This window comes from Esox lucius, chromosome 19, assembly GCF_011004845.1.
Source record: "Esox lucius isolate fEsoLuc1 chromosome 19, fEsoLuc1.pri, whole genome shotgun sequence".
In the NCBI taxonomy this organism is placed as follows: Eukaryota; Metazoa; Chordata; class Actinopteri; order Esociformes; family Esocidae; genus Esox; species Esox lucius.
The window spans coordinates 21,343,565-21,415,653 of NC_047587.1; the positions used below are offsets into that span (position 1 = coordinate 21,343,565).

Sequence of the window (72,089 nt, forward strand, 5' to 3'; positions counted from 1 at the left end):
AGCTGGGAGAGGATAAATACATTTCAAAGAGCATATTAAAAGTTTGTACAGTATAGTATAGTATGAAAGGCACAACAAATATGGGGGTTTCTCAGTTATTTTCAAACGGTTTGTGGATGTGTGTCATCTGTGGGAGATATGAGACATTTGGACGAAATTGTAGACATTGCAGAACAGTTTCCATGTGCATTCAGTGCAGTGTGTGCCTACAGCCTACATTCTTTTGAGAGCAATGTCTGCCTGTGGCACCTTCATCCACAGCAAGGCCAAGCTCATTGAATCCCTTCAATCGAGGTTTTGATTTTGGGTTCCGTCACAGTGCTTAGTTGTTCTACCACTGTGTACTCCTCGTTAAGGGCAAGGTAGCATTACAGTGTGTTAACTTTTTTGTTCTCGTTACTCAAGGTTGATAATTAGTGGTTGTAGTCTTAATTTTGCTGCATGCATTGTTTGATTTGTTTAATTTTGCATTCAGTCTTAGTAGGATGCTTTTCCCCATTTTATGAATGATTGATTAATGTTGAAGTGAACTCAGACCTCCTCTTTTTGGTTTGTCTGTAAGGGTGAGCATGTGTATACAGTACAGTAATATGATACAGAAATTTGCTCTGGATAATATTTTCTCTGAGAAATGATTTGCCATTGACGAAACGGCTTTTGTGAATGTTTCCAGTCAGAGGATGCTGTGGCAGTGTTGTTGTCATTGTTGCTCATGCCACTGACTCTCCCCGCGGGTGCGGCTGGAGGCTAAATATATTGCTGCTAATATAGCACCACCTTTTTTCCCTCTCTCCCTTCCTCTGTATATCTTTGTGTCTCTCTGACAGCTGAAGTGCAGTCTGTGTCTCAGGGTCGACCTCTCCCCCACTCCCTTTCACAACACACTGCCTCAACACACATCCCACTACACCGCACAGAGCTGTCTACATCCTTCTCACAACACTCCAGACAACCACTTCTGCTCTCCTACTTCTCTCCTCCTGTCTGTCCCCATGCTCACCTCCCTCTCGCTCTGTTCTCCTGCTCTCCTCCCTCCCTCCCTGGCCTCCTGCTCTCCTTCTCTCCCTGTCCTCCCTCTCTCTCCCTTTTCTCCTCCCCCTTCCCTGTTCTCCTGCTCTCTTCCCTTTCTCCATGTCATCCTGCACATCTTGCTCTTCATTTTCTCCTCCACTCCGGTCTCAGTCCTCCACCTTGTCCCGCTACTGACCTTCCCCTTCAGCATTAACATGGACATATTCTCCCTCTTTATGTTCCCCATCTTATTCTCTATTTTCCCTCTAAGTTTAATTATTAAAAAAAAAACAATTACACTGTTTTTTATTTATTGTAATCTCACTTTCCATCTACAATTATTTTCTGGTATTTCTCCTCTCTCATTCCCTTCTTACCTTCTCTCATTCCCTTCTTACCTTCTCTCATTCCCTTCTTACCTTCTCTCATTCCCTTCTTACCTTCTCTCATTCCCTTCTTACCTTCTCTCATTCCCTTCTTACGTTCCTCTATCATTCCCTTCCTTCCTCTATCATTCCCTTCCTTCCTCTATCATTCCCTTCCTTCCTCTCGTATTCCCTTCCTTCCTTTCTCCTCACTCCCCGCTCCATCTCTCTCATCTTTCTGAAACCCTGTTATTAGTATGTTCTCTACTCAGAAGATCCGGCTGTTAACAGTTTGTTCTTTCTCCAGGCTGTGTGTGTGTGTCTGTTGTCAACACTCTTTACGGTGTTTATAAAAGTGTAAAATTCTATTCCATAGAGTGCACTCTGTTTTCTTTCTTTTATCATTCATCTGATTATGCATTTGTTGAAATGTTACTGTTTTTTTGCTCTCTACAGTATGTATGTATACTGTGATGAAAGGTTTAGCAGAGACAGAGTTGTAATAATAATTCTCTATATTTGTATACCGCCTGTCAAGGCCACTGATGTCATACTGCTCATAGTGGTGTCATTCAAACACAGGGAGAAAATGATTCCTTTACCACCTTAACGACACAAAGACAAATCATAGGAGAACAGGCGGTCAAGTGTCAATTGCCACATAAAAGCGTCTTTTATTGTATAAAAAGTTTATGTTTGGGCAGACAGCAAGGATCATGGTCCAAACAGGCAGCTGTCTTCCCAGAGGTCTGATGACTCTAACTCCCACGCTGCACCTGTTTCCTGGTAGAATACCACAGGGCTCTCATTACAAACACACACACACATAGGCACAAACACACACATACACAGAAAGTGTAACAACCTAAATTATTGTTGATCTTCTCTTGTAGGAATGTCCACCAGATTATTTTCCACATTTATAATCATCTGTGCATGATCAGTTTAATAATGATCACTCAGATTTCCATCTTTACATCAGTATTCATAGTACACACCCTTTTCTTCCTCTTTCTATAGCAGCTGTCTGCCCTTGATCTTTCATCAACGACCTCCTTATCATCCTTCTCTCGGTCCATTAGCCCTCCTCCCTCTCAGTTGATTTTTCCTTTTACAAACTGGTAAGAAACCTTAGGATTTTCATAAGCATGTGGGGCATTCAGGGGTTGTTGTGCTTAGATACCGAGGAATAAGATTTTGAGTTATGTTTAACCACGTTTCTGCTGGAATAGTTGTTTTCTGTATTGTGTGCTTTTAGACAAATGGCGGTTAAAAGTATTTCTCGTTCTTTTCCTGGGTGGAGAGGACAGAGGAATTAGTCTGCGTTATCATACAGTTTCAGTTGCTTTCCAACATTCCTTATTTAATCTGGTGCCAGGAATCCTGGGACATATTTCCATTATGTTATCTAAAGCCCAGAAACATTTGAAACATCTGACCTTGACATATCTGACCTTTATATTCATGACCTTAACATTCATGAACACGTTTCACTTCTACACAACGGGCCTGTAACTGAGACGCCCATCTACTCTTCCTGTTAGTCAAACGCCGAGCCAGCTTCACCCAAGATCTGACTGGGGGGGGGGGGGGGGGGGTCAACCATACTGAGATTGAGTGTGGATGTCGGCGGTTTGTTTTACTATGCCATGTCCAGGGGTTCCTCCCAAGGTGTCCTAACACAATCCAAATATTTTCACTCCTGTTAATGCTGGGTCAATATCCGCCTCTGTACAGAAAGTCCTACACACAACTTTCAAACACACACGTATGTACGAACGTACGCATGCAAGGTTACAAAAAAACAACATGCGCACAGACACACACTCCTCAGTGCACCGCACGAGCAGAGACTAGGTATTGTGTAAATAGCAGACCCATGCTCAGAGGTCAGAGGTAAGGCAGGGATCAGGGGATCAGGCCACCCCTCACTTCCAGTGGTGTTCAGAAGTAGACAGGACCTACTGTTCCACGGAACCACCACATATCAGGCCCGTTTGTACAGGTGCACGTCATATGGCTGGACACACACGCACTTTGGGATTTTCATGTATTCTGTGTGTGTGTGTGTGTGTGTGTGTGTGTGTTAGTGTGTGTGTGTCTTACTCCTATTCAGTCTCGGTCCAGTTCTGAAACTGGAATTAAAGTGTTCATTACCTCTGGGTGACAGAGGAGAAAGAGGAGAAAGTGGAGAAAAGGGAGGGGAGAAAGGGGGAGAGGAAAGGAAGAGTGTTACAGCACTTTGAGGATCCAGTGTTTTCATTGTTCACCAACAGAATGTTAATCACATCGTCTGTTGTAGCTGGGCTGTCTAGTGCCGTAGTGGGTGGAGAATGACACATACATTTGTCAATATGTCGAAGGGATTTGGGGGTTTCGGTAGTGTCTGCTATCGGCCCTCTCTATGCCGTTAAATTGCAAATCCAAGTACACCCTCTAATGTTGATTTTGAAAACTGCTGTTGCTGCAAATATTTGTCTAGTTTTATTAATTAAAAACCTTCTCAATCACATGCCCTGAAATGCATGTAAATAGACGAGATTAAACTTCACTTCACTTGAGCAGATAGCAACAGTGCTGTTTGAAAGTATGTGAACCCTTTGCAATGCAATTCTAGATGTTTTAAGTTTTCATTAAATATTTTATTAATCAGTACCAGTCTTTTTCACCTGAAATAAAGGTTTGTCGTTAAGACTTCCATGCTTTAGAGGAAAGGGATGTAGTACTAAAAAAACTTTAAAAAGCATTAAAAGTGCATAGCGCATGTGCAAAAATCAGTGAAATAACAAGTTGGATTGGTTAAATCAAGTTGGTACGTTGAATCTGGAGAGTAAATAATCATGGTAACAAAAGACAAAATCAACAAGAGATCTTTAGGAAACAGTTTGGGTGAGACTGAGTTTAGACAAGACACCTGATTCAGTTTGGTGTTACCCATACATGTGAATGCAAAACATACCATGCAGAGAGGAAGGGAGATCTCAGAGTACATCAGGAAGGGAGTAGTGAGACTATATCAGTCAGGGGAAAGCTACACAACCATCTCAAACAGATCAGTCCCCTGTGAGGCAAATCATTTACGAATAGAGTTTTTAACATGACAGCAACATGGCCCAGAAGTGGACGCCCTTCCAAAATATCCCCAGGAGCCACAAAAGAAATCCTAATAAATCCGATAAATTTCAACCCAGACATAACATCTGGAGATTTGCATCTCAGGTTACTGAGCATGCTTCCACAATACGGACACAGAATCGAAATGGCATTAACAGGAGGGTTGCTAGGAAGACAACTCTGCTGTCAGAAAAGAAAAAACTGCCCGTTTTAACTTTGCCAGAGACCATCTGGACAAACCTGAAGGTTTTTGGACAGATTACTTCAAAATCAAATATATCTCTATATGTGGCAAAAACCCAACACTGCCTACCACCAAAATAACTTTATCCCAACAGGCAAGCCTCGTGGTGGGAATATCAAAATTCTGGGGCTGCTTTTCCTCCTCTGGACCTGGTTCACTGCACATCATGAGAACCATGGAGGTATACCAGCAGATTCTGGAACAGGCAAGGGGCTAATGCTGGACCGAAAATGGGTCTTCCAACAAGACAATGACACAAACCATTCGAGTAAGTCGACCAAAGAATGGCTCAGTAAAAAGAAAATGTGTGTTTTGCAAAGGCCTATAACGGTGAAGTGATGGACGGCTCCGTCATCTCCCGCTTTTCCCAGATTCCATTCATTCACAAACACATCCCGGACTGGTTCGTTGTCACATGCCTTCAACCACGCACACCAGCTCCCAATTAGTCCATATCATTATATGTTTAAATGTTTCTCATCTGCTCCCCTCACTTGTCGGTTATTGTTGCTTGTCTTTATATGTTGCACGTCGCTGGGGAGTGTTTCGTTTTGCTGCTAAGCCAGCACTTTGTTTCAATTAGTTTCGTATTCAGTGTTTGTTTCTATTAAATTTACATTTGAATGCCATTCTGCTTGTGCCTGGTTCCCTCCACTTAACCATCGTATCGCATGACAAGGCCAAGTTAAACAACTGACCTGAATCCAATGGAGATGCTGTGGCAGGATCTGAAGTGAGCAGTACCTGCCAGACACCCCTCAAACCTAACTCAAATCACTTTAAAATAGACCTCAAAGACTGATTAGGGGGTTCCACAAGTTATTGACTGAAGGGGTTCACATATTTTTGCAAATGAAATCCTAACCACTTTTGTGGTTGAACCATGTTTTTTGTGTCCTTTGTTATGGAATGTCTTCATTATAAACTGGGGTTGTAGATACATTTAAAAAAGACAAATATATTGTCCATCCCTGTAGGGTTCACATGCAGTACTGTGCAAACGCCTCAGGAACCTGATAATAAAAAAAAATGCCCCGACTTATTTAATGTTTCAGAAAACTGTGAGATCCTCTGTTCAGTGTGATGGTGAAGGTAGGATTAATGTGTTTTTGTTGAGTTTTATCAAGTGGAAGGTGAGTTTTCCAGGCTGCAAGGAAGCTAACCCATTCTGCGGGATATGTACACCAGAGTCAGCTGCTGACTCCAGGCCACATGTCATAAGATAGAAATTATTTTAGAAAATAATGGGAAAGCATTTAATGGCAATTACGTTATCACAGAAACAAATGATCTGACAATGATTTTCCCTTGTGCTCTCATTTGAAAATAATTCATTTTAAATGTATATTCTCTCAAAACCTTTGGTGTAATATGATGCAGTCAATATATTTTTTTTGCTAAACATTCTCAATAAAACCATGCATGAGACTATTAACTACAGTAAGGGTATCCTTTCACCTGTATTTTTAATAGGCCGTATGGAATCTTGGATTCAATCAATCAATCAATCAAATTTATTTATAAAGCCCTTTTTACAGAGACACCCGGCCTTAAATCCCAAGGAACAAACAACAGTAGTGTTGGATTTCAGTGGCTAGGAAAAACTTCTTAAGAAGGCCGAATTTTAGGAAGAAACCTAGAGAGGACCCAGGCTCAGAGGGGTGACCAGTCCTCTTCTGGCTGACCGGGTGAGATATTAAGAGTCCAATTAGAATAATAAATACATTTGTCTGGGCAGAGTCTATTTGATTCTAGACTAGGTCAAAAGTATGACCAGGTGGACAAGGACAGGGACAGCAACGGGCCCCCCAAACCAGGTACTCCGTAGGTGTGGACCAGGATCTCATCTCTTCCTAAAATTTTAAAATGGAGGAGACTGAGAAAAGTTAGAAAGTGCATTCCTCATATCCCCCAGCACAATAATATGGCAGCGTAACACTTATAACAGCGTAACACGTACTTTTTTCAATCAATTTTTAATAGGTTTACCAACTAGAATTGCTGCATTATTTTGAGGCATAGTTTTCTGTTTTGTCAGTGACATTTTTAAATGTTAAATGTTAAGTCATTTAACAGGCGTGCTTATCCAGAGTAACGTACACTAGTGGGTACATACGGACATTTTCATACTTTTTTCTTTGGAAATAGAACCACACCGCTCTGCAAATTAAACACACTGTAGACACACTGTAGACACACTGTAACACACTGTAGACACACTGTAGACACACTGTAGACACACTGTAACACGTCAAGTGCCGAAAAATCAAAGAGTTTAAGAGGTCAGAGGTGACGTCTTATGAACTTATCTGGTCAGACATGATAAATAATTAAAGCTATGGAAGCTACGTGGTAGCCATGTTGGCTCAGAGACTGTGCTCCCTGTACAGCGGCCCTAATGGAAATCCCAGACCAAATCGTAGAAGGTTCTGTAGGAGCTTGGGTTAAAACGCTGTAGTAATCTGTTGACGGGACCATCACACCTGCTGTGTAGCATTATCCATCATTCTGCCTACTCTGACATGTACTGATTGTGTTTGTGTCTGTCTGTCTGTTTGAGAGACCTTAAAGGTGCCCAACTGACCTCCTGTGTATTGTCATCCATCTTGCTGAGTCTGGGCTGTTGCTGAATGATTAATTGATTCCAACACACCTTTCCTCCACTGGTAACATAACAGATTGCAGTTACACTTTTTTTGTGCAACTTTCAACTTCATAATTTACAGCTAGCTACTATTCATTGAAATGATCTTGGCAGCCAGATAGCATGACATGCAAAAACAATATAAAACCAAATGTATGCAATAGCGTTATCTGAATCTCTTTTTCAACAATAATACAAAATATATCTTACAGGTATAATACAGGAACATCAGGCAGTGCAACCAATCAATGCAATTTGCTTTGATACGATTCATTAACATAATCATCATCCCTTTTCTGTTTCAACCTGAAGTCTGGTAATAATAGAACTCAGGAGTTGTTTGTGTTGTGTGTGTGCAGTTAAAAAAAAGAAAAGGTTTTTTCTTTAGTAATTTCATGATGTCCAATCTAGGATGGGAGAGTTGAAGATCAAGGCGTGTCCTCTCATCTCACCAATGTGCCCTATTAAGGAGTCATAACATAATAGCACCATTTTGGATGGGATGCACATCCAAAAGTGAATGATTTTCACTGTAAAGGTACAGAGGAGATACATTTGAACAACACTGTTCTACTCCAGCCATAATTCCAAAGTGTAGTTTGACAACATAATGGTAGTCCTTGATAAGACATTACAACCTTTACCCATTTATGCAGAAAAAACGAAATGCTCTGTGCTTCGATCCGCACATGTTGATTTCACTCTAATGGTGACTGATTCATGCTCCAATGTGTGTGTGCATGGAGCATGGTAGCAGCCTATGCACCCTGAGAAATTGGTTTGTCTTTCTCTCTTCATGTCTTTGGTATGCATACCACTGTTCATGGAATGGTCTCAATGTGAATAAATCTGTAGTTCTGTAACACTGACACATGACTGTTATAAGGGTTGGCATGTCACCATTCTTCAGACGTCCATTCTTTTATCTGTGTTTATTACATGTGACATGGCATTATTGTTCAGTGTTTACAACACAGCACTGTCCTCAGGGTGTTACGGAGATAACCAATCGTCTAAACTCAACTGCAACCGAAGAATGTGAAACTGGATCTGAGAGAAAGGGAGCTGAATACGAGGGATGTTGTGAATTACTAAGACCATTGTGGAATTCTGTGTGTGTGTGTGTGTGTGTGTCCTCAAACATTTGGGTGAATTTGTGAGTGCAAGATGTCTGGTGTTTTTGAATTGAATCAGTGCTTCCATGCCCCTCTGTGGACCACCATGAACACAGCTTCAGGAGACACTGGGGAAAATATCCAGCCACTTTCTGTCAGCCTCCAAGAAGCCACAGTCTCTATGAACTGGAGTTAATATGATCCAACCCAAACACACACGCACGCTCAGTGCTCCATCTGTGATTTATGCGTGATACTAACCAGCCTACTTCTGCGTTTCTCTGCTACAAATCACATCCCCATCATCACTTTGATCCTGTCAGCTTGATCCTGTTGGGAGGAACAAGAGTTAGGGTTGTTTTAGGGTCCAGTGTAGAGAGGAAGGAGTTAGGGTTAGTTTAGGGTTCTCCATAGAGAAGGAGGCATTAGGGTTTGTTTGGAGTCTTGTATGGAGGAACAGAAGTTAGGGTTAGTTTAGGGTCCTGCATAGAGAAGGATTTGGGGTTAGTTTGGGGTCCTGCATAGAGAAGGATTTGGGGTTAGTTTGGGGTCCTGCATAGAGAAGGATTTGGGGTTAGTTTGGGGTCCTGCATAGAGAAGGATTTGGGGTTAGTTTGGGGTCCTGCATAGAGAAGGATTTGGGGTTAGTTTGGGGTCCTGCATAGAGAAGGATTTGGGGTTAGTTTGGGGTCCTGCATAGAGAAGGATTTAGGGTTAGTTTAGGGTCCTGCATAGAGAAGGATTTAGGGTTAGTTTAGGGTCCTGCATAGAGAAGGATTTAGGGTTAGTTTGGGGTCCTGCATAGAGAAGGATTTGGGGTTAGTTTGGGGTCCTGCATAGAGAAGGATTTGGGGTTAGTTTGGGGTCCTGCATAGAGAAGGATTTGGGGTTAGTTTGGGGTCTTGTTTAGAGGAACATGGGTTAGGGGTTGTTTAGGGTCCTGGATGGAGAAGAAGGATTTTGTCAGGTTTAACAAAAAAACAACTCTTGTCGTTCAGCTCTAGTGTTTAGCACTCCTGTAAGATTTGTTGAAAGAATAAGAGAGGAAAGTGAATGAATCAGAGAACATTACATTCACATCAGTGTACTAATGCCATAATAACTCCTAGAGTAGAATGTCTGTCTGTCTGGAGATGTTGGCACCTAGAGATAACCGTTTATCTATGTGACACCATCTAAGACTGTTTAACATCACCTTCTAGACTAGATAGTGGCACTGTGTGTGTGTGTGTGTGTGTGTGTGTGTGTGTGTGTGCATTTTTGTGTTCTACCTCTGATACTTTAAGTTAACCCTTTAAAAGCATGTGTTCAGTTAAGAAACTCCTTTAACCTTCCTTGATAATCTTTGACATTCTTCATCACCTCAGATTAGTTGACCGGACCTGATGTCCAAACATTTTACAGTTGTTGTTTCTGTTGTTGCTTATCTAGTTGGAAGATTATTATTCTTATTGATTAATTATCTCTCTGATTAATAATCTCCTCTTTTATCATTAATTTGTGATTTGTACTGACACTGCATTTATTTTGCATGGGGATGCATTTTGCAATTATAACTTTTGGGACATGCTGTATTTACTGTATGCCAAAAAATATATATGGTATTTTGATTTTCCATATCGTCTTTTACCGAACATTAACTAGATGAGACACAGAAACTAGTGTTTAAGTAGTGTGTGAGTCTGTTGTGGTATCAGTAAGTAAAACACTAGCCATTGATTTTCTCTCTGGAAATTGTCTCTCTAATCAGTAATTAGCGGCAGAAAATGACTCCTGAACACTGTCAAAACAACCACTTCTCTCAAGACCAAAAAAATCATCTGGTTTTCACTCAGAATTATAGTTGAAGTGCTGTTTATGCCAAGTAGTCAAAATTAAAGAACATTTTATGTTTGAAGTTCTGTTCTATATTAACATAGTATTTATTTATGTTTGGTAGACAATTTAAGTAGACAACCTCAATAGACAATTTATTCATATGTACAGAATGTGGTTTCTGTCACTAAACATTTTACAGACAATAACAAACTCGACAGTGCCGATTTAGTTTTTCCTCAAGCTGAAGAGACTGAGCATTTAATTTGGATTCATGCACCATCTTTGAGTTTGCGCACCTAAACAATTATCCTGCTCTAACCCATCTGGTCGATACCAGAGACAGTCAATTATTCCAATAGCAGCTGCCAAACACAACAGAGTTGAAGCTAGACAATAAGAACTGCCCCAGGCAGATACTACTTTACATGGAGCTGGGGTCCAAAACATGACAGTGGACCAGAGAACAGCTTGGCATATCTAGTGTATACCCAATGATATCACCTTCTCTCTGCAGCAGGCTCTCTTTCTATTTCTTCTCTTCTCAGTTCCCTCTAAGGTTTCTTCCTGCTCTCTACTTCCTCTCGTTTATCTCTCAGTGCATTGTCCTCTTTCTCTCGCTTGTTCTATCTCTCCTTATATTTTCTTCTCCCTAATTCCCTTTCTCAGATCTGTGTGTTCAGTGGTATGGCAGTGGAAATAAATCTGACAGTTTTGAACGGGGTCCCCAGACCAAACTTTCTTTGCCAACCTGTCACTCTAAGTCAAGCCCTGGTGGATTTCTCGCAATGCTTTAACATCCGTAGAGACTGTCACTGGTTTAGCCAAAGCTAAAACAAGGCATCCCTGTTAATGCTAACTCTCAAACAAGCTGCTCTTCTCTCTCCTTTAGCCAGACAGGTGATGTGCTAACTGAGTACACTGCCAAGTCTTGGGCTTCAAAATAACCGGGCACACACCCTGACCCATTACAGAGAATTAGGATTATTCTGTCAGTTGACTGGTCTGAAACAGATTTCCGCCAAAAAGAACACTTAAACTCTGTCAGTTTATGGATACAAAGTTGTGTAGAAAGTCATTGCCTGGCAGTACAGCTACAACATGTCAATGCAATCATGTATGACCATGACTGCAAAATGGACTTAACAACATTTGATACTAAAAACGGTATTTAGTCAATGTCAAAAGACAGGTCAACGACCCATGCCTGTGAAGAAGGAAAGCAATTTAGAAAGAGAGAGGGAAAGAAAGCAGAGCAGCTTTGGTGTTTCATTGGTCTGGGCCTCTGTCTCTTTTGCACGTGCTGCTGCAGTGCGAGTTTGTCTTTGTCCTACTGCTGTTTCAGCAAAACTCTCTGCTTCATCTTTCCCCACTTTCCAATCTGATGAAGAATAAAAGGCCAGGAAATATAAAGTACACTGGCCAAATTATGAACATAATATGTGTAATTGATCCTCTGTTTCATGCGATGCTCTGTTTCATAAAAGATACACAAATGTTTAATTGTGTAGAAATCTGTTTAGATCAGTGTTACTGAGCATTTCTCCCATACTAAGATCATCCATCCACCTGATACTGGTCATTCTTGAAGCTTATTTTAAAGCATGATCACAGAGGTGCTGATTCCAGAGGTGCCTAGTGCGCTACATGTAAGTGACGATAAAATGGTTAAATGGTAAATCTATTCTCCACTACAATTTGCCAATTTTGTCACATAACACAATGCTGCAGATTTCTCAGGTTTTGAGGGATTGTGGAATCGTGTTGACTGCAGGCATGTCCACAGCTGCCAGATAACTGAAAGTCAATTTCTCCAAAATGCCTCTAAAACTGTCTATGGCAATTTGAATTCACAAAGATGGCATGATGAACTCCTGAAGTCCATTGTCATGCCTTTCATGTGCCCTCATCATCTAATGTTTCAATATGATAATGAACGGTTCCATTTGACACAGATCGGGACACATTTGCTGGAAGCTGAAAGCCAACATTTTTCCAGGGCCTGCCTGCTCACCAGACATGTCGCCTATTGAGCATGTTTGAGATGCTCTAGATCTACATGTTCAACTGTGTGTTCCAGGTCCGGCCAATATCTAGCGTCTTTGAAGAGGGGTGAGCCAACACTGAACAGGCCACCATTCATTTCTTGATCAAACCTTAATGCGAATTTTCAATTGGCCACTTTCCTTAAAACACGATTTAGTAAAATCTGAAATGATTGCTTGTTGCATTTGTCTTTTTGTTCAGTGTAGTTAGAATGTGAAACAATGACAGTGTCACCTCTGAAATATCACACATGTTCTGAGGGGTCATTCTCCAGGTGAAGAAACGGCAGACGTGCTGAGTTTCAGGGGGACGCCGTGTGAGTCAGTGAGAGAGTATGATGTAGGCCCCTCTAACTTCTCTAACCTTTGGTTTCAAGTGACCCTTGTGACTACACATATGGACTATGTGTGGAATCTGAAGTCAACTGCAACTAATGTAGCATCTGCATGTGTAGTGGCCCACAGAAGGCTTTAGGAATTTAGATGAAGACCCATGGGCCAATAGGCTGTCAATAAACACACATAGAAGTATAAATCTCAGAGAATGGAATCTTCACTTTTTTCTAGTGGAATTTTCCAGCAACTTAATGTATAAACATAACCCATGTCACTAGCTACGACCCACAACCAACAAGCTGAGAACCACCACTGGTGCCTACTCCCACCCTCCACATATACAGCTCTGGAAAAAATTAAGAGACCGCTGCACCTTTTTCTTTTCTTTCCAAAAATGTTTTTGAGTGAGGAATATTTGCAGTGGTCTCTTAATTTAACCCTTCTGTTCCTCACTCAAAACCTTCCTTTTCGAAAACTGCATTGGTCTCTTCATTTTTTCCAGAGCTGTATGTGTGTCCTGCATATACGTGTGACCTGCTCTACAGTAGAAACATATTCCCTGAGTTACAACTACGCCACAGTATCATCACAGCAGAAGGTTAGAAATGTCAATATCCCTGAACCATTTCACCTGCTTTAAACCAGGGGATGAGACAGAAAAACCGACCCCCATCCTCATTCCTGTAAAGGAGGAGGAATGTATCTGGTTGGGGGTAGGTATAGTGACATGGTATTTTCCTTTCTTTCTCAATTTTCTAAATCTTAATGGGGAAGTGCAGCTCTCTGTGTATTTCTCATTGTGCTGCTCCAACTATGTCAGTTGTTCCTCAGGCTGGGAGTGTTGTGGTGTCCCCCTGGTGGTGAGAAACTGGTATTTTCCCATTATGGACGGTTGTAGATGTTCTATGACGAACTGCCAAAGGGGGGCAGTCACGTACCATGAGACAGATATTATTTCAAACCAGCATCAACTTGCAAAACTTCAAGGGTGTCTACATTTCCAGAAAATCACAATGATTAATTAAGAATTAACAATAATTTGAGTTGCCTCTAATGCAGGGATCGACTGTTAGGGCAGACCTGTGAGGAATTTTTTAGGGGACGCAGAAGACAAATTTTTATATTTTGGGGGGAATTAAAATATACTATTAAATCCCCAATAATTTTGTTCAAAATAATTTAGGAAATACAGTATGTTTCCAAGTATTCCAATAAGTAAAATTACACCATTGGATGTATTTCTTTGTATGAAGATATGCTGTTTTTAAATGCGATATCTTTTTAGGATAAGTTCTAGTTAAAATTATATCATGCCTGCTGACAATTGTCTATCTCACAGATTTATCTATTTGCCTACCGTTGCTGTAGTATATAATGCTTATAATTATTATTATTTAGCACCGATGGCCATTGGGCTATGTGCAGTAAGACTGTAAGAATTTCTCTAGGAAAAAGCATCTTTAATGGATGAATGTGTCCAAGTCTACTATGGGTTTCAGTCTGGGTTCAGTCAATGAGTGGGCTAGCTTATTTCAAACAATAAAGCCCTCACCCACCTCTGTTATTGTAAAAAGCTGAGGGACGAAACTGGAGGAATTTTACAAGTCTAACATTTTTGAAGCTAGGGAAGGAATTACCATTCATAAAATTAAACTGATTGTTTTTACAGAAGTTGGGATTCAAATTGCATGCAGGATTTGGGGAATGCAAAATGGTATTTTTCAGTTTAGTTGATGTATTGGAATATGGTCAATGAATGCACAATGGTGGCCTGTGAATCATCAGGACAAATCATGATCAGATCAAATCCCAACCCAGGTTTGAAAGGTAATACATATTCTGTAATCAAACAAATTAATGTATTAAGTTATAATGGGGAACAACAGTTGAACTAATCTCATGACGCATTATTTTACTCAGTGAATATCAACATTATTTAAAATGTAGCTTTTATTGATGTAAAATACTTTTTTTCAACCTTAATAAGATCTTGTAACCAACAATATTTAAGTGAAAAACAATAATTTCTGGGAGATATAATAAAACATAAATAAATCAAATATTTCGTACCAATTGAACAGCCCTGTTTAGGTTAGTTCACTAAGGTGCAGCTCTGACTTGACAATTCTGGAACACTGATCTACAAATTTGCATGCTGTTCCTTGGTACATTTAGCTGTATGCTTTGAATCATTGTCATGTTCAAAGTAAACATTATTCTTGAACTTTTGCTTTCTGGCAAAGGACAGCAGTGTTGATGACTAAGTATTTTTGTATTTGAAGCAATTTCTGGTCTGCTAGAGAAGCAGTCCCATAGCATGACACTGCCGCCATCAAGTTTGACATGGGTTTCTGGAAGAAGTTCTAACTTTGCCTCATCAGACCATAACACATTTTCACACGTTTTGGGGAGATGGAAAATGTTGTCTTGCAAAATGTTTAAAGGCTTGATGTTGTATTAAACAGATTTTTTTTTTAATTCTTCCAAGCCACTCTCTATGTTTTTTGACTAGATATCAATGAAAAGCCCTTTTGTGATAACTGCTACTGTTTCATTGGAGAGTGCGGGCTGTGAATAACAACAGCTTGTGTCGCCAGGCAGATTGTAGATCAGGAACATAACCAGGTGGACCAGGACTGCTAGTAGTTATCAGGCCAGGTAGTCCTAGGACAGGTAGTCCTAGGACAGGTAGTCCTAGGACAGGTAGTCCTAGGACAGGTAGTCCTAGGGCAGGGTCCAGCAGGTGGAGTTACAATCTCAGATGCAAGTAACACAGGACAGGCTCAGTAAGACCAGGCTGTAGGAAGATAGTTTTATTAGAACAGTAGCGTACATAATCATCGTTATTGTCATCATCATATTCATAATCACACTGAACACAGTCCTTACAGCAGCAGCTGATTACTCCTGCATACAGTCAGCAGTCCTGCCAGTGGTTCAAATGGGCTGAGATGACCATTACAGAGACCCAGAACCTCCTACATGGGAGAGGATCCTCCCTCAGATGAAAATCCTGGTACGGTCAAATGAATCTGAGCACGGATCCTATCCAGGCACCCAACAGGTGCACTTATTCAATGAGCCTTCTACCACTACGGGTTCGAGCCCAGCTCATGCTCTCCCCCTGGGTCTCTATATCCACATGGAAGCTGGGGAAAGATTACCAAGTGTACTGATTCATGATCCACTGTTTTGTTTCATTAGAAAGACATTGCGATGTATATTAGTGGAACTGTGCGTGACGGACAGGTGGATATATTTTTGTTTTCCAGCCCAAATATACCAGAGCATCTCTGAATGCCAGTGGAATACAACACATCACTTCACTTAAGCAGTACTTCAGTGTACATTATGTCAGTACCAAGAATTAATTCTGTGTTTCATATATCCAACAGAAACTAGAGTATTTACATCTCATTAACAGGCTAACATATAAGAGCCTAAGAGCAGGCCACACAAACAACATTAAACAATACATTATTATAAAACGAAAGGTACCGTACACTAGATTAGCATTCACATGCAAGTAATACAGGTAGGACACATACTGTTGGATTCACTCATCAATGTTCATGTTGTGTTCACAGCTACATTGCAGGCTCTCTCTCTTTCACTCTCTCTACCTCTGCAGAGACACCTCCTGAAGTATATAAAAACACAGGTCAAATAAACTCTCTCCTGAAGTACATACTACCAGACAACTGTATAGTGATTATAAGGCAGAGACATAAAAGAACATATATGCTCCTGGAAAATAACGAAATGCATGTATTGCTGGAAGAGTATGATATGCTATGTAGTACATTTGTGTCACATGGGCAAATGGACATAGACAGATGGTGAAGTAGTGGTATGCTAACTATTGTAATAGAAGCCTGCATGTTCAACAGCAGTGGCATTTTTTTTTATGAGTGGAAAGTATTTGAAAGTTAGCTGGTCCTGTTTGCCAGAATGGACGTGTTACATGTAGATCGTTATCACAACACTTACAGGCTTATTTTGGAAAGAGATGATTTAAAAAAATAATAAAGTATTGTATCCAAATGAAATAATTTAAAGGTTGCATTATTGATTCAATCAAATTTGACAGAGTTAATGCAGAGATATGTCAAAACTTTTATTATACTGGGATGCAGTGGTTGGACTTGAACATAAAATAAAGCAATTAAAATAAAGTCAACTGCTACTAATTTAAAATTAATTTATACATGGCTCTGAACAAAAAAGATAACTTTTTTACACATACTGTATAGAAAATAATGAAAGATCTATACACTTAGCAAAATTATTTGTATTATCATGTTTGATATTTTATTATTCTATTTTTGGAAAAACAAATTCACCTTCACTTAAATACATTTATTCATGGGGAAACTCTGTAAATCCTGTTAAAATTATTTAACAAGAAAACCGCTAACAATTCCCTTTAGTACAAGGATGTATGAAAGCATATTTACATGTTTGCTTTAAGTTAGGATAACATTGTTATTTATAAATCCTTGGCTACTCTGTGAAGTTTCTTGCAGTGCTCAGGCATTCTCCTCACCCCTGAGGACTCTTCATATTTTATAGAATCCAGTCAACATCAAAGCATTGTTCTTTACATGACTGATAGACAGTTATTGTCCTTGGGATGTACACAAGGTCCATTCCTGCTTTATCACGTCATCCAACACTATCATCCCTTGTTTTAAAGTAGTGGTTGTTAGGAAAAGCTAACTACTATGTAGACGACAACGCTGAGACGTGATATTTAAAAGGTATACTAGAGTGGAGACAGAGCCAATGTTTCAATAGGTTATTCCATAGTAGAGAGAGCATAACCAGTCCTCATGTCGGCGAACACTGTCCCTCCATGGTGCTGGGGCCACAGAGGCCAGCTGAGATAATACAATAGTTCTGTATCATGTAGTGTGCCGTAACATCCTGTGTCTCTGTGCCGTGCCACTGTAAACATGGGTGCCCACGCAGCCTACCCCTCGACCATGGCGGCATGTTGCCCTGGTTTCCAGTTAAGATTCTGACAAAGTCCGTTTGGAAAGAGTCTTCATCTCTGTATGTGGGAGAGGAGGTTCTGAAGGGGTCAGAAGACAGGGTATGTGGGTTGGGGGTCAGAGAGGATCATGGGATTTAGGGGGGGAAAGGTCAGACACTGCGGGGAGCTCTCTCCAGTTCATGGGTCCTGCGGTTTCGGCCCTTCTGCCTCTCCTGCAGGTGTTTCCACTTGGCAGCCAGCCCGTGGGTGTGCACATGGGTGTGAGCATGTACAAATCCCTGCTGCTGATGCTGTTGTGGCTGCTGGGTTTGCTGGACCTGCTGGGTTTGCTGGACCTGCGGGGTTTGCTGGACCTGCTGAGTTTGCTGGACCTGCTGGGTTTGCTGTGCTTTCTGCCTCTTCTGCTTCCTCTCCCTCTTCCACACCTGCTCACAGAACTCATCCACGCTGTTCAGGGTCGGGTGGTTTACTAACGACAGGAAGTCACGGTACCAAAGCTTCTGATTGGGTGATTCCCGAACCGGGGGCGTGTCTCGGCCGGTGCCGCGCGTGGCAGTGATGTGTGTGATGGCTTCGTCGTCACGGCGAATCAGACCATCGAGGCGATCCGTGTCAATGACCTCCAGCGTGACTTTAAGGAGCGTCTGCATAAAGCCGTGCTCTACCGCCTGGCACACATACGTCCCAGAATCCTTCTTGTTCAAAGTGCGAATTAAAAGACCCTGCTCCGTACGTACAAAACGATCTTCTGCTTTGATCTGCACAGAAAAGGAACATTCATGGATTAACAACACGTATCATGTACATGTGCAGAATAATATCCGAGTTCATTTAAGATCTACAGTAGTGTGCAGTCATTTGAATAATGCCATGGATCAATGCAGAGTACAAACACTTTGATGGCCACATAGTTAGGCGTAGAATTTGTGTATGTAGGTTTCATACATCTTGTGTTCCATCCTCGTTAGGTAGTAGGTACTGCCAGTAGATCAGTGCTCTCTGGGACTTGGGGCTACACTCCAGGAACGTAGTGCTGTTCTCCACTCCATACACCGTCTTATCCAGTACCGTGGCCTGACCATTCAGGTCATCTACCAAGACACACACACACACAGATCATGCTGTGAACACAACATGAACTCGGCACCAGTATAACGTGAAGGGAAGATTCTCTCCTTCAACACATACCATGATGCTGCAGGTCTGAACACTGGGTTAGAGGGTCTCCATTCCTGATGTCCTGCCTCCTTGTCCTCCTGCAAAAACACACACGTCAACAGCCAGTTGGTGAGTGTGCACGTACGCGCGCACGTTTGTGGTTTTGGAAATGTGCCGTGCTGGTGGTTGAGAGCCAGCCAGGCAGATAAACTAACTAACACCAGTAAGCTTCATACCACTGGAGACCACAGGCTTAGCTTTAATTACAGGGTGCCTGTAACTGAAGCATTCAGACCTAATCAATCAATCATGCAGAAGGTCTGCAACACAGCCTGACCCACAGTCACTTATGCAGGGGTGAAGAGGGATTCCAAACACACAACCCGTCTATAAGAATAGAAGTTACGCATCGCACATAATGACTTAAATAAACAATGGAAAATCCATGCGTGTGAGTGCATGACCAAGTTTCCTCTTTCTGGTGTCTGCCCTTCCCCACCAGGCTTTTTCCTCTGCGTGTATGAGAGTAATGGAGTCTCAAAGAAACACAACACCTTCAGCCTATAGAGCTCAAATCAATAACTCAATGGAGAGTGCGTGGGTGGCTAGAGTGCAGAACTCACACACACACACAAACGCACCAACACAAACACACCAACACAAACACACCCACACAAAAACACAAACACACCTCCTGTAAACAGCTAGAAGCCCTAACCTGATATTTCACCCTTCATTTAACCAGACAATGTCAGTCTGCAGATATGACTGACACTGGTTCTTGCAGTAAACTCAGTTCGGGTTATGGGTCTCTTTCACAGGGAGAAATGTGACCTGGTGTCCTGCAGGGCATTCTGGCTCCAGCACAATGCCTGCTCTATTCATCAGACCTACCTCCACAGAAACACGGTTAGCTGACACATGTCCTTAATCTACGGATATGAACAACCCCTGTGATCTAATTTTCGTTACATAATGTATTCAGTATGTACCTTCTTTAAATCAGAAAAACATTGCTTGAACATTCACTATGGTATGAGTGTGTGTGTACCTCTTGGCCATGGGGAAGTATCGTGAGCACTCTGTCCCATCCCAGGCGCAGTAAGGGTCTCTGGCCAAACAACACTCGGCACAGGCCTTCCCATACACCTCACAGCGATGTAAAGGCATCTGGGATACACCCAGCTCTGAGCCCAGGTACAACTGTTGCTGTGGAAACAGAGGAAACATTCTAAATAACTGATCCTATGTGTGCAGTATCCGTCTGTTTGATAATGAAGAACCTGATACTATATTTACAGTTAAGGAAATACCACAGGATAATATAACAGATTTAAGGCTCCTCCTACTGCAAATTATGTTTTTAAATAGCTCCAATCCCTCATAATTATAGAAAGACTGAAAAAAAAAACTGGACTGCAAAGATTTTTCTTTTCGACAAATATAGTCTAAAAGTTTGGATTTGATATTGATCGTTTTTTCCCCCCAGTCTCACTATAATTAAGATTGGCTGGAGGTGTTTCGGACGTAAATGTCCACCACAGAAGTATTTTTGAATTCATTGGTTGATGGAGGCTGCTGTGTGATCTGAAAATGAATGGAGTAGTGATTTGTAGCACTTGGTCATTTTTGTTCAATAGAGCGATTGGACTTGCCATATCAATGTTCGTATTGGCCACCCATCGCAGGATATTCAGATTGACTCGTTTTCTTTAGCTTTGTATAGACTACACCATGTTTGCACCCCAGGCTTTTCATAATGAGAGCGCTTTCAGTTTTTACAGATTGTCTGGATATCCTTAACCAGATAGCCTTTTTGAGATTACTAAACAATCTCTTCATCTGATTATTCCGCATTACAAAGCTGGACATTGCCATGAATTATGCATACTGTGGCTTACAACCAGGAAATGTAGCCAGTTTCCACCCGAAATGCAGAAATGGTTGTATTTGCTCCACATATTCACATATTCAAAATCTGCTGCACAAATTCAAAAATGTTGACCCGTTTGATATGCTAATACCTTAAAATAGAGGTAAACGGACCAGGAGCGACATTTGCCTTTCATGTTGAATAACAGGATTTTTGGCCACTGGTTGTAAAACTAGATCTGTTGAGTTAAAACGCGTCCCAAAAACGGTCGTACTATGTCATGGATATGGGGATATATGCCGAATGTCATCAGGTCCACTTGCTGTCCAACTGTGAACATATGGCTAACTGAGGTATGATAGTGATTCCACTTATAGATCATGCACATATAAAGAACATGGCATGGCACAACAAGCCCAATATGAGAGGTTTAACATTTACATATATATATAATTTAGTCTTTAGGTGTGTTTAAGCGATGCCCAACGAGTTTGAAACAATTTGCTTGTAATTTAGCAGACAAAATGTTTACGCACTCTTCAGTAATTCGCTTATATTGTTGGCAGTTACAGTGTACCAACACAAATATTGCACAATATTTTGCAGATGGGTTGCAACACTTAAACGCTCTCCATTCTGTAACCTGACCAAAGTCCTGGAAGCCACTATTGTTTTTTTACTTTGCACCATATCCTCAACAGCTCTGATGGTGAAGTCTGACACACCTACAATATAAAGTACATTGTTCTTCATTATGTTGAGCATTCTTCAGTTATCCAGCGTAGAGATCTGCCTTTTCCTACGAAGCTATGTGCTGAGCTCACTGGTACTTTCATTGTAATAAAGTTTCAAACTTCTTGTTGGTAAAGGGCAGTTCACAATTTATGTAATTAATTGCAAAATATGAGAGGGTTATGATTTTATAAACACATTTCTCAAGGGGAGGGTTTTTATTTTTCTGTTGCTGATAACCTCATTATGTGGCTGATCCTATATGCATCCTCAATTTGCAAATGTTTGCTTATGTGTGAGCAACATTTCAGATTGCAGATTTAAGTGTGACTGTTGCTGCATGTGGTATGAGTGAGAAGTGTGTCTCTATCCAGGCCGTGGGGGGGATCAGAGGAGAAAGTAAAGCCTGTCATTGGCCCCCCACATATCATTTTTGCACCCCCAGTTGTGTTTGTCCATAAACTCCACTGGTCCTTACTGTGTGCCAAGCATATTGCATAATGCGAAAGGCACACTTTAGCTTAAGTGTCTGGGAAAAAAGCTTCCTCTGCTGCATAATTATTCGACCTCTACGGCTTCTGCCCACATGGCGTGATGTAGCCCATGCCATTTCGCGGGCCAAAACGAGGGCTTGTGTGTTTGTGCTAATTCCAGCTATCAAGTTGCATGCCAAATGAACAAAATAGAGGAAATAAAACTGTGGTAGAGGTTTGTAACTGACGGGAGAAAGGCGACTATGTGGAAAGGTTTTTTGTGAAGCTGAGAATCCTGCGGATGAAAGGGTGATATTTGACAGAACCATTTACACTGGACGTCATATTCCTTTACAACTCCTTTGTAGTGTTATCACTGTAATGCCATGATTATCACAAGGGCATACCCATTAAAACATGAGTACTTTTGTTGAACTCAGCAAAGTTTGTATATAACCATTATTGCCAACGCTCAGTGGGTGTTTGGACCAGAGTGGCAGGCAGAAGAGTTAGCCTGCTGTGAAAAGTAGGCTTAAGACTGAGTTATATTAACCTACTAGTTGAAGCCTCCCTAAATAGGCTAATTGATTGGTTTGAAGAGTAATATAATATGTATGTGTGTTTATATCCTGACAAGGCTTTGTTTTGGATAGACTTGGTTATGAATGAGCGTTTGTGGACAACGTTGTGGAAACTGAGAATAATAACTGTGTTTTGGAAATGACTGAGGGCAGCACTAAACAGCCTTCAACTGCCAAGAGGTTTTGAATCCCAGAGCCGAACAGTCATCAGAACGCATCACTTTGTCTCCTGTACGCCACCCTGCAAATTCCATGCAAATACCATCCATTCCAGTACCTAAAAGTTCACCCCCTTTTGCCCTTATTGTTTGTCTTGGCATCTCGCAATTTACAAACTAAACAATAGATTTTATTAATTTATTGGGTATAGGTGAGTTTCTCTTGATTTCATTCCAAGTGGTCAGGTAGGTTCACGTGAACTTTTTATTTGGCTTAAGGGAGGATAATTTATATTCATTTTAGAGAAATTCAAATTTTTAGGTATTCCTAGGATTTTTTTCAGATTATTCAGCCTGATAAGTACTTTCTTCATTTTTACTTTCACCTCGTTTTTTCTAGAAACTGCAATATCTTATCAGTGTAGCTGGCCCTGCGTGTTACAATGATCATGTATCATTGTTTAACGGGTGGATCTGTGTGCCAGAGGCTGTTAGCTGACCCCTTTGTTTTCCTTAGTCATATCCATTCCTTTTCTGCCCTGTTCACATCAGGAGGAACATGATCAGCGTCCGTTACCTGTTTCGTAGACAGCTCCATCGCCATAATAGCAGTTGGCTCCTATGACAAAAAATACACATCAAATGTTACAAAATTCGATCTTAAACATCCCTTAGCTGTAATATGTTGTACTAGTTTTCCATATTGTTGTATTGTGGGGTGTCGGTAGGTGTACCCTGAACACTGTCATCTCCTCTAGTAGAACCTCCTCCAGGTCCTGCCATGAACCTCTGGGGACTGACACCACCTTCAGCACGGTACCCATATCTACAACACACACACATTACAATGTTGTTAATGCAATGTCAGTCTGTGTGTGTGTGTGTGTGTGCGCATTTGTGTCTCTGTGTGTGTGTGTGTGTGTGTGTGTGTGTGTACCTGTGCCTATGAACATAACGTCGTACTGTCCGTCCTCTGCCTCCACTCTGTCGACCACTATCTGTGTGAACTGGTAGTCCGTGTCGGTCTTGATTATGATTGGTCGGTTGTTGATGGGGTAGACAGGGTTAAACATCGCCGGGTGACCTCTGGCAAATGTTATGACGTCATCAGGCAAATCCTTTGTCGAGCCGAAACCTCCGAAGGTCTGGCTGGGGCACTGTGGATTCACACGACTCCATTTTCAGCGTGGAGGCCTACAGTCATGTGCCGTGTCAATGTTAATACTGTGTAAGGGTGGATTGAAGCCCCTTGTCATGCCCTCACCGTGCCAGGCCGTGGATATGGTACCCGTCCCTGAAATGGAACCCACTGGTAGGTGGGGCCGTCTCTGTGGGCGTAGGGACCCAGAAACACCCTTCTGATGTCTGCCATGCTGTACAGGCACACTGCTGAACCCTTGAAAATGTTACTGATTCAGGGGAAGAGAGAGAGACAGAGGGAGTTTCATCAGTTGCAGATGTCTTCCGCAAGGATCCACCCTTTCCAATGGGATTTCAGACGTGATTGACAGCTGTACCTACCTGGATGTAGTAAACACTGCGTAGATGAGGGGGTTCTTAAGATCCTTTGAGCTTATCAGAAACACGTCCTCTGACAACAACAAACATTGAATAGGATAGCATTAGACATAACCACACCATGTCTAAAACCAAGAAAAGGAACAACCCGCAATAACATGCAACACAATGGGCAATGTAAAGACCTACGTAGTTCATCGAAGTGCGTGTCTATGCCATTAAGTCCTGGTACAGAACAGAGCAGCCTGGCCTTCAGGAAGGTGGTCCATTTATTCACTAAACTCCTGTGGCCTCCGAAATCATTCTGACAGAGGAGACACAGCAGAGTCCACAATGAACCTCTCAAACTCTCAACCTAAAAACAAAACTACAACGGGAGCCACATTTCATTGTGCAAGTGACACTTGAAAAGACAACAACAATGACGATTCCAGCTGCCACTCCGCTGACCATTCCCCCCCCCCCCCCCCCCCCCCCATTTGTCCCTGTCCTTGTCCATCTGGCCATGCTGCTGACTCTGGACAGCGCCCACATGCATTTATTAATTATTAAAATTTTTGCTCTTAAAATGTTCCCCCGGCACAGCCAGAAGGGGACTGGCCACCTCTCAGAGCCTGGTTCCTCTCTAGGTGTCTTCCTAAGTTTCGGCCCTTTTTAAGGAGTTTTTTCGATCCACTGTGCATCAACCCTGTTGTTGCTTGCTCTTTGGGGTTTCAGGCTGGGTGTTTGGTAAAAACACTTTGCGACAACTGCATAATGTAAATAGGGCTTTTTAAATAAAATGTATTTGACTGATTGATTAATGAATCTGCTCTACAGATGTGTTTTTATGCTTTATCAAAACAAAATGTAATTGAGTCTGGCTATGCATGTGTCTACTTTTTCTGCTCACATTTACTGAATACTGTCTCACAGGGGAAGAATAAATAAATCCAGATTTACAGTGATTTATGATAGTCTGGCAAGGCTGATGCCCCAAATATGCTGTGTCTATATTGATATAGTATCCTGTATAATGAATAGATTGTGTTGAGAAGAGCAGATTGTTCACATACTTACAGATGTAAGTGTGTGTACACTACAGGGTTGCTGATGAGACATTGGTCTTTGCCAATACCAGCCACTATCCTAACAGTGCTACCATTGTTATTTACTCGTTCTCTCTGGCTTCAGTGTGAAAACACCTCTCCCTCTCAGGTCCACAGTGAGAAGGGAACAGCACCAAACACAACAAACCTAAAAATATCCTAAGAGCAGCTGGCTGTGAAAGCATCCATTATGGAAAACAGTGTTGGAGATGCAGGGATCTGATTCAGACTGAGATGACTGTTGTTTTGTGTGAGTGGCTGTGTTCTGAATGTGCACCAGATCTCTAACAGTATGTACCTTGCAGAGCTGTCCGATGCGTGCGAGGGTTGCCTTCCCTGAATGTTCCCCGTCCATAGCGTTCTCTCTGAAGAACAGGTATACCTTGTCATCCTCTGGGTTGTCACTCTCTGGGATCACATGAACACTCACAAACCTGGGGTCTACACACAAACATTAACTAAGTTAAATTACAGTGACCGTTCAATAAAACACTATTTTAAGTCTCTTTAGTTTCTGTGTTTTTTCTGTCCATCTTTTCAGTTTTTCTTTTTGGTTTCAGTTTCTGCATGTCTTCTCTTCTGTCTGTCTTTCTCGCATTTCTGTCTGTCTGCCTGTCTGTTGTTTTTGTTTATTGTGTGTCTGTCCTTTTAGTTTCTGTGGTTAGTTTCTGAACTGAGAACGTTACTCGTCATTCAAGCATGGTTTTCTGAATTGAAAACGTTACTTGTCATTCAAGCATGATTTTCTGAATTGAAAACGTTACTTGTCATTCAAGCATGGTTTTCTGAATTGAGAACGTTACTCGTCATTCAAGCATGGTTTTCTGAATTGAGAACGTTACTCGTCATTCAAGCATGGTTTTCTGAATTGAGAACGTTACTCGTCATTCAAGCATGGTTTTCTGAATTGAGAACGTTACTCGTCATTCAAGCATGGTTTTCTGAATTGAAAACGTTACTTGTCATTCAAGCATGGTTTTCTGAATTGAGAACGTTACTCGTCATTCAAGCATGGTTTTCTGAATTGAGAACGTCACTCGTCATTCAAGCATGGTTTTCTGAATTGAGAACGTTACTCGTCATTCAAGCATGGTTTTCTGAATTGAGAACGTTACTCGTCATTCAAGCATGGTTTTCTGAATTGAGAACGTCACTCGTCATTCAAGCATGGTTTTCTGAATTGAGAACTGTTTTCACCATTCAGCCAGCGGGAGTCGTGTTGCTCTGTTCTGATTGGGTGATGCTGTCCCAACGTACGGAAGATGGCAAAGTCCCGCCCCATGAAGTCAGCTGATGTCCCAGAATACAGCTCACCATCTGGAGGACAGGGGAGAAGGACAATATCAGATGTTAGTGTGTGTATGTGTGTGGGTGTGTGTGTGCACGGCATTATGAGATTATGTGTACGCCCTCATGTGTGTTTCTTATAGGTCTTTCATATGTTTGATGACCTTTTGTGTGCATTTATCAAGTGTCTGTATTAGTCCTGAAGGCTTAACAGTACAGGTAGATTCTGTTAAAAAGCCAGAACAAGTTGGTGTGAAAGTCTGATTTAACAGGGAAAGACTCAGGGCCAGGTGGTGGCATTAAGAGATCATTAGGGCGGGCAAGACAGACAGCGGAGAATGAAACACGACTTACAGTAGACAGACAGGGCTGAGAGAAGAGACAGAAGGAGTGATTAAAGGATAGATACAGGATATGGGTGACAGGAGGATAAAGGAGTGACATTATGGAGAGATATGGGAGAAAGGAGGGAGAGATAACGGGATGACGGCTGTAAAATGTCAGTATGTCGGCTGTAGTGGTGTGATGTCATAGTGGTGAGGAAATGATCCTGACACACAAACACGTGTGCCCAATATCGTCATGCAGGTTTAACATGCAGGGAAATGAGTAGGTGTCTGCTGTAGAACCCTCCTAATGGTGAACTCTATATATACCCAGCCCTGTCATTCACCGGCTTCCTCTTAACTGTAAATCTGCCTAATGAATGAGTGCAGACGAGAGGAGAGTTACAACTCCCTCTTTATGTGTTTAAAAGGTTCTGGGTTTAAGGAAAGCCCTGAGAAACAAGTGTGTTTGGGTCACTCACCGATGAGCAGGGACGCTGTGAGCAGCTTGGGGTCGTAAGGGCTCTTCCCTCGACCATTCTCTATCTGGGACTCCAGCCTGAACACACTATCCTGTTGCATAACAAATAGGGCATGAAATGGAGCATTTCAAATTCCGATTTTAGGGCATAACTCCCACTGACATCAATGCATTACTTTGGCATAATGTTTGAAAACAATATTCAACCAGGGGCCCAGACAGGGCTTTTAAGAGAGTAGGACCGCTTTTCTCAGATCTGTTATTTCTCTTAAATTCTCAAAATGACTGCAGTTCAATTAATTAGAAACACATTTATAGGCCTGACTCTGTGACATTAGATGAAGGACGCAGAACACACGCCTGCAGGCATCGTCCTACACGTGGCCTTTCCATTTAGAGTAATTATTACAGAACTTTTGGACGATGAAAACACGTGTTTAATTTCCACCTCATTTGTTGAATTCATAAAATCATTCTTCTAAAGCCATCAAAATGTTATATCGTTTCAGGGAGAATACCTCCCATTCCACGGTTTATCTCGATCCATATCACATTTCACATCCATCCATCCATCCATCTTCTACCGCTTATCCGGGGCCGGGTCGCGGGGGCAGCAGTCTAAGCAGGGATGCCCAGACTTCCCTCTCCCCAGACACTTCCTCTAGCTCTTCCGGGGGGACACCGAGGCGTTCCCAGGCCAGCCGGGAGACATAGTCCCTCCAGCGTGTCCTAGGTCTTCCCCGGGGTCTCCTCCCGGTGGGATGGGACCGGAACACCTTCCCAGGAAGGCGTTCCGGAGGCATCCGAAAAAGATGCCCAAGCCACCTCAGCTGACCCCTCTCGATGTGGAGGAGCAACGGCTCTACTCTGAGCTCCTCCCGGGTGACCGAGCTTCTCACCCTATCTCTAAGGGATCGCCCAGCCACCCTGCGGAGAAAACTCATTTCGGCCGCCTGTATCCGGGATCTTGTCCTTTCGGTCATGACCCAAAGCTCATGACCATAGGTGAGAGTAGGAACGTAGATTGACTGGTAAATCGAGAGCTTCGCCTTGCGGCTCAGCTCTTTCTTCACCACGACAGACCGATACATCGACTGCATTACTGCAGAAGCTGCACCGATCCGTCTGTCAATCTCCCGTTCCATCCTTCCCTCACTCGTGAACAAGACCCCTAGATACTTAAACTCCTCCACTTGAGGCAGGCACTCTCCACCAACCTGAAGTGGGCAAGCCACCCTTTTCCGACTGAGGACCATGGCCTCGGATTTGGAGGTACTGATTTTCATCCCCACCGCTTCACACTCGGCTGCAAACCGTCCCAGTGCATGCTGAAGGTCCTGGTTAGAAGGGGCCAACACGACAACATCATCTGCAAAGAGCAGAGACGAAATCGTGTGGTCCCCAAACCTGACAACCTCCGGCCCCTGGCTGCGCCTAGAAATTCTGTCCATAAAAATTACAAACAGAACCGGTGACAAAGGGCAGCCCTGCCGGAGTCCAACATGCACTGGGAACAAGTCTGACTTACTGCCGGCAATGCGGACCAAGCTCCTGCTTCGGTTGTATAGGGACCTGACAGCCCTTAGCAAAGGACCCAGGACCCCATATTCCCCAAGCACCCTCCACAAGATGCCGCGAGGGACACAGTCGAATGCCTTCTCCAAATCCACAAAACACATGTGGATTGGTTGGGCAAACTCCCATGAACCCTCCAACACCCCGTAGAGGGTATAGAGCTGGTCCAGTGTTCCACGGCCCGGACGAAAACCACACTGTTCCTCCTGAATCCGAGGTTCTACTATCGGCCGTATTCTCCTCTCCAGAACCCTGGCATAGACTTTCCCGGGGAGGCTGAGAAGTGTGATCCCCCTATAGTTGGAACACACCCTCCGGTCCCCCTTCTTAAAAAGAGGGACCACCACCCCGGTCTGCCATCCCAGAGGCACTGTCCCCGACCGCCACGCGATGTTGCACAGGCGTGTCAACCAAGACAGCCCCACAACATCCAGAGACTTGAGGTACTCAGGGCGGATCTCATCCACCCCCGGTGCCTTGCCACCGAGGAGTTTCTTGACCACCTCTGTGACTTCAGCCCGGGTGATGGACGAGTCCACCACTGAGCCCTCATCCTCTGCTTCCTCAATGGAAGACATGTCAGCGGGATTGAGGAGATCCTCGAAGTACTCCTTCCACCGCCCGACGACATCCTCAGTTGAGGTCAACAGCTGCCCACCTCTACTGTAAACAGCGTTGGTAGGGCACTGTTTCCCTCTCCTGAGGCGCCGGATGGTTTGCCAGAATCTCTTCGAGGCCAGCCGATAGTCCTTCTCCATGGCCTCACCGAACTCCTCCCAGGCCCGAGTTTTTGCCTCCACAACCACCCGGGCTGCAGCCCGCTTGGCCTGTCGGTACCCGTCAGCTGCCTCAGGAGTCCCACAAGCCAACCAGGCCTGATAGGACTCCTTCTTCAGCTTGACGGCATCCCTTACTTCCGGTGTCCACCACCGGGTTCGGGGATTGCCGCCTCGACAGGCACCGGAGACCTTACGGCCACAGCTCCGAGCGGCCGCTTCGACAATGGCGGTGGAGAACATGGTCCACTCGGACTCAATATCTCCAACCTCCCTCGGGATCCAGTCGAAGCTCTGCCGGAGGTGGGAGTTAAAGATCTCTCTGACAGGAGACTCGGCCAGACGTTCCCAGCAGACCCTTACAGTACGCTTGGGCCTGCCGAGTCTGTCCAGCTTCCTCCCCCACCATCGGATCCAACTCACCACCAGGTGGTGATCAGTTGACAGCTCCGCCCCTCTCTTCACCCGAGTGTCCAAGACATACGGCCGCAGGTCAGTTGAGACGACAACAAAGTCGATCATCGACCTGCGGCCTAGGGTGTCCTGGTGCCACGTGCACTGATGGACACCCTTATGCTTGAACATGGTGTTCGTTATGGACAAACCGTGACTAGCACAGAAGTCCAATAACTGAACACCACTCGGGTTCAGATCAGGGGGGCCGTTCCTCCCAATCACGCCCCTCCAGGTGTCACTGTCGTTGCCCACGTGGGCGTTGAAGTCCCCCAGTAGAACAATAGAGTCCCCAGTCGGAGCACTTTCCAGCACCCCTCCCAGAGACTCCAAGAAGGTCGGGTACTCTGCACTGCGGTTCGGCCCGTAGGCACAAACAACAGTGAGAGACCTATCCCCGACCCGTAGGCGCAGGGAAACGACCCTCTCGTTCACCGGGGTAAACTCCAACACATGGCGGCAGAGCTGGGGAGCTATGAGCAAACCCACACCAGCCCGCCGCCTCTCACCATGGGCAACTCCAGAGTGGTGAAGAGTCCATCCTCTCTCAAGGAGTGTGGTTCCAGAGCCCAAGCCGTGCGTAGAGGTGATCCCGACTACCTCTAATCGGAACCTCTCAACCCCACGCACTAACTCAGGCTCCTTCCCCGCCAGCGAGGTGACATTCCACGTCCCTAGAGCCAGTTTCTGTGTCCAGAGATCGGGTTGTCTAGGCCCCTGCCTTCGACTGCCGCCCGATCCTCTTTGCACCGGCCCCTTATGGTCCCTCCTGTGGGTGGTGAGCCCACGGGAGGGCGGCCCCACGTCACCCGTTCGGGCTGAGCCCGGCCGGGCCCCATGGGGGAAGGCCCGGCCACCAGGCGCTCGCATTCGAGCCCCAACCCCGGGCCTGGCTCCGGGGTGGGGCCCCGGCTGCGCCATACCGGGCGACGTCACGGTACTCAAAATTTTATTCTTCATTAAGGGGTTTTGAACCGCTCTTAGTCTGACCCGTCGCCTAAGACCTGTTTGCCTTGGGAGACCCTACCAGGGGCATATAGCCCCAGACAACATAGCTCCTAGGGTCACTCGGGTACTCAAACCCCTCCACCACGTTAAGGTGGCAGTTCATTTCACAGTTTTTCATAATAGACTAGTATCAGCTGTACATGCTACAAGGCCTGAACCAGTCTGCAGAAACCATGACATTGCCTCTAACATGGCTTTGGTTGTCAAAATAGTCAGGAAACAGTGTAATGCTAGAGCTGTAACTACAGTTAGTTAATATTAGAGCTGTAACTACAGTTAGTTAATGCTAGAACTGTAACTACAGTTAGCGATGCTGTACCTCTGTTTTCCTCCCAACCTCCAGGTAGGCACAGACAGGATGGAAGGCTCCCGTTCCACAGGCATACAGATGGGTCTGATTAAATGGCTGCAACACCTTGATGAAGTTAGCACATTCCCTCTGTTCATATAGAAAAAGATTTAGTTTAGCATGGGTGTGCCGCAAAAAAACACTTTGTTAAAACAACTAACCTATGCAAAGCTTTTGGCTCAAAAGCCAGTTCTGCTCATTTCGGTCAAAGGCTAGATGTTTTCATCAGAAGCATTCCATTTCATCCAAAGTTGATCCCGAGAGAAAAGGGTCAAACCTCTCAGGACATAAGAAAACATCAGTAGAGCTGTACAGACAAAACATTTCCAGTACATCAGACAGACAGAACTGAGAGCATCTATAATATGAAATAAAGTCTTGCCCTGCCTGAATCATCTCCCAGCTACACCGATTAGGCATAACATTATGTCCACCTGCCTAATATTGTATAATGCCAAAAAGCCCTTACCCGTCAAGGCATGGACTCCACAAGACCTCTGAAGGTGTGCTGTGGGATCTGGCACCAAGACGTTAACAGATCCTTTATGTCCTGTAAGTTGCGATGCTCACAGATGCTCAATTGGATTGAGATCCTGGTCAACACCTTGGACTTGTTGTGTTCCTCAAACCATTCCTAAACCATTTTTGCTTTGTGGCAGGGTGCATTATCCTGCTGAAAGAGGCCAATACCATCAGGGAATACCGTTGCCATGAAAGGGTGCACATGGTCTGCAACAATGCTTAGATAGGTGGTACGTGTCAAAGTAACATCCACATGAATGGCAGGACCCAAGGTTACCCTGCAGAACATTTCCCAAAGCATCACACTTCCTCCGCCGGCTTGCATTCTACCCATAGTGCATCCTGGTGCCATGGGTTCTTCAGGTAAGCAATGCACACGCACCAGGCCACCCAGGTGATGTAAAAGAAAATGTGATTCATCAGACCAGGCCATCTTCTTCCATTGCTCCGTGGTCCAGTTCTGATGCTCATGTGTCCATTGTAGGCCCTTTCGGCAGTGGACAGGAGTCAGCATGGGCACCCTGACTGTTCTGCGGCAACACAACCCCCAACAAACTGCGATGCACTGTGTGTTCTGACACCTTTCTATCAGTACCACCATAAAACTTTTTCACCAATTTGAGGTACAGTAGCTCATCTGTTGGATGAACCCACTCGGGCCAGCCTTCGCTCCCCATGTGCATCAATGTTCATCACTTTTTCTTAGACCACTTTTGATAGGTACTGACTTCTGCAGACCGGAAACACCCCACAAGGGCTGCAGTTTTGGAGATGCTCTGACCGAGTCGTCTAGCCATCACAATTTGGCCCTTGTCAAAGTCGCTCAGATCCATATGCTTGCCACCATTTTTCCTGCTTCTAACACATCAACTTTGAGGATAGAATGTTCACTTGCTGCCTAATATATCCCACCCACTGACAGGTGCCATGATGACGATATAATCAGTGTTATTCACTTAATGTTGTGGCTGATCAGTGCATATATAGTTTATACATGACCATAAACATACTGGGTGAAGGAACTATCTTCTACTCTTCGGAGTCTGATCAAAAAGACTCATGACCTTTCTACTTTTTGGAGTCTGATCAGAAAGATAGTGATATCTCACATTCCATGCAGAAACAGTCCTGCAACCAACCAGTATATTTTCCACAACATCCTATTTATAAGCATTAACCCTCCTATTATGTTGCGGGTCAATTTGACCCATTTCCACTTTTGCGTTGTCTAAAATACTAGTTAACCACAATTTTTTGCCATTAAATTACATGACTTTTCCTCATTTAGGGTCATGAACATAACTGCAAAATGTGGACACACTGATGTGTTGTGGAATGTCTGTGTAGATTTTGTATACAAACATGATGTTGTGGGTCATTTTGACCCGGAGGCTTTCATGTGTATATATATTTGCACAGGTGCAAAATAAAAAAAGTGTCTTTGATTTATTTTGTTTTGACTGGTCCTGGTTGCACTTATAGAATTGTGTTTGGGTGTTCCCAAGCTTCTCCTCAATGTGAGAGTACCAGGTCACTGACACAGACACTCAAAAATGACCTCCAAAAGATTTTCAATCAATGAAGTCTTATCACATATTCTGGACTTTGACAGTGAAAAATAAGAGGTTTCAGAGACAGAACATTTCAGAAATAGATGACAATGCTGTTGATGATCCAGATTTTGTCTTCAGTGAAGAGGATTCAGAGGAGGAGTCTGCCGTACCATCCCCTCCATCAGATGAGAGAGAGAGAGCATGCAACAACCATCATCAAGAGAAGAGAAGATATGGAAGTCTAAAGATGGTCATATTGAATGGTCACCGTCACCACAACGAAGTCAAGGTAGACTCAGCTTCCAATGTAATAAATATGGTTCCAGGACCTACACGATTTGCTGTCACTTGAGTCGATTACATACAATCAGCTTTTGAGCTCTTTTTACCCCTAGCAATAGAGAAGATTGTACTGGACATGACCAACTTGGAGGGGAGTCGTGTGTTTCAAGAGAACTGGAAGCCACTGGATCGGATCATTCCTCTAAATTAGCTTTCTCTGAAAACGCAACTGTTGTTTCATACTGCCCAACGAAGAACAAGAATGTTCTTGTAATGAGCACAATGCACAAAGATGCATCGCTGAGCGCAAGAGAGGACATCAAGCCACAAATCATACTGGACTACAATTCCACCAAAGGAGGAGTTGACAATTTGGATAAAGTTACAGCAACATATAGTTGTCAGCGCATGACTGCCTGCTGGTCTTTGGTGATTTTCTACAACATTGTGGATGTGTCTGCTTACAATGCCTATGTCCTGTGGACTGAAATCAACCAGCAATGAAATGGTGGCAAATTGTACTGACGACGGCTTTTCCTAGAGGAGCTTGGCAAAGCTCTCATCACTCCCAAGATCCAGAGGAGAGTCCGGCCTCCTCGGTCAACAGCAGCTGCATCTGCCATCCAGAAAGTTCTAGCTGGACCATCAAGACATGCCTCCAATCAACCAGAAATGGATCCAGTGGATACAGGCAGTGGCAAGAAACGGAAAAGATGCCAGCTCTGCCCCCCTCGACAAGACAGTAAAACAAGCACCACTTGGGTAGAATGCAATAAATACATCTGCAGAAAGCACACACACACATATTGTGTTCAACATGTGGAGAGAAAGACTGAAGGGATAATATTGACCAATAGGGGGGGAAAAGCCTACTTGGGGAAACTGAAAAATCTTGTTTGTGAGAAAGGAAATATGTTTAACAAATAGTTCTTAAATATTTTTTTTTAATTAAATGTCTTGTATTTCTACTTTCTGAAATTTCTGATAAGACAAAATAAAGTTGTTGCTGTATTTACTTAATTATTTGACTGTCTTGAGTGTGTTTAAACTGTGCGGGTCAATTTGACCCATAACATAATGGATGTAATTTTTTTTTAGCATAATAGGAGGGTTAAGCATCCAGTAGTGCTGTGTGTGTGTGTTTTTCTCCACGCTGCGACACAAGTTTCCCGGGAGCCGACAACATGTGCTTGAGCAGGAGACAGGCCTGACCTCATACGATTATGAATGTGTCATCACGCTGATAAAGTAAAAAAAGAAAACAGGGCCTCAAATAATGCATGACTTAGTTTATCTGCCTTTAGTAGGTCAGCAACAGAAAACAGCTACTTGTCTTCTGAAGAGCTTTCTGTCATTTCAGGGTGTTTTACCTGGTAGTTCAGAATTGCAGGTTTTGCTGATCAGACTATGCTGACATAAATCAGGCTATTGTGATTTGGTTGGATTTGAAGTTTTTTGTGAGAACCAGTTGATGCTCTGAATCAACAGAGATCCCACAATGTTGTTAACTGTTTTAATGGAACTTGGGCGATAACACTACAACTCTTAACCACAAGGTTCAGTTTCTATAGCCCAGCCTGCTTCATAGATGTACAGTAAACTTACATAATTCCTCTCTGTCTCATCATCATTCACTGTCTTCCGTGGCATGCTTATAAGTGTCTTTGTTCCAGTTCATCAAAGGGAAACTGTAATCCTGCTACCTCTCTCTCTTTTTTCCTCTCTTCACTCCCTCTCTTTTTCTTCTCCTCCTTTTCCCCTCTGCCCCACACAAAGACCATCCTTCAGGGTTCCCCGCTCATCCTTGCCAGAATGTTTACAGAAAACACACACAAAGGACCTGATAGTCCTTCAAATCAGCCCTATAGAAACTACATAGAGCCTGCTTCTGCCTGTCAGCTGAGAGAAGCAGATGCAGGAAAGTTGGGATTTCATGTTCCAGGCAAGAGAACATCTCCGCGGGCTGTATCTGGGAGGGTGGTCAGAAAGAGAGAGCTGTCTTCTCTGAGTGTTTACACGATGTACAGCTCCTGTTCAGATATACTGGACATTATACATGAGCTAGTCATACCAGGAGGACACATGCCAGATGGAAGTACTGCTGGTATCAACATGAATCCTAGACTGAAGAAAACACGCACCTACATTATCTTGTGATTTGCCAGTGGGATTCTAATACCATGTTTCTGTGTGGATGGAGACCCAGCTGTATTTACATCTAGCTGTACTTACTCGTCTCTAAAAAGCCCAAGTTATTGTAGCAGTAGAATGCTGCTGTACCGAAAGCAATTAGTGTAAGCCCATTGGGTATGTCCCAGTAAGCCAGTATCCTGGTGGTTAACCTCTCATGGGTTGTACGTGGGGAAATGGAGGTACTATGCTCTTTGTACAGGCTTTATGCTATTCACAATAAAAACCTGATTACAAAAAAAGGGGTAACGGTTCTGTAAAGGGAAGGTACTCACCACAAGGTCCTTTCCAGCCCATTTACACTCATCTATTCTGGAGGTGGAGGCCAGCCACGGGATCTACACAGACAGAGAGATTAGAAGACTTCAAATCGATACAGTCACAGTCGTCAGCTACTAGCATCCAACCAGCCCCCAGCCCAAACGTCTTGGCCAAACGGTTGGTCTGTAAACAGGTGCCTCTACCAGCCCTGTCATTGCCAGCTCATATTTGATGAGACTGTGTCAACGGGTGTGTGTGTCTGCGTGCTCAAGTATGTCCTGTGTGCGATGGGGGGTAGATGAGTCACAATGCAATTTGTTCTTCACTTTGTTTCCGTTTACTCCATTATTCATCCAGGTGTGCGGGGAGCGACTAACATGCCTGGCACAGCGTGAGATCCTGTGCCACAGCTCACATCTGAATTATTCACCAGCCACTTTCTTGAAGAAACAGAGTCCCTGCGTACCTGTCTGAGACTGGTCAGGACTGACAGGGCTTGGGAAAAGATACACTAACAGACTATGCATAAGTTTGTTGATAATGTTCACTGTGCTACCTGAGTCTGTGCTGACGGTGATTAACTTACGCTGGATCCTAAATACTTTATGTTAATGTACAATAAAAGCTGTACAGTACCTGATCCAGGTCTCTGCTGATGTTGACCAGGTTAAAGGAGAAGATATGGTCTTTGGCACCAACCACCAGGCGGCCCTTCTCCTCGTCCAGTAGGAAGGTGTAGTAAGCAGAGCTATTCGGGAGTCCCTCAAACGTCACCAAGTTATTAGACTCTAACATCTCTGGAGAGGAGAACAGACAGAGGGGGCAAGAGAGAAAGAGGAGAGCCAAAAGAGGGAATTAGTTTGCATATTCATTAACCAGGACATGAGAGAGACCATAAGAGTTTTAAAGAGTCATTGAAGTCAATGAAGAATTGTTAGTGTATAGCATCCACTAGCATCTTCCAATGGACATGGTGACCAGTCTCTATAGGCCAGTCATCACATCGGACGGGGAACATCCCAACCCCACTTCTAGACATGCACCAGCGCAAGGCAAGACCACAATTCCAAAAGCCTTGCTAACAGAGAGAAAGTCAGAGTGCTTGGGCTCAGACTAAAACTTGCTTTTTTCGAGAGTGTTCGCAAATACCCAATCACACATTCTCCCTCACACCTTCTTCCCCACGCTAGCTTGTGTCCATTAAAATGTACTGTCTGATTCAGCGCTGCCAACCGGACTTGGACTGAATACAGGCTAGGCAGTGCCAACGCTGAAGAACCATCCACCAAACAGTGTGGAGTGGGAACTGACCTTGACTGGGCCAGTCAAGCAGAACTGGATCACAGAACTATCTCATGTGGAAACCAGGCTGTTCTCCTGCAATATTCTGACCAGCCAGTAGCAGGGTAGACACTGGTGAGTTACTGCAACCACAATAACCATGAGGTCATTGTAGTTGTTTTATAAATAGCCAGCCTGCTGTTCTGCTGTCTAATGTTTTGGTGATTGAGCAGGTTAGACTATATAACTCACAATGGAAAACTGTGAAGAATATGAACATGCCACTGAAGTAAAAACAGCCCAGTAATGACTGTTTGGATGTCTGTCTTCTTTCAGTCTCCAGTGAACCACTGTAACCTATAACAACCATTAGGTAAGTATTAACAAATAGAGCTGTATTTTACAATACAATAAAACACAGAAGGGTGTTATTTAGATTGCCTTTTTCACTGCCATGCTTACCTGGTGTCCCAAGTGTTTCCGTCACACCAATCTCGTGCGCCTCCTCTAACACCCCTTTTCCTCCCACATACACATCACACACGCACACCATTCCTTCTGGCACTCTCCCATCACCCAGTGAACCCACCCACACCCATTCATGTAGACTTAATGCACGTGTGTGTGTGTGTGTGGTTGGGGGGGGTGGGTTAAAGAAGAAGAGGAAAAGGTAAAAATGGAGAGGAGGCCGAAGGGAAAGTATTGTGAAACTTTTGAATAAGTGACAATCCTGAGGGAGGAATTGGGAGAGTGTGAGAGAGACGTAGCAGTAATGAAGTAACCACAGTGTAAAGTCTCTAAGGAACTGCGTAGATGAGTGTCTGTAACACCCTGTAATTCTGGGCGCCTTAGTCCCTACACTTTTCCGTTTAATTTTTCCTCCTCTCTCCTCTTTCTGCTCTCTCTGTCTCCCCCGGACAGACCAGTGCGGTTTGAAGGAACCAGTGATGACACACTCCCTCCTTCCTTATGGCTGAAAAGCTGGATGGAATAGCTGTTTACTGGAGATTTGTTTCTGATCCTAGAACAACATTCACACAGATTAACTAGAAAAACGTAGCCCATGTAAAAGTATTGTTATCCATGATATCTATGATAAAGATATCAAAATTGAGAGCCGAGTTCCAGATATTTATACAACAAATATATAATAATTAGAAAATAGTAAAACACTATACAACTGCCTTTAAACCACTCCTCCATCAACCTGAAAATACTCTATAGTACAACCATCCTGAATCAACACTACCATCAACCTGAATCAACACTACCATCAACCTGAATCAACACTACCATCAACCTGAAACCACTCTACAACCATCCTGAAACCACACCACAATCATCCTAAAACCACACTACCATCAACCTGAAACCACTCTACAACCATCCTGAAACCACACCACAATCATCCTGAAACCACACAACCATCAACCTGAAACCACTCTACCACCATCCTGAAACCACACTACCATTAACCTGAACATACTCCACAACCATCCTGAAATCCCTCTACAACCATCCTGAAACTACTCTGCAACCATCCTGAAACCACTCTACAACCATCTTGAAACCACTCTACAACCACCCTGAAATCCCTCTCGCATCAACCTGAAAAACCTCTACAACCATCCTGAAACCACTCTACCATCAACCTGAAAACACTCTACAACCATCCTGAAACCACTCTACCATCAACCTGAAAACACTCTACAACCATACTGAAACCCCTCTACCCTCAACTTAATACTCCACAACCATCCTGAAACCACTCTACAACCATTCTGAAACCACTCGACAACCATCCTGAAACCACACCACCATCAACCTGACACCACTCCACAACCATCCTGAAACTACTCTACAACCATCCTGATACAAATCGACTTGAAAAGTAGGGTTGTGGCAAGAACTTATTCTTATTAGCATGTCTTTAAGTAAGGAAATTGCACTGGTCATTTGAGCTGTCAGGATCTTTTTTAAACTATAAAAAATTTTATGTGAGTGAAGAAAAAATCTGGAAAGAAAATCTGAATCACACTGATAACTGATGGTGTAATAATGCACAATTAGGTATACAAGTTACTGGCATTTAAAATGCGCTTCTGAGTTTTCCAATCAGTGGTATATCCAATTATGATTATGACTACGTACTCCTACTGAATCCTTACTGAAAACACAGTACTGACATCCTAAAACCACTATACAACCTACTTGAAGCCATTCTGCAACCAATCTGACAACCATTACAATCAACCTGAAACCACTGAAGCAACTGATTACCTCGGTTCTGATAATGCCACATGATGAATTAAATATGTAGCTAGGATCCAGGATGGAATCAGAAGGAATACACTTTCTGTATTTTCTCTCTTTCTTCTGTTTTCTGTTTCATTCTTTCCGGGAATAAATAACGACATCATGAATGTTTCAACAGAGAGAATGCCCCCCTCTGAAGTGTGTTTATATGTCAGAACCCCTGAGAAAGTGAGCGAGGTAGAAGGACAGAAGCAGGGAAAATAAAACAAACCAGAAATCTGGCAGACAAACGCAATGTAAGGGCAATGTGCAAAGAGGACAGGAGTGAATGAGGAAAAGATGGAATCAGGGGAGTGATAGAAAAAAGTGTGAGAGAGAGGGAAGAGAGAGAGTGAGAGACATCCTTCTTAGTTAGAAACAGATTCCCTCAAGTGCACTCCATTCTGCTCTGTCACCAACTGGCCACTTTTCAGTGAAAGCACTCCTCTGATACATACAGTCCTTCCCTATCCCGCCAGATGTACACACACAGACACACACACACACACCTGTCTGTTTGGATGAAGTGTGTGTGTGTGACTGTACATCTACGATATACGCTTTCCACTGTTTGAAAGGAAATCAGTCATTTGCCTAAGAGTCCAGTATATAAACAGTGGTTTGTCAGACGGTATGGGTATCACTAAGTCCTAAATTCTGACACGCACACACACACAAAGCTCAAGAACACACTTGCATGCAGATAAAGGCAGACAGGTGTGTAGGCACTGGGGTCACAAGATGTCAGCTGCTAAAACCTCTCTTACTCCAACCTATTTTTCCCTCCACCTTCCACATTCAATCATCTTCCTCTATCAACTTCTGCCCTCCTCCATCCATTTAACTCCACCCTCTCTCTCATCGTCCACTCTCCTCTATCCTCCTCCACCTTCCATTCAACTATCCCCCTCAGCTTCTCCCCCAACCTCCTCTCTTTTCACCTCTGCCTCTTTCTCATTTAGAACAGCTTTATTTAATTACAATAGATCTTAGATGAAGGGACTGAGGAAGTACAGAATAAAAGGGTTGGGCAAGAGTGAGGCAGAAAATCAACAGTCCCATGTGAGACTGATATAAATAAACAATTTTACCCTACATTCTTTTTCTCTCCTTCACTGTCTCTCTCTCTCCCATCTCTCTCCCATCTCTCTCTCTCTCTCTCTCTCCCTCTCTCACCCATCTCTCTTTCTCTTGCTGGGCTGGCAGGCATAGGCACTGTTACCTAAGTGCTGCCACAGAAAAAAACTAAAAACATCTAAACAATAAAACATGAGGCGGTATTGTATGGAGCCCTCTGTCCAGGCCGGGTTCTACCTACAGCACTTCACTGAGTTAGATTCAATTCCATTTACTGGGTTCTGTAGCTCTGCCACCTGACTGCGTTAAGATAAATGTACTAATGGTGGCTCTGGATAAGAGGGTCAGCTGAAATCCTACATGTAAGTCTCTCTGTCATCACTTTTGGTGGGCTACTGGTGAGTTCAACATGACTAAATAAATAGATACTGATAATGATTTGAAAAGGTCAACAAAAAGACAATGTATCCATATGGTGACAGAAGAGTTGGACCACGATACCAACAAGGTTTGATACAGAGAGACATGACTGTGTATTAAACCCTCCTCCATCTCTAGACTGACCCGTCTGTAGAAATCTCTGTGTCTGTGTTGCTCTCTCTCTCTCTCTCTCTCTCTCTCTTTCTCTCACACACACACACACACACACACACACAAACACAGATCACGGGGAAACTGGCTGTGCAGCATGGAAAACACATCCACACATCCACAGAAACCCAAGCCCAATCTGCAGATTCCCTGCATGCTTATGGATTCAGCATTGTAAACTAACCTGGTACATTCCATGATCTGATTAAAAGTCCATTGGGACAACTCGTGCGAAGAACATTTCTACAATGAGCTTTGCATCACCACAGGAGGACAGAAAGACGGTTGGAGAGAGAAGGGCAGGACACAGACAGAGTGTCTTTTTCTATTGGCTATTCAGTGGTGAAGTGTTTTAAACATCAGCTTTTGTTTTTGTTTTTGGCTGGTGCGTATGTGAATGTGCGTGTGTATGTGTGTGTGTGTGTGTGTGTGTGTGTCTTGGATGTGGGTATCTAGGGGAGGACAGGTCTGACAGAGACAGAGCTGTTGGAAGTCCTCTCACCGGCCATAAACCTAAAGAACCCTCTTTATTTCACTCTAATTCCATCTCATTTCTTCCCCTTCAAACTTAAACTATTTCCCAGACACATAACAATATACCCTCCATTTCTCCTGGTGGATGACATACTGCAGAGCTAAACCTGGCAGTGTACATAAACTCATTAAGCCTTTGTCTCCTCAGAGGACCAGTGATGTGTCCTTCTCTACCCTGTTTTCCTGTTTTTCTGCTGATGCTACCGTTGGACCTAAGAATATCATCTTTAGGTTAGCGGGCTCCCTACTGTGCTTCTGGCACCTATACTTGTGGAGACCCAAAAACCTGAATGCCTAAAATGCACCTAATGCCTAACCTGTAAGGACTAAACCTAAAAGTAACCTCAATTCTAACAGTAACCCCAATTGTTTAAAGGTTTAACCCTAAACCTAACCCTTTTGCACTACACTTTTGATTAAATTAAACACCATTATTAAATTGTCATTAGTCCAGCAGGACAGTGCCTATTCCTGTGTGATGTGATGGATTTACTGTAGTATGGAATGGTATAGAAACACAAATGTGTGTGCTTCCTGAGAGCCACCTGTAGGGGTCAGGGTCCTTACACTCCCTAGACCTGTCAGTCAAGGAGACCAGAAATTGGCAACAACTGACCTGATCTAACTCTAATCAAGTTCAGCAAATGCATTTTTACCTTTTATCCAAAGAATTAGTATATTAACTTTACACTCAGTCTAAACAGGTCCATATCCAAGATGGTCCCTCTCTCTCCTCTTATGTATATGTCTTGTGTATATTTAGTTCTGTTTTTATGTTTTTTAGTTCTGTGTGGTTCTGGTCTGCGTGTAGTTCAGTGTGGTTCTGGTGTGTGTGTAGTTCTGTATGGTTATGGTGTGTGTGTGTGTAGTTCAGTGTGGTTCTGGTGTGTGTGTAGTTCAGAGTGGTTCTGGTGTGTGTGTAGTTCAGAGTAGTTCTGGTGTGTGAGTAGTTCAGTGTGGTTCTGGTGTGTGTGTAGTTCTGTATGGTTATGGTGTGTGTAGTTCAGTGTGGTTCTGGTGTGCGTGTAGTTCAGAGTGGTTCTGGTGTGTGTGTAGTTCAGAGTGGTTCTGGTGTGCGTGTAGTTCAGTGTGGTTCTAGTGCGTGTGTAGTTCAGTGTGGTTCTGGTGTGTGTGTAGTTCTGTATGTTTATGGTGTGTGTAGTTCAGAGTGGTTCTGGTGTGTGTGTAGTTCAGAGTGGTTCTGGTGTGCGTGTAGTTCAGTGTGGTTCTGGTGCGTGTGTAGTTCAGTGTGGTTCTGGTGTGTGTGTAGTTCAGTGTGGTTCTGGTGTGCGTGTAGTTCTGAGTGGTTCTGGTGTGCGTGTAGTTCAGTGTGGTTCTGGTGTGTGTGTAGTCCTGTGTGGTTCTGGTGTGTGTGTAGTTCTGTGTGGTTCTGGTGTGTGAGTAGTTCTGTGTGGTTCTGGTGTGTGTGTAGTTCTGTATGTTTATGGTGTGTGTAGTTCAGAGTGGTTCTGGTGTGTGTGTAGTTCAGAGTGGTTCTGGTGTGCGTGTAGTTCAGTGTGGTTCTGGTGCGTGTGTAGTTCAGTGTGGTTCTGGTGTGTGTGTAGTTCAGTGTGGTTCTGGTGTGCGTGTAGTTCTGAGTGGTTCTGGTGTGCGTGTAGTTCAGTGTGGTTCTGGTGTGTGTGTAGTTCAGTGTGGTTCTGGTGTGTGTGTAGTTCTGTGTGGTTCTGGTGTGCGAGTAGTTCAGTGTGGTTCTGGTGTGTGTGTAGTCCTGTGTGGTTCTGGTGTGTGTGTAGTTCTGTGTGGTTCTGGTGTGTGAGTAGTTCTGTGTGGTTCTGGTGTGTGTGTGTAGTTCTGGCCTCTGATAGAGATACCTGAGAGGGTGTTCCAAAGACGTGAAAGCTTTTGATTTACAGGTGACTGATGCAAACACAGGTATCATTATCTACTGATCACCATGATGTATATGTGCGCGCATGTATGTGCGTGTGTGTGTGCGCGTGTATTGATGTAATTATGGAAAATGTGTAACTATGAGTGAGATGGTGTTGAGAGAAACATCTCTGTTTTGGAGACCCATCTGTTTAAACAGCCTTACACCATTAATCCTCATCATAATTACCATGCAGGGAACGACAGAGCAGAAATGGCAATCAGGAATAGGAGAGGCAGAGTAGGATAGAATGATGGTTTCATCATTACAACAGCAGAGAGTACACTTAAACACATACACTTAAACGCATTGCTGTTCACTTAAACACATAAACTTAAACACACTGTACACTTAATCACATTGGAGTATGCTGATTCTCAGAGGAAGCATGGCAGAATGTCCTATGAAACTTTTCAGTTTCACCTGACTAACCATGGGGAAGTAAATTGGATTTATTATGGCTACAGGACCTACTGTCTTGGCACGCACATGCACATGCATAATAATTTTTTTGTCCAATAATTGAAAAACTTAAAGAAATTCCTAGGAATTGAGAAAACTCTCAATTGGCATATAGACCTGGTAAACTATTTGTCATACGATTTAAAAATAATAGTACAATGAAATTAAATGTGTGACAGTGTGTAGCCTAAATACAGACTCCAAACAAAGATACTCTTATCAGAGAGACTCTAAACACGGAAACACTAAACACAGACACTCCAAACAATGAGACTGTAGTTAGTAGGATAACAAATCCGATCCAGTGGGATCTAACAGCTACATAGAAATCCAATGTGATACAGATCTCACAATCACAGCAAGTATGTAATAAGAGGACATTGAATACTGAAGAGTGTGTTCACCTGAACACGGCAAATATGTGCAGTATTAACACAATACATTGCACAATTCAAGCAGTAGCAGTCAACTTTGGCAATCTAGTTATTGGACATTATTGCTATAAATATTTGGCCTAGACATGTAGGAGTAAGACAGACAATCATACATATTCTAAATCCTTCTACAATACAGGCACAGACCTCTGGAGGAATGTTCGTCTCTGGTAGAGATGCATTCACACCAGTCAGAATAGACAGCGGGCGCTGAGAACACAGAAGAAGCGTTCAGGACTCACCTTTATAAGAGAGTTTTAGACGGGGAACATTGCTTTTGGTTTGCTGGGATGCAGAGAGAACCACCCCACACAGCAGCACCACTGTGCCCCAGAGAGAGGCCATGATCCCTGGGAGAGACAAGCCAGACAGACCCCTGGAGCACCAGTCCACCAGAACACAGAACACGTCTTAGCAGTCCCAGATCAGGGGTAGAGTTTCCAGAAAATAAAAATCCCAAGGTTGTGTAACACTGCCAAACAAAAGTCTTTTCAGTCCAGTAATTCTCAAAACTGGACCTGAGCCTGTCCTAGGTTCGGGGGTTAGAGGTCAGGGGTTCCGGAGACAGAGAACCTAAAAACGGAGCAGGAGTTGGGTCAGTGTCATTGAGAGCCAGTCTAAGTGAGCCAAAGAGAAATTAGCCAGACTGAACCAAGCTAAGCAAGACAGACAGCCGACTCACATCCCGGTGCTGCAGGTCCGAGACAGGGGCAGTCTCACCGCACGGATCCCTGGGATACTGAGGAGGAGATCAGTCTTGACATGTGTCTCTGCTCCAGAACTGCTCCAGTGTTAACCCTCTATATGTCTTCCTCTCCTGACCTGACCTGAAAATGCCTTTAGTTAGTAGAGAAATACATTTCCAGTGTGGTCCAGCTCCTAATCCACCAAGACGCTCCTCATGAAGTCCACAGAGACTGACTACACAGATCCACTATATGTCCTCAGCGTAGCCAGCTCAGCCTAGCCCTGTCCACACTGCTCTGCACACGGGTAACTGACAACAGCTGAGGGAGTCCGGGCAGCCAGAGAGAGAGGGGGTGGAGTGGAGACTGGTAAAGCGCAGGAAAGTGTGAGAGCGCGAGAGAGCAGTAAGAGTGAAAGGGAAAGGAGGGAGAGAGAAAGAAAAAGAGGGAAGGAGGGCAGAGCATATTGGAGGGAAGCACTGAGGGCAGTGGAGTGCATTAAGTGAATGCTGTAACACTGGGGTTTTACCTGACTCTGTCCCTCTGCTCTTGACTTCCTCTACTCAGGGTTACCCAGGAATACCTACCGTGAGTACCTCTATCAGGACAGAACGCCACTGGTCTAATGAGTAAAGGGCAGGTTTGTCGAGGTCATTCAACAGTCTAAACCTTCCGCAATTACCATCTAGCGGAGTCCCTTCACTGCTCAGCCTCTCAAAACAGGGCCAAGGACTTCGCTGTCCTCGAAACAGAGACAGGGGCAGAGCATGAGAGAGAGAAACTGAGAGAGGGAGAGAGAGGGAGACAGGGGAGACAGGGGAGACAGGGGAGACAGGGGAGACAGGGGAGACAGGGGAGAGGGATAGGCAGGGGTAAAGACCAGAAAGAGTTAGAGGGAGAAGTGTGGAGAGAGAGACAGAGAGAGACAGAGAGAGACTGGTAGCTAATGGTATTGTAATGAGGACAGATTACTACCATAGTTGAAGTGGGCTATAGACAATAGTTCTAAAAATGGACTCAGTTTGTCCTGTAACTCGATCATTACCATAGGGCTTAGTCCTCACCTCATTTTCATGAAACACACACGTATACACACACATATATATGTAGATATAATTTGCTTCAGTGACAGTGACAATTTGTATATATATACAAATTGTGTGTATGTCTTTGTGGGCTGTATTACGGAATTACATTTTACAAGCCAAATGTGACTAGTGTTATCTAATTGCCAGGTATTCCCAGTTAAATTCATTGAGGAAATGGGTGCTGCGAGCCACTCTACAGGCTACAGTTTAGCAGGTCCTGACATGTCGGTTGTGTCCATAACTGCCTTGACCTGTCAGAGATCTTCCCAGTTCGTCTCTTAAACTATCAACTGGCCTACTTCTCTCTGTCCTGTTTTCCATCCTATTTCTCATTTCTATAACACTTCTTCATGAACAGTCTTTATAATCCAAGTGAAATTACTTGGCTAGGCTTGTTACACAGTGATCCTAATTTTCACTGTACTGTACCTAGTAAACTTCACTTGCTTGCTGTTAAATATTAAGGTAAAACCTCAAGCTTTTGAGATGTACAAGCACTAGCAGGTCACAGTAGACGTGTAGAGATTTACTAAGCACTGTAATTCTCTGATCCCAAGTTTCCTTTTTTCTGGTATCTACATAGAACCATATTGGCCTACAATGATAGATTGAGCAGGACTGTAGGGCTGGGAGGACCTATACCATACCTCGCATTCAAGAACACGTGGATGACAAACAACCTTCTTTTCCGTTAGACTCGGTGGCGGCAGGATTACACAATCTCATCAGATCCAACAGCCCTCAGGTCGCCGTATCACAACACAATATAACCTCTGTATTTCAGAGAACTGTGCAGTTTCCTGGTTCATCTAGGACTAGGTGATCTTATATCTTGAGGGTCATCATCAATTAACAACATCCCACAAATCAGCTGCGCGGTTCATGTGTTTCATTGTGCTCATCAGGTCATAAAAGGTCAAAGGTCTTAAACAACACAACGGTTCAGACATACAGTGGCTCCATGGGAATACAGAACCTTCTGGATGTATAGAGTATGTAGAACATGAACAACAGGGATGTTCCCACATCTGAAGCCGTCCCATAGACAGATGTACTGAATCTGTTTCATTGCTGCTGCCTAGACATACTGGGTCATACAGTCACACCAGCCATTTGGAACTCTGTTGGATAAGCAATTTCAAAAGCCGACAGATTTAATTAACCACTGCACCCCTTTGTAATTTTAACAATCAACATATACCACTCAGTTTTATCAAACAAGTCCGGTTAAGATCAGAAAATCATCAATCAACAAATGTAACACCTTAAACCAGACAGTCATCCATCCTAATCTCATCAGAAGGACTGCAGTCTGTCGTCTTGACACGGAGACGGGCGCCCATAACAACCGTCTGACAGTCAGCAAGCTGTTTCACTTCCCTAGCGAATGGTAATGAGTTCTACTGGGGATGTCCCACCATACACACAGGCCTGATGACGCACAGAACCCTGAAGCCCGCAGCATGTCGCCGTCCTGAATCAACGGAACATGTCGCTGTTTAATGTTTTAAACATTATTAGGCAGTAAACAGAATTGTTTTGCGGCAGTGCGTTCAGCATTTAGATCATTTAACATTTGAAATGGCACATGTGTCCAGCAGTGCTTTACCCACCACGGTGTGTCACTTTGAATGGGTGTGTCTGTTCTAGTTATTGTCTGGGACCACTAACAGGCCGCAGCGAAGACTATAAAGAGCCTTTAGACATAAGGAGAACTGCAGAACTAATCCCCTACTGAAACTGATGGACTCATGGTTATGGTAATGAGGATTTGTTGACTTGCCACACAAAAACACAAACACACGTACGCACGACTGAATGCTTGCATGCATGCACGCACGTAGTCTCACACAGACACAAATACACACACAATGAACGAGTGTCACATAGAACTTCCGAAACAGGCTGGATTAGGAGCTGGAACAGACAGGAGCTTTTGTCTGAATCTCGGGACTGCCAATGTTGCGATACTTGTTCATTATTCTGGGGATGTAACCCAATCTGCTACACTAAAACCAGACAGGACTATTGTTGAGGTGGATGATTGGTGAATAGCCCACTTGAGATTGATAAAACACCTTTTGTCTTCTTTCCCATCTGTTGACAACTGGGTTTGAAATGTAATTACATCTAATGGAAGGTTTTCAATTTGTTTTGTTATTTCTTTTACCTTCATTTTACCAGGCAAGTCAATTAACAACATGTTCTTATCTACATTGATGTCAACTGGTAACAACATATAGAATTATAAATGTCAAACTCTCAAGTGTCTTTACTTACCAACTTAATAGTCGGTAAGTAAATAGCACCCGTGGCCAAAAAGTCTGCCAGAAAATATGTCATGGCTCCAAGTAATAATTTGGGCATGTGTCGTATATCAGCTGAGAGTCAAATTCCAAAGTAAACCAAAACTGTTATAGTTAGTGATTGGCAAAAAACTATTTGATGAGTTATTTTTCTATTTGAGAAACTGAACATTTGAATTCCTCTTCAGAGCCAGAGTCAGGAGCGTAGATGCCCATCCACTATCCCATCCATATTGTACTTGAAAACCTTGAGCTTACTGAAGGTAACATTTCCTTTTATTATTGTCCTGATTTTTGAGGGGAAGATCCCAAATTATGGATTTGATGAATATCTACCTTGATAGGTACACCGTTCCATTGACATCCTTGTCATTACAGAAATGAAACAAACCAAACTCATAAGTTCAGGCTGCTGGAGAGAATCTCCTTCTCTTGTCACCCCTTCAACTCTTATCCTCCACGTCTCCAAGCAGCTCTCTCTTATCTCCTGTTTCAGCCCAATTTTACACCTCTCTACCTTTTATCCTAACTCTCCTTTCTTGCTCTATTCTTTTCCTCACCCCTCTCTTCTCTTCCCATTCTCTTTACGTATCCCTCTTTACGGTCCTCTCATTCCTTCTCTCCCTCCTTGTCTTCGTCACAGTGTCTGATTTCATCTTTACAGCCTCGAAAACTTCAGATTATTAGGCTCCTCGACTTCTCTCCTTTCAGCTCAGCTACAGTACAGAAACATATTAAATTACATTAGTCCAATTTAAAAGAAATGTGCTTCAGTATTCAGACACTATTCAAAGGGTTTGTGGGTTTACAGAGCTCAAGGAGCGATACTCTGTTACATGGAGGCAATGTCTAAACTCTCCCGTCCAGTAAATAATAGTGTTAAAACAGAATGGTCTTCAAGTGTTCTGACCTCAAAGGACTTAAGAGCTTTACACTCAATGTTTCTGAAGTGAGGTGGGAAGGGGTTGAGTTTATCATTCAGTGTTGTGGCATGTTAGAGATCCAGGTTTAGTGCAGGGGTTCCGTTTATTCATTAGAAGTCTGGATACCCCCGTCAGAGCTCACTCAGCCCGCCTCAAACAATAACCCCCCTCCAATCAATGCAGCCCCAGCCTCCACACGCAGCCCTAACGCTCAGATTCCTCTACCCCCATCCTTCTTAAGAATTGACCCCCCATCCAGCCCAAGCCCCTCTAAGACTACTGTTTCAGAACGGCCCTCTCTCTCTCCCCTACTTATCACTCCCCCCTCTCCCCCCTCTCTCCTCCACTCCACAGGAGTGGCTGCATAATCCTCTAAATGAGAGGATTTGTCTCAGTAAATGAATCACATTCATCTGAAACGAGCAAATGAACCACAAGTTGAAAACTAGCAACTTAACCAAAAGACCCGCATATTGCCTGCACATTCAATACCGGCATAACGGACAGAGTAGTGCATGTATTCCTCTATCCACGTACTGTTCAACTTCAAGTCCATTGCATCTTTCTACACAAACGCCAATCACTGCACATTCAAGACAGGTTCAATAACCTTATAATAATACATTTGCAGTAATCCAGAGATAAGTTAGGTCTACTGTTGCTATAGCCCAGTGTGAAGCTGGGTCTGAACTGATCAAGGGGCTTGAATTTGTCACATTTCTCTCTTTAGCAGTATAGAACAATGAGGGTCCCATGGATTTATTTGTGTGGACTTGTGTGAATGTCATATACCTCAGTTAGACAATGACTGTGGGATTGTTTTGGTATTGATTCCAAAGGTTTTCGGTAATGTTTTATATGATCATGTACATAGAAATGTTTACTGCACTGTTGATGGCATGGGCAATTTACACACACATTGTGGCAGACGCGAATACAGAGGAGCAGGGGATAGTGTTGCTTCAGTGTGTACACTCTCCCAATGCCTTTTTTTTCTTTGATTGTAGTTCTATTTATAAAAAATTATGGGAGTAAAAATATGTTTAAAACTATAATGCTTTTCTACCTCAGCGCCAAGGAATATCAACACTTCACAAAATGTGAAAAACATTTGTGATTGGTTCACCCAAGTGAGCATCCAATGGCAGAACCTTGAAGTCACAACATGAAATAGTGTAATGCATATGAAATGCTAAACCGCAGGACTGCTCCATTCATACATAGCCCATGCCAAAAGAAATGTATTGGGCTTTGTTGCCACGATTTCCTTCACGCACCTTTCGTACCTAAAATAAAGTCTGCATTAAATTCAAGGCAATGTTAAATTGCCAGCATTTTGGCTGAGTGCGAAAGGAATAAAAACCATTGTTTTACTTATTTGTATATGGGAGTCCTATAGTAGTCAGCTACTATTAACCACACTGGAAAGACCGAGCCAGGGTCCTTCACTGATTAACACTGAGGACTGAATCTATTAGATATGCTAGTCAGTTGGAACCCTTATTGGAGCTATGCATGTCAGGGACATGTTTTGCTCAATGTGTCATTGAAGTTATAGAAAATGGTTAAAAAGAGAAAGTAATCAATTTAGTAGATACACCATGTAAGGAGAGAACCCCAACTTTTTGGTAGTTTAGATCCAAGCAAGCATGGATGTTGTGAAGCAAATAAGCACATAAACACTTAAAAAAAAAAACAATGACCGTTTTTTGGTTAGCATTGTTAGTGCTTATGTTACTTCCTGTAAGTCATCTTGACCAGTATTAAACCAGGAATTCCCTAACGTTTCAGGACTACTACAGTAGTACACATTAGGTGCCAAAGGGTACCGCACAGTATAAGCCAGTACCTTGCAATGAAGTACCATAAAGTAAGCCAGGAGTCTTTAAGATATATTTTGGTTAACAGGCTCAGTAGAGCACTGGTTGCTTTGCTTAACTATTCTCAGCCTGATTTAACTTCCACATGAATTTATTATCATCTATCATGAATATTTCACTTAGTCAAGCCTATACCTGAGTTAGACCTCCTAGTATATCTACACAGACGACATCAATTCAGACAAGAACACCTTATCCGAGTGGTAAATACAGTAGTTCACTATAACAACCTTATCCATCCCCAGAAGCACATACATACATATATATATATGTATATATATATATATATATATATATATATATATATATATATATATATATATATACACACGCACACACACACACACACACACATATATATATATATATATATATATATATATATACACACAGTGGGGAGAACAAGTATTTGATAGACTGCTGATCTTGCAGGTTTTCCCACTTACAAAGCATGTAGAAGTCTGTACTTTTTATCATAGGTACTCTTCAACAGTGAGTGACGGAATCTAAAACAAAAATCACATTGTATGATTTTTAAGTAATTAATTAGCATTTTATTGCATGTATTTGATACATCAGAAAAGCAGAACTTAATATTTGGTATAGCCTTTAATGGCTTTAACGGCTATAACAGCCACCACTCTTCTGTGAAGGCTTTCTACAAGATGTTGAAGTGTCTCTGTGGGAATTTGCGCATATTCAGCAAAAGATTGCATTTGTGAGGTCAGGCACTGATGTTGGACAAGAAGGCTTGGTTTAGCAATCACCATTCCAATTCATCCCCAAGGTGGTCAGAAGGGTTAAGGTCAGGCTAGGGCTCTGAGCAGGCCACTTGAGTTCCTCCACACCAACCTTGTCGAACCATGTCTTTATGGCCCCCACTGTGTGCACAGGGGCACGGTCATGGTGGAACAGGAAAGGGCCTTCCCCAAACTGCTGCCACAAAGTTTGAAAAATGTCTTTGTATCCTGTAACATTACGGTGACCTTCACGGGAACTAAGTGGCCTAGCCCAAAACCTGAAACACAGCCCCAGACCATTGTCAAACCTCCACCAAACTTTTCAGTAGGCACTAGGCTCTCCAGTAGGTAGCATTCTTCTGGGATCCACCACAAACAGATTCATCCATCAGACTGCCAGGTAGTGACGCGTGATTCATCACTCCTGAGAACACATTTCCACTGGTCCAGAGTTCAGTGGCAGTGTTCTTTGCATCACTCCAGCAGAAGCTTGTGCAGGTTGATGCGAGGCTTGCGTACAGCTGCTCGGCAATGGAAACCTATTTCCATGGCCTGAACTCAATAATTATATATATATACACACACACATATACAGTACAGGCCAAAGGTTTGGACACACCTTCTCATTCAATGCGTTTTCTGTATTTTCATGACTATTTACATTGTAGATTCTCACTGAAGGCATCAAAACAATGAAGGAACACATATGGAATTATGTACTTAACAAAAAAGTGTGAATAACTGAAAACATGTCTTATATTTTAGATTCCTCAAAGTAGCCACTCTTTGCTTTTTCGATAGCACTGCAAACCCTTGGTGTTCTCTCAATGATCTTCATGAGGTAGTTTTCACTTGGTTTTCACTTCACAGGTGTGTCTTGTCAGGGTTAATTAGTGGAATTGTTTCCCTTATTAATGGGGTTGGGACCATCAGTTATGTTGTGCAGAAGTCAGGTTGATACACAGCCGACAGCTCTATTAGACAATTGTTAGAATTCATATTATGGCAAGAACCAATCAGCTAAGTAAAGAGAAACGAGCGGCCATCATTACTTTAACAAATGAAGGTCAGTCAGTCCGGAAAATTGCAAAAACTTTGAATGTGTCTCCAAGTGCAGTCGTAAAAATCATCAAGCTCTACAACGAAACTGGCTCACGAGGACCGCCCCAGGAAAGGAAGACCAAGATCACCTCTGCTGCTGAGGATAAGCTCATCCGAGTCACCAGCCTCAGATATCGCAGGTTAACAGCAGCTCAGATTAGAGACCAGCTGAATGCCACACAGAGTTCTAGCAGCAGAAACATCTCTAGAACAACTGTTAAGAGTAGACTGCGCGAATCAGGCCTTCATGGTCAAGTAGCTGCTAGGAAACCACTGCTAAGGAGAGGCAACAAGCAGAAGAGATTTGTTTGGGCCAAGAAACACAAGGAATAGACATTAGACCAGTGGAAATCTGTGTTTTGGTCTGATGAGTACAAATTTGAGATCTTTGGTTCCAACCGCTGTGTCTTTGTGCGACGCAGAAAAGGTGAACGGATGGATTCTACATGCCTGGTTCCCACTGTGAAGCATGGAGGAGGAGGTGTGATGGTGTGGGGGTGCTTTGCTGGTGACACTGTTTGGGATTTATTCAAAATTAAAGGCATACTGAACCAACATGGCTACCACAGCATCCTGCAGCGACATGCCATCCCATCCGGTTTGCATTTAGTTGGACCATCATTTATCTTACAAAAGGACAATGACCCCAAACACACCTCCAGGCTGTGTAAGGGCTATTTGACCAAGAAGGAGTGTGATGGAGTGCTGCGCCAGATGACCTGGCCTCCACATTCACCGGACCTGAACCCAATTGAGATTGTTTGGGGTGAGCTGGATCGCAGAGTGAAGGCAAAAGGGCCAACAAGTGCTAAGCATCTCTGGGAACTCCTTCAAGACTGTTGGAAAACCATTTCAGGTGACTACCTCTTGAAGCTCATCAAGAGAATGCCAAGTGTGCAAAGCAGTAATCTGAGCAAAGGGTGGCTACTTTGAAGAAACTAGAATATAAGACATGTTTTCAGTTATTTCACACTTTTTTGTTAAGTACATAATTCCACAAGTGTTCATTCATAGTTTTGATGCCTTCAGTGAGAATCTACAATGTAGTCATGAAAATAAATAAATAGTCATGAAAATAAAGGAAACACATTGAATGAGAAGGTGTGTCCAAACTTTTGGCCTGTACTGTATATGCATACAGTATCTTTCAAAAGTGAGTACACCCCTCACATTTTTGTAAATATTTGAGTATATCTTTTCATGTGACACCACTGAAGAAATTACACTTTGCTACAATGTAAAGTAGTGAGTGTACAGCTTGTATAACAGTGTAAATTTGCTGTTCCCTCAAAATAACTCAACACACAGCCATTAGTGTCTAATCCGCTGACAACAAAAGTGAGTACACCCCTAAGTGAAAATGTCCAAATTGGGCCTAATCAGCCATCATGTGACTCGTTAGTGTTACAAGGTCTCAGGTGTGAATGGGGAGCAGGTGTGTTAAATTTGGTGTCATCGCTCTCACACTCCCTCATACTGGTCACTGGAAGTTCAACATGGCACCTCATGGCAAAGAACTCTCTGAGGATCTGAAAAACAAAATTTTGCTCTACATAAAGATGGCCTAGGCTATAAGAAGATTGCCAAGACCCTGAAACTGATCTGCAGCACGGTGGCCAAGACCATACAGTGGTTTCACAGGACAGGTTCCACTCAGAACAGGCCTCGCTGTGGTCGACAAAAGAAGTTGAGTGCATGTGCTCAGCATCGTATCCAGAGGTTGTCTTTGGGAAATAGACGTATGAGTGCTGCCAGCATTGCTGCAGAGGTTGAAGGGGTAGGGGGTCAGCCTGTCAGTGGGCAGACCATACGCCGCACTCTGCATCAAATTGGTCCTCATGGCTGTCATCCCAGAAGGAAGCCTCTCCTAAAGATGATGCACAAGAAACAGTTTGCTGAAGACAAGCAGACTAAGGACATGGATTATTGGAAACATGTCCTGTGGTCAGATGAGAACAAGATACAATTATTTGGTTCAGATAGTGTCAAGCATGTGTGGCGGCAACCAGGTGAGAAGTACAAAGACAACTGTGTCTTGCCTACAGTCAAGCATGTTGGTGGGAGTGTCATGGTCTGGGGCTGCATGAGTGCTGCCAGCACTGGGGAGCTACAGTTAATTGAGGGAACCATGAATGCCAACATGTACTGTGACATACTGAAGCTGGGCTGCAGGGCAGTATTCCAACATGATAACGACCCCAAACACACCTCCAAGACGACCACAGCCTTGCTAAAGAAGCTGAGGGTAAAGGTGATGGACTGGCCAATCATGTCTCCAGACCTAAACCCTATTGAGCATATGTGGGGCATCCTCAAACAGAAAGTAGAGGAGCACAAAGTCTCTAACATCAACCAGCTCTGTGATGTCGTCATGGAGGGGGGGAAGAGGACTCCAGTGGCAACCAGTGAAGCTCTGGTGAACTCCATGCCCAAGAGGGTTAACGCAGTCCTGGAAAATGATGGTGGCCACACAAAATATTGACACTTTGGGCCCAATTTGGACATTTTCACTTAGGAGTGTTCTCACTTTTGTTGCCAGCAGTTTAGACATTGATGCCTGTGTGTTGTGTTATTTTGAGGGGACAGCAAATTTACACTGTTATACATGCTGTACACTCACTACTTTTCATTGTAGAAAAGTATCATTTCTTCAGTGTCACATGAACAGATATAATCAAATATTTACAAGAATGTGAGGGGTGTACTCAGTTTTGTGAGATACTGTATATACATATATATATATACACTACCTACACACTACCTACTAGTTTGGGGTGACTTAGAAATGTCTTTGTTTTCCATGAAAAAATATATGAAATTAGTTTGAAAAGGTTTCGTTTTCTTTATAATCCGAACACTTCATTATCAAATTTGTTTGTCCATAAAACTTTTTTCCAATCTTTCTTTGTCCAATAACTGTGTTCTTTTGCCCTTCATAGTCTTTATATTTTATTGGCCTGGTCTGGGATACGGCTTTTTCTGTAAGTCTGCCTAGAGGGCCAGAATCCCAGAGTCGCCTCTCCACTGCTGAAATTGAGACTGATTTTTGCAAGTACTATTTAATGATGCTACCAGTTGAGGACCTATGATGCAAACTAGGCAGAAATGTATTTGTCCTCTTGCTCAGTTGTGCACTGGGGCCTCGCACTACTCTTTCTTTTCTTGTTAGAGACAGTTTGCACTGTTCAATGAAGGGAGTAGTACACAGCATTGCACAAGTTCAATTGTCAATTTCCTGCATGGAATAGCCTTCATTTCTCAGAACAAGAATAGACTTATGAAAAGTTTTTGTTTCTGGCCATATTAAGCCTGTATTCAAACCCACAATTGTTGATGCTCCAGATACTCAACTAGTCGAAAGAAGGTCAGTTTTATTGCTTCTTTTATCAGCACAACAGTTTTCAGCTGTGCTAACGTAATTGCACAATTTATTTTTTTAAAGATCAATTGGCCTTTTAAAATGATCAACTTGGATTAAAAACACAACATGCCATTGGAACACAGGACTGACGGTTGCTTATAATGGGCCTCTGTTAAGATATTCTATTAGATATCTTCCGTTACCAGCTACAATAGTCATTTAGAAAATTAACAATGTCTACCCTGTATTTCTGATCAATTTCATACTATATTTTAATGGACATATAATGTGCTTTTCTTAAAATGTGACAGGAAAATCTGTCATAATAGTGTGTAGCCCATTGTATGTTACACAGTAAATCTGAGTTCTGTTAGCACTTCTGTGATGGGACTACAGAGTGCCCTTTAATAAAGGGAATTAGTGTCTGTGAGCAGCAGAACACCACATGACTGTCCTGAGGTGTATCAGCAGGTCTTGGGACCTGTATACTAGCCTAACTGATAAGCCATTGTTTGTGTGAGCGTGTATGCACATGTCCCTATGGCATTATGTAAGGACCTGACCAGGACAAATAGGAAATTAGATACTTCTATCCTGCAGCCTTGCTGTGTGCTGAGCTTTTTGACCTTTTGGCTTTGTGTTCTCCTTACTGAACCAATGGTCCTGCTATGGTCACAGATGTCCGGACAGGGCTTTTACTGTCACAGTGAATCTGCTGGTTTTGTAAACCTATCCAGGTCCTCAGAGGTCTTCCGCGCTAACTTGAAACAAGCCAGACAGACAGTGCAGCTTTGGTCATGCACCATAAGACACCATCCCTGTCCAAATAACCTATTGAACTCTACAGTTATGTTAGTGTTATCAAGCATAACATTAGTGTTATCTTTTCCTCCAAAGGGAATTGTCTTGGCCTGCATCTGTTGCTGAGATCCTGGAGTAAATCCCAGACCCCAGCTATAGATCATGCAGATAACCTCTGTTAAGACTTAGTACAGTTAAACTATTGGCTAATGCTTTGCTCCATTTTTTCAATGTTTCATTTCCAACGTCCAGTACATTAACCATTATGAATATATCTCTCAGAAGCCAGGGACTTTGCAGCTGTATTCACTGTTCACATGCTACTATTTCCTGTGCACACTGTAACCAATGGTTGGATTTAATCTGGACAGCTAAAGTTCAGCATATAGAGCATGACTGAAATTTAAAGGCATCGTTCCCATGTTTGCAGATACTGTGTTTTAGGTAACTACTGCATATCACATTATCAGCAATATAGATAAAATCTAGCCCCTAGTCTTTCCCACAGTTGTGACACTAGACTAGTGTGAAAGACAAAATGGTGCTTTAGCTACCTTACCTTGAATCGGTAGAGAAGATTTCCATGTTCCAGTATATGAAGCTGTATGTGATAATTAACCCTGCCATCTGTCACACACTATAGATTTAAATTAGCTTCAAAATGGTGAAGCATTTTTACAGAAATATTTATTCGAGGAAAAGTCATGAATCACTTGAGAATAAAACCTACGCTAGCAAACTAGGGATTTTGTTACTGCTCAACTTTCCATCAGGGTGTGTGTGTGTGTGTGTGTGTGTGTGTGTGTGTGTGTGTGCATGTGCGTGATAGTATCTGTTCCACTGTGTTTAGAGTAAAAAAAAAAAAAAAGACAAACTAGTGAGGGCTCTTTAAAGTGTAGTTGTTAATAATCTTTTCTAAAAGGCGGTTTATTTAGGGTGCAGGCCTACGTACATCCAGTCACAGGGGTTCAAGCGTCACACCCGCCCTTGCCCTTAAGGTTCAACAGGACACATTAGGAGACACACCACGTACCCTCACCCCGTCTCTCTCTATTTATCTCTATTTTTCTCCCTCCTCTTCCAACATTCATCCTCAGGCCACTCAGTCTCAGGATGAAAGGGAGTGGGGGCTGAAGACGAAAGAGAGGAAAAGTGGGACTTACCCATTACCCAGTGTGTAATGGTACACCTCCTAGCAGTAGACATAACAATAACTTATCCACAGCTAAAATGGCCCTGATTCTGCCCTCCTCCGTGGCTCTCTGTGGGCAGTGTCCAAAGCAGAGTGGTTGGAGAAACACAGACGCTACTGTTTCACCTCCTTCTAACAGAACTATTTTGAACATACCTCAGGATACACACTATTCTTAAAATAGTCTTCTGTTCAGCAAAGTGCCAACTTCTACAGAATCAGTGGAAATAATAATATTTTTAAAGAGTCAAGAACAAGAGAGATACAGCGATGCGGGCAGAGAGTGAATGTGAGGGAGAGAGGGAACCAAGGAGCGGGACGGAGAGAAAGAAAGGAGTTGAAGAGGGATAAATTGTCAGAGACAACCAAATCATCTGAAAACAGTCAACTCGAAAACAGAACCAACTGTCATGCTTCCTTCCCCTAAACAAAGTGCAAAATAATTGACTACTGTGACGAACTCAAAATGAAGAAAACCCTTCACTGTGTACAGATTCAGTAAGAATGCCCTTGCTATCATGAGATGCCATCATAGGCAGACTAGACTATGTGCACACTGCCCATAAAGTGAAGGGGAAACGGAGCAGCACTTCCTAATTTCTTGATAAAGGGGGAACACATATTTCCCTTCCAAAAGGTGTTATAAAATGTCCACTTGATTTGGCCATGTAAAAAGAATTCCCAAGCCAATGAAGAAATGGAGCAATAATTGAAAGAGTGAGATGGAGGAGAGGAACAGCAGGAGATTGAGAGGGACACGGAACCGTGAGAAGAACAAAACATTCCATCATCAGCATTGTAAACTAAACTGTTTCAGTGAAAGCCAATCAGCATGAAGGAAGAGAGGAGACAGACAGGAGGCTATGGGTTAAAGGTCAGGGGGTGACATCATTAGAAATCAATAGGGGGTTAATACAGTACCCCTCCGGTCCCTTTGATCAGGGCGGAGGGGGTTCCATGTGTCGTAAGGGGTTAAGCCTGATGTCTTGGCACTGCTTCAGTAGTTTCGGAATTTATTTGGAAAATCTGAAACGCAAGCTTACTTGTAAGGTCTGAAAATGATTGCTTCCTTCCATCGTCCTTTCCTTGACATCATCTCTAATCAGTTAGGACTGGATGAGCCTCTGTTTATGTTCCCCTGCTTTTGCGATGGACTGGGTTAAAAACCTGAATAGTCTTTGTAAAACTGTAGTAACCTGCTGAGTCAAAGCGTAGGGTGAGCAAGACAGCAAACTGTCAGGTTCCTCATCTTGCTAGCATGATAACCTATGTTAAACCCATCCAGTCATGTTCCATCTGTTATTACTGGAGGGAAGGACATCAGCCATTGCAGTAATGATCTAATTGTGGACGTGTGATGGATGCCCTTATACGAACATAAACAACAGGGGTCAAGGGTCATGGCCAAGCACTGTTAGAAATGAACAGTCTCTTTAGCCTGGCTCTCTGTAGACTACCCCTCAATACACCTTATGGTTATCTCGTAGACTATCACTGCAGACACACACAACATCTCAGTTCTGAATGATCTGTCATATTATTTAATGAGGTCAAACAGAAGTTTTTACTTGCCTCTTTCTTGATATACTACACCTCCTACCAGAACTACTTATTTTTCTATCCTTTAGTGGTCCGGGGACATAGAAATCCATGTTCGGTTTTCACTAGCCCTAACCATTACCATAACTTACCCTTTATGCCCACAATAAACCTAAAATGTAAACCCAATTCTGTCAAAGTTTTTCCCTAAACCTAATCCCTATGCCGGAAACAACATTTCACCTAGTGGGGCCCAGCCAAAAAAACTTGTGGGCACCAATTGTCAGGTTTTACACATTTTGTGGGGACATCTGGTCTCCACATGTACACATAGAACTGGATCCAACACATACCTACACACCGACCTGACAACCTCTACTGAGCCTGTTCTTACTGCTACCACAGCTTTCCATGCCAAATGAGAGTTGCACATCTAAACGCCTATTCACACTAATTTCATTAAGATTAATAAGACTTTTTGCAAGATTGGTGTCATCTGTAAAACTTTTGTAATGCACCGATCACTGCAGTGTGAATACATTGCATTATTCATGTGTACTGTAGTCACCTGAGTGGTGGCGCAGGAGGTCTAAGGTCAGATGTCAAAGGAACCTTCCTGTATATGGTGTTCCTGACATAAGTGAACTACCTAGAAATGTTAGCTATGGAGCCAAACTGAGCTCAAATGTATTGACCGCAAGAAAAGAAAAACTTAACCGTTTTTTTTATTTTTATAAAGATAAAATAATATTTCATCATATGAAAGAAAAATGCATTCAAACGTGGTAAAAGTGTATGCTTAACACAAACATTTTTATGTTGCGTCCAATCTTAATATTTCTTCTTATTGCATATACAATTTCTTCCCAACTTCGTTCGAGTTATCTTTTCTAATTAACCAAGTTTTGAGCCTCTATTGGCGTGGAAGGCGGGGCTTTAACAGGGCATTGAATTATCGATATTAGCCTTTCCATGCACTGCTTTCCCAATGCAATCTGAGGAGAGAAGTTTAGATGAGTACATTTAAACAGAATAATAAATTGTTATTCCCAGGTTGCACCAACGTCACTGTTGCCATGGTCACAGACATTGATGAACATTTAACGTGTTCTGGTGGCTGAAAATAGACAGAGGTAATTACCATTTGCTCTGAAGCTATTTGGCTTGGAAACAACATAGCAAATAAATCCAGTAAAAATGTGTTAAGTATAAACTTATCACTTTTAAATTCAGTTTTTTTGCCACCCCAATAACGGCAATGTTTTTACATTAAGAACAATTGCCTATTAAATGAACATCAATAGTAATTAATGTGTTGAATAAACACACCTTAGACTTTGCGCTGATAGGCCTAACATGCTGTGCCTCTGCCATGCTTTCACCCTGGTCACCCTTAACCTGGGTGGAGATAACACGTTAAACTTTCATCATCTGTATCTGTGACCATGGCAACAGTGACGTCGATGCAACCTTTGAATAATACTTTATTATTATGTTTAAATAAATGTAGAAGTAGTCGAAAGAAGAAGCAAACGTGAAAAAAATATGTTTGAACGAAGAAATGTTCAGACCAGACGCGAAAATCCATTTAAGGAATTAAGCATACACTTTTACCACGTTTGAATCTATTTTCCATATGATTGAATTTTGTTTTTTCATACGATTAAATATTTGTTGTTAACCTCGCTTTTATTTTTTATTTAAAAATAATATTTCAGTTACGTTTTTCATTTCTTACGGTCAATACATTTGAGCTTTATCTTCAACTTCATGTATGCGTAACTGGTTAGCACCCCTAATTATTATTCTTAGCTGACGTTAGCTAGCTAGCTTATGTAGGACCCATCAAGGCAAGCTTTCATAACTGTCAAACTTAATAAATGCTGTCCATTTTTTTGGTCATGGCAAAGGAGAGTGGATTGACAAACTAAAGTAATTTAATCATATTTTGGCAAGGGTAAGGCTGTGTGTTCATGTTGCCCCTGTCGTGAGGTTCTGTCGGCATTATAAGTTTCAATTGAAAATGGAAATACAAATGTATCTAAATCCCCAAACAGTTGAGAGTTTTGAGTCATTATCGTCTACAGCTGAACATCTCTCAACATGTTAGCCCTCAGAGAACAGCCTTTCATTAGGCCAACGTACACCTAGAAAGACAAGTCACTTAGAAGAGAAAAGCTGAAAAGAACATGGTTTCAATTCAACCTAAAAACCTAGTTTGACTGTGGCTATGGCATTTGTTGTAGGGTTGAATGGACAGTTACAAGGAACTCTCTTTTCCTACTCTGGGCCAAGATGACCTCTCTGCTCACCTCATTCTAACATAGACTATTTTCTGAACTGTCATATAGAATTATATTATTCTGTGAACACCACATCTTGCCCCTGAGCTCACTCTGACCTACCTGTAGCATGACCACAACCCCAGCGTTCAGCCCCAGGAATTTTAATAAATGCTGTGGGGCAGATTTCCTGTACACAGATTAAGCCAATTCCAAGACAAATATGTAATTCCCATGGATATTTCCCAGTGAGCTTGATTTTTAGTCCAGGACTAGTCATAATCTGTGACTGGGATACTATGGGACAGATTCTGCTGCAGAAGAGTGAGTCTGTGGGCAGGAAACAGCAGGCCATTTTAATTTACAGCTTTTCTCCACACACTGCAGACATCTGACATGCCTCTTCTCCCTGGCTGCATAGACCAGACCAGGTGTTCTTTCTTCTGACTTATGCTGTCTCCCTCGATCTCCTCTCTCTCCTGCCCTGTCTTTCTTTCTTTCTTGTTCTGTCTCTTTTCTCTCTGTCCCTCTCACTCTCTTTCTCGCTCACTCCATTATTCTATGATTCTCCTGTACTTTATCACATCCTTCCCGTTTTCATATTGAAGGTGTAGCCTTTTGCTCCCTTCTGTCTCTCTATCTTCTCACTTACTCTTCTCATTCCCTTCTTTCTGTAACTGCTCTGAACAAGACCAGACACACTGGCACCCTTATGGGAAACGCTGATCTTTACGCAGGTGTATGTTGTTCCACATGTATCGACCATCGAAATCTTAAGCGTGTGAACATATCTGCTAACTGTGTTTACCAGGTGCGACAGTAAAACCAAGGGACTATAAATGTTTAAGGTTTTTTTTAACAATAAAGTTTCAGTCATTTGACTCTGGGTTCCAAAGTCACATTCAAATCATTTCAGTTAAGTGGGTCTGTAGGGCATTTTCTGTGGGCCATGTGATGTGTGTTCGCAAATGAATTTCTTATGACGACAAAATAGAGTTTACATTTATGTTCATAAACATAAATATATTATGAACTGTAACCAATTGGTTAACATAAGTACTACTGTCTATAAAGAGTCTATTCTTAAATATGTATGTTTAATGTTCTTACATGCATACAGCCCACATTCCTGTAGGGGAATTGAGACATTGGCTGGATAATGGTTAGATAGAGGTCCAGAAACCCTCCACTACCTGTAGAGTGTGGATGGCTGTTATTGTTATGGTATGACCCCCTTATCCCCCTGGAGTCTCAATAACGAGTGGCCTTTACGGCTCACTGAGGGAAGCTGTTACCTGGAGGGAGAAGATAAACACATAACTGACTCTTCTCCTCTGATTACAGATCTGATAACCACAACCACTTTCACCAGGATGGGGTGAGGCACTGGAGAAGGGATTCAGGCACTGTGAAAACAGATGGGGAAGAGAAGAGGGAATGGAGTGGAGAGAAGTGCTGAGGGCACCAGTATTGTGAGGCAATGCAGGAGAGGGGCCCAGCTGTCTTTTCACCAGAAGCTCATGCCCAGAAACTCTTACCCTCTGTGCCCAGAACCTTACGCTACATTAGCCAGGCCTTTCTTCCTGCCAAGCCCCAGGCACACACCGGAGTTACATTTACACTCTGTCCAACTGCTAAACACTGCTATTCACCCTCCCTAAACCTAGAACAAAGCAGTCCCAGTGACCGATAAGTGCTTTAAGTGGTTTCTCATTTAGTAGGGCTATTTCTGCATTGTCCTGCTTACCTGTTTTTCATAAAATGCCAATCACTCACCATCTTCCACTTTCCATGCTACTTCACACTCTCTCCTTTTGCCCTTCTTGAGGCCTCTCCCTCTCCTGACCGTATTCCTCTCCAGCTCCTCTCTTCTCTCCATGCCACATTCATTTACTAGCACAGTCCTGTCTGGTGGTTCACTTCCCATTAAAGGTCAGAGGTCAGGTTGGAGTGAGAGGGGAAATGGGCATGTCTGGTTGACAGCGTCCCAAACTAAAAGTGGTCCACTGTTTGGAAGCATGAACAACATTATTAAGCTGTCCCATTTCTCTATCTGTACTTAACTATCTCCTTTATATGAAGCAATCACTTTCAATTTGTTTTACACACTGTAAATCTCTCCTAGACCCTCAATAGATGCTGGAGGATGGGATAAGGATGACTCACTTTATATCTTCTGTTTTCCTTCTGGTGCTTACATTAATCGAAATATTAGCTATCATGTTGGAGTATTCAGGAATTAATTTCGGACATTTAAAGATTTTGAAGAAGTCAATAGCTACACTACACTGGCAGACAGACTGAACGCAAACTGAAAAGAAACATTTGCTGGTCTTATACGACATAACTATTGAAACCTTATTTTCAGAATGATGGATGAGCTTGATGCTTACTGAACCTGAGTCTTGCCTGTGTCCTCTGACCCTGTTCACAGCCCTGAGCTGAACCTAAGCCTGTTCTGCAGACAGTTTGTCCTCTGACCCTGTCCACAGCCCTGAGCTGAACCTAAGCCTGTTCTGCAGACAGTGTGTCCTCTGACCCTGTCCACAGCACTGAACTGACATAATGAGATTGGGACAGAAAATTGCTCTCACAGTCGGGGGACAAAACTGCAGCAACCTTCACAATGCATTATGCAACAGCACAGTAGCCAGGGTAGACAACTCTCCACCCACCCCCGTACCTAGCGCAAAGACTGGCCAGGAGAAAGGCCTGATGAGAATGGGGGTAGGGCTGGAGCACGCTTTAAGGTTCTGCTGAACATTGTTTTGACTCTGAGCCAAGTCCATTACATTTTTTTTTTCACAATGTAGTATTTAACTAAATGTCAAACTTAAAGGCCTTAGAAATCGAAAAAGTCTAAATGGGTCAGGACAGTCAGCTACCACTGCAACAAGCATTGCTTGGGTTCACACCCCTGCCAAGACGGGCTACACTCTGTCTGCTTGTGTCTTCTAGACACGCAATGGGACCTCAGCTACCGTTTAGAGCTTGACTCGAACATCCCTGCCGGAAATCGTGAATTGAGCCTAGATCCAAACCTCATTAAGCATTGTCACGCAAACAACCACTATAGACTGGTATCATCGCTGTTCATTTGTAGGTTTATATGCAAAGCATCAAGTCTGTATTGAAATAATGAAAGGTAATGAATTCAAACTTACTGAACGATTATGTATTTAGCTTTAGACCAAACCTTTGCCCAAATAATGACACTCCAGTAGCTTCTTTAGACAACCAAGACACCACTATTGCTCCAGAGTGTTTTACTGACCTAAGAACCCCTACAGGGATGGAAGTCGGCCCTATAACTTTAATGGTTGGGTTCATACAGTCCCAGTAACAGCTCTGAATGAAGACGCAAGGGCCCCCCAGGCTGGTGGTGGGGGGGGGGGGTTTCAGTGAGAAACCCCCCTTATTATGGCAGTACATAAAACCCTAGGCCCCATGCTTGCCCCAAGTCTCCCTGTCTAGCACACATCACCACAGTGATCCCACCTCCTACAATGACTGAAATATGACATCAAACTAGGACTTGGCGAAGAGCACTTTAGTCAACTAACTCGTATGAGTTGAGATGAAATGTCATATTTGAACAACATTTAGAATAGAGGACAAAAGATAAAAAATGACAAATATGTTCCTGTCAATTTCAATTCACATATTAAAACAGTCGACGTTTTAATTTATCTTCTTATTTACCATTTTCAATCAATACAGAGCCATCTGCTGTTGTAATAGCTTAGACCTGCACAAAAGAGCAGGCAGCGATGTGTTAATTAAAGAATTAGACAACACCATTCATCATATCTTCATTATTACTCCCTCCTGAAGAGCATGACTCATTACACAAAGTCAGCTGAAAGTATGTGTTATGCTGTTCAGACTGTTTTAAAGTTTTTTTTATTAATGAAAAATATGGAACTGATCACACAAGTGAAGTGAAATGACAAGGTGCGACAAAAAATGAATGAATGAAAATACTCTTGCACACCGGTGATGCTTACAAGTGTTATAATGCCCTTTTCGGTCAGCGTTCTGCGTCAGGCAACCTTTCTGTTCATGACATTTCACTTTTTTTTTAAACTCTCAATTCTGTTATGATCAGATCAAAAAGAAGTAGAACGTATTTCAGTAAGATTGTCTAATTTGGCAGACTGTCAGAGCAGCAGTCCCTTGTGACATCCAGGGACAGAACGTGATCACACCCACCTCAGCTCTGCTTTGTCCATCACACAGCCAAGTGGAGATGGCTAGAGATCCGCCTGATTACGTACGGGTCACAGAGCAGGGTTAGGAGTAAGGAGAGATCACACAGGGTGAGGTAGGGGGAGGCATTCCCATTAACCATGCCCTCACACACACACACACATACACACACAGGTTTTATAATCAAACTAAGGACTGGCAATTTAGTACCATTAAAAAAACGATTTTACCTTATCCTAACCACCTAACCCAATACACACACAAACACACACAAACTCACCAATCTGGAATTTGGTAGGCAGTGAGCCCTGTCTGAGTACGCTGGGCTACAATACCTCTAGTTGAAGTGTGTGTGTGTGTGTGTGTGTGTGTACAGGTTTGGTCCATGCAGGATAAGGGGGGTTGCAGAGGAACAAGCCCGGATGCCCTGTTCCTCCACGCTCTCTGCACCACCTGTATAGACAGAATCTGATACTTTGTCACAGTTTGCAAACAGGGTGTCCAGGAAGAAAGACCTGACAGTTTACACAGCTCAGCCACACACAGAGGGTGAAGGGGGAGCAGGGGATGGAAGGAATGGGAGAAGGACGGGGGGAAGACATGGGCTGTGAAGAGGAGAAGCTAGTGGATGAAGAGCGGCCTAGTAAAGGGGAAAAGGAGGTGATACAGAAGTGAGAAGCAGTTGAAACCCATTTCTACAGATCCAGTAAGAATGTCTTAATCGGGACATCGGCAACTGAATGGTATTCAATTATTAGTTCTCTTTTTTATCATTCTTATGCGGTGATTCAGTGAATATGACCGTTTTCATAAAGCACAGGATCCTTGGCAGGATCAGAAGCCCGTAGTGTTATTGTGTTGACTGGACGGAGGGCTGAAACATAACAGTCATCAACCAGACTTCTGGTCGGCTGCAGGAGTACCACCATCAGTTTAAAGGAGTGTTCAGACACTGGGCGCGTGCACGTGTGTGCAGAAGGTGAGGGGATCCCTTCAGAGTTTTGGAGATAGTGATTAGCAGAGCGACAGGAGGTGAAGTATGGTACATTAATTTGATAAATAATCAGCCTAATGTGGCCTAATGTAGCAGAAGGACAACCTTTAAACAACCTATCTAATTAACTTAGACGTTCAGACACACACAGCCAAACACACAAGAGGATGGAAATGGTGTCTCCACATATTTAAATCTAGGTTCTACATTACACACAGTGAAATCAACTCCATGGAGCCCATTCAAATAAAACTGGTGACCGACATTCCAGGTCGTCAAACAAATATTTCTCCCCTGCAGATTCTGCTATTTTGGGGGTTTTCATGGAAGCAAGTCTTATAATTAAAATATCTGTTGTTGGGGAAAGTCTGAATGAACTATAGGCAGATAGGCAGACGAATTGGCCCAAAGCACATCTGAAAGCATTCCCCTAACATTTTAACTGAGGTCAAGAAATCGCAGTCCTGCTTCCGAAAGAGCACTAATTCAGCCAGAGTGTTAACAAAGAGCCTACTAATAAAATAAATATTGAACTGTCAGCGAACATTCCACAGGAATTCTCATTCCAAACAGAAACCATAACAACTACTTAGCTAGCTCAGTCATCCCAGTGATTGGTCGATGGGGGAGGAAACGAGTTGCTGCTTCTAGAGCAGCGGTCCAGAGACTCAATTACGCCTGGGCTGGCTGACCCTAACACATTGTGTGTGAAGAGCTGTAATGACAGGAAATAGACATAAGTGACTCCATGCTTTCTGCCTCGCTCCATAATGTTGAATGATGGCTGATGATGGCCACACTTCCTGAAGCATTCAGCTACCTGATCTAGCCTACAGGACAGCTCTGTAGTTGTTGAGGTTTGCCCCAAGAGTTCTTTAGCTGTTTTATGGTGCGTTAACCACACAGTAAAACATTTTGTTTCTGTGAAAGCAGTGAGGTGTTGTTTTTGGAAATGTTTACAGGGTATACTCAGAGAAAAAACATTAAGAATCTGCATTGTTTTCTTCTGCTGTCCTTGTGGGATAACCTATTCAATAAACATTTCTGGACAGGGTAAACCAGGAAAAACCAGAGGACCCTTTTGGAACCTGGTTTTCTGAGAGTCTATGGTTGGCCAAAAGAAGAATAATTGTTTAAACTTGTCCTAACCTCATCTGCATGTGCTAGTGGTCAGCTACTGGAGCCCTACTCTGAGACCAAACCAAAAAGATCACGTGACCATGGTTGTTAAGCTGTGGACTGTTTGGCAACTCCCAACTCTGCTTTAACTAACCAATTATACTTACAACTTCTATCTATTTTCTTCTGTCCCTCTAGAGATGTGGGCAGCTGTGAGAGATCTATTTTTACCTAATGGCCCTGAGTGTGTGTGTGATCCATATCTGTGTGTATGTGTGAGAACCTGAGGTCCCCATAAAGATAGTAAACCATGACAAATAGTTCCCAAGTAGATTTTTCCACCAGGAAATTTGTGGTTAAGTTTACAGTCAAATGTGCAATTGAGCATAGTTATACATGGGGTTACTGTCTTTTAAGGTTTAGATTACAGGTTAGTTTTACAGGTAAGGTTAGGGCCGGGCATAAAAGTTAGGTAATTGAGGTTAAGGTTAGGGCAAGGGTTAGGTTTAGGGCCAGGAAATCAGGAACTGAGTCAGGGTTAGTTCTCATTTCCCAAACAGATAGAGAAACAAACATATGTCTGTCCATGTGTGTGTGTAGAATGTACTCATAGAGGCATACCATAAAAGCCTCTGTCAGCAACTTCAATATGTCAGCCTGCCACCCTGCTCATTTAGACAATTATAATAGGCTACAGTACATAGCTGTTAATTAGACATGAAACACGGCCATGTTGTTTGCAGAATTGGATGGATTTTAGTGGATTTGTATCACACCTTTTTACTATTTATCCAAACTTGCCAGCTCATTCACTGCTTCCCTCTATTTGAAGAATGAAGGGAGGAGCAGGGATAAACCATCTTACTGTATGATAATAGTAAACCTTTCCAGGAGCCTTCTATCTTGGTTTGAGCTGGTAACCGTGGGAAACGAAACAAGACTAACGCATGGGCTGTACACATGTCGTACAAAGAAGAGCTAATTATTATTCATAGTAGTATTGGTGTAAGTAGTAGTAATAATTAATCAAATGTATTACTAATAATTATTAACACATTTATTTAGTAATTAGTGTTAACTACTTATTAATAATCCCCAGAGAAGATGAAGATGGGTGTTAGGGAATACATGATTGAGCTGAGTCATCTGGCTCAAAGCCATCTAGTCATCTGGACCCCTGCCTTCAGATGTCTGCTCAGATTACACCTCAAAGACCAACCGTCGCTCACTCACTGCTGGTATCTAGGTTAGATTTGAAAGGACCTGGGCATTAACTCTAATGGGCAAGAGAGAGTGTGTGTTTGTGTGTGTGTGTGTTGGTAAGTGTATGATCCCGGTCTGTGTGTACACGTTGGGACCAGATGTTTTCACGAAGGTATCAAACCCTGACAAATGGGTCTGTACAAGGTGTTTTGCCCAGTCCTCACAAGTAAAATGAGATTTCGGGGTTAAAGGGAGCAATATGTGTGAGCATGGTGTTAGAAATGAAGTTAGTCCCACACATACCACGGACACCGTAGGTTCAAGCCCTGGCTCGGTTGATTGTCCCAGCCTTTCCTCCTTCTCTCCCTTCATGTGTCTGTCTCTACGTGCTTGTCTCCCTGGCATCTCCTTCCGACTATCCTGCAAACAAATAATAAAAGTTCCTGTTAAGTTTAGGTGTTAGACATAGGTAACGTTTAGGCATGATGGTTGATAACTGAGATTAAGGTTAGCGTTAGGACTAGGGTTAGGGTTAGGCAACACTGATTTCTGTGTTTCCTGTGTGTCTTCTCAAGTTCTTAGACTACTGTAGTGCAGGATTTCTGTTTATTTATTTCTAGATTTTTTTGGGCATGCTTATTATTTCTGATTAGGTATTGAATACAGATTCTACATATAATTCAATAAAAAATATAATGGTTGTTTATCAGCCTGAACTTATACTCAAAATATTAGATTGAGGTGATTGAGGTGAATTGTTCAAAGAAAATGTTTATTGTAATATACAACCCCGTTTCCAAAAATGTTGGGAGGCTGTGTAAAAAGCATTATACAAACAGAATGCAATGATGTGCAAATAATGTATTCCTGTATTTAATTGAAAATAGTACAAAGAAGACACATTAATGTTGAAACTGATAATTGTTATTGTTTTTGGAAAAATACATGCTCATTTTGAATTTGTTGTTAGCAACACATTTCAAAAAAAGTTAGGACGGGCATGTTTACCACTGTGTTTCATCACCTCTTCTTTTAACAATACCTTGTAAGCATTTGGGAACTGAGGAGACTAATTGCTATAGTTTTGAAAATGAAATTTTGTTTCATAATGCGCCAAATGTTTTCAATGGGTGACAGGTCTGAACTGCAGGTAGGGCAGTTGAGCACCAGGACTCTTTTACTACAGAGCCATGCTGTTGTAATACATGCAGAATGTGGTTTGGCATTGTCTTGCTGAATTAAGCAAGGCCTTCCTTGAAAAAGACATTGTCTGGTTGGTACCATATGTGGCTCCAAAACCTGTATATATTGTTCGGCATTAATGGTGCCTTCACAGATGTTCAATTCACCCATGCCATGTGCACTAATGCACCCCCATACCATCACGGATGCTGGCTATTGAACTGTATGCTGATAAGAAGCTGATGGTCCCTCTCCTCTTTAGCCCAGAAAAAACAACGTCCATGATTCCAAAAACAATTTCAAAATTTTTTATTTGTCAGACCACAGGAGAGTTTTCCAATTCTCCTTAGTCCATCTTACATGAGCTTGGGCCCAGAGAAGGCGGCCACGGTTCTGGATCTTTATGGTTCCTGGTAGAGGAATGGTATGGATTGCATGATAGACTTTTAACTTGCATTTGTGGATGCAGCGATGTACTGTGTTCACAGACAATGGTTTTTGGAAGTGTTCCTGAGCCCATGCAGTGATTTCCACTAGAGAATCTTGTCTTTTTTTTAATGCAGTGCCATCTGAGGGCCCGAAGATCACG

At 42.8% G+C, this 72,089-nt stretch overlaps 1 protein-coding gene across 2 annotated transcripts; it reads right to left on the reverse strand.

Annotated features, from left to right (window-relative positions):
• Positions 1-15,487: 15,487 nt before the first annotated feature.
• On the reverse strand, positions 15,488-45,944 carry sema3ab (sema domain, immunoglobulin domain (Ig), short basic domain, secreted, (semaphorin) 3Ab). 2 transcript variants are annotated; one of them, XM_010883829.3, is made up of 18 exons: positions 45,577-45,944; positions 45,137-45,467; positions 36,966-37,126; positions 36,344-36,406; positions 31,492-31,611; positions 27,362-27,452; positions 26,464-26,583; positions 25,565-25,707; positions 24,368-24,482; positions 24,182-24,251; positions 23,925-24,069; positions 23,598-23,817; positions 23,395-23,486; positions 23,238-23,279; positions 19,895-20,052; positions 18,874-18,941; positions 18,631-18,776; positions 15,488-18,443 (listed from the first exon to the last, which is right to left on the reverse strand). In XM_010883829.3, exons 2-18 carry the CDS (start codon positions 45,237-45,239, stop codon positions 17,835-17,837), a joined length of 2,466 nt encoding a protein of 821 aa, XP_010882131.2. In that variant the 5' UTR covers positions 45,240-45,467; positions 45,577-45,944; the 3' UTR covers positions 15,488-17,834. The 2 variants fall into 2 exon arrangements, with proteins under 2 accessions (XP_010882131.2, XP_010882132.2); XM_010883830.3 differs by having other exon boundaries at positions 19,895-20,046; positions 45,137-45,944.
• Positions 45,945-72,089: the final 26,145 nt, after the last annotated feature.

Excerpts from the sequence above, each read along its gene's own strand:
- sema3ab (XM_010883829.3), bottom strand. The coding sequence starts at position 45,239 with ATGGCCTCTCTCTGGGGCACAGTGGTGCTGCTGTGTGGGGTGGTTCTC. Across the intron at positions 23,487-23,597 it reads CGTTATGTTCATAGGCACAG|ATATGGGTACCGTGCTGAAG; the intron begins GTACACACACAC and ends TGTGTGTTGTAG. Across the intron at positions 18,942-19,894 it reads TACTTCCCCATGGCCAAGAG|GAGGACAAGGAGGCAGGACA; the intron begins GTACACACACAC and ends GTGTTTTTGCAG.